The sequence below is a fragment of the Oryx dammah genome, unplaced genomic scaffold (assembly GCF_014754425.2).
Source record: "Oryx dammah isolate SB20612 unplaced genomic scaffold, SCBI_Odam_1.1 HiC_scaffold_24, whole genome shotgun sequence".
NCBI lineage: Eukaryota > Metazoa > Chordata > Mammalia > Artiodactyla > Bovidae > Oryx > Oryx dammah.
The window spans coordinates 37,870,812-37,942,900 of record NW_024070208.1 but is presented as its reverse complement, the minus strand read 5'-3'; the positions used below and the strand labels follow the sequence as shown (position 1 = coordinate 37,942,900).

Genomic DNA, 72,089 nt, shown 5'->3' with positions numbered 1-72,089 from the left:
ACTCTTTTCCCAATTTTGAACCAGTCCCTTGTTCCATGTTCGGTTCTATTACTTCTTGACATGCATAAAGGTTTCTCAGGAAGCTAGTAAGTTGGTCTGATACTATAATCTCTTTAAGATTTTCCACAGTTTTTCATGATCTACACAGTCAATGATTTTAGCATAGTCAATTAAGTAGAAATATATTTTTTCGGAGTTCCCTTGCATTTTCTATAATCCAACCAATTTTGGCAATTTGCTCTCTGGTTCTTCTGCCTTTGCTAAATTCAAGTTATAAGTCTGGAAGTTTTTGGTTCATGTACTGTTGAAGCCTGTCTTGAAGGATTTTCAGCATTACTTTGGTAGCATGTGAAATGAGGATAGTTGTATGGTAGTTTGAACCTTCTTTGGCATTGCCTTCATTTGGAACTAGAATGAAAAATGATTTTTTACAGTCCTGTAGACACCACTGAGTTTCCAAATTTGCTAACATATTGAGTGAAGCATTTAAACAGCATCATCTTTTAAGATTTGAACTAAATCTTATTTTAAGATTTAAAATAAGCATCAAATTTTAAGCATCAAACAGCATCAAATTTTAAGATTTGAACTAAATCCAACTCAGCTGGAATTCCATTACCTCCACTAGCTTTGCCTGTAGTAATATTTCCACAACTCCTGCATAAAATGGTACTTTCTCTCAAGACAAAGAAAACCTGTATATAGGAGATTTCTGACCATGTTCCTTCCCATGTGCAAAAAAGTTCTAGTTGGAGGAATGTATTATAATTAATTGAGCCCTCAGGGGGTCATTTTTCATCATCAGATAGATAAATCATACTGAGGCCATGCCTCGGTTCAGAAAAAGATCATAAGCTTCTTTAACAGGGTCTGAAGGTCAAATTTCTTCCAGTTCTTCAGTACACATACCAAAGGAGTCCTCTGAGCCAGGAATGGGGCTAGAAGAGGTTGGTCCCATCTGAAAGAGAGAAAACCAGGACAGTTGTCAGAAGAGGCCTTACAAATAGCTGTGAAAAGAAAAGAAACAAAAGGCAAAGGAGGAAAGGAAAGATATATCCATCTGAATGCAGAGTTCCAAAGAATAGCAAGGAGAAATAAGAAAGCCTTCCTAAGTGATCCGCATGCCGCTGCCGCTAAGTCACTACAGTCGTGTCCAGCTCTGTGCAACCCTAAGGACAGAGCCCACCAGGCTCCTCCATCCACAGCATTCTCTAGGCAAGAATACTGGAGTGGGTTGCCATTTCCTTCTCCATCCTGAGTGATCAATGCAAAGAAATAGAGGAAAACAATAGAAGAGGGAAAGGCTAGAGATCTCTAGAAGAAAATTGGAGATACCAAGGGAATAGTTCATGCAAAGATAGGTACAATAAAGGAAATAAACTGTATGGACCTAACAAAAGCAGGAGATATCAAGAAGAGGTGTCAAGAAAACACAAAAGAGCTATACAAAAAAGAACTTAATGACCCACATAGCTATGGTTGTGTGATCACTCATCTGGAGCCAGAAATCCTGGAGATCAAGGTCAGCTGGGCCTTAGAAAGCATTGCTGTGAACAAAACTAGTAATGATTATGAAATTCCAGCTGAGCTATTTCCAATCCTAAGAGATGCTGGTATGAAAGTGCTGCACTCAATATGCCAGCAAATTTGGAAAACTCAGCAGTGGCCACAGGACTGGAAAAGGTCAATTTCCATTTAATCCTAAAGAAAGGCAATGCCAAAGAATGTTAAAAGTACTGCAAAATTGCATTCATCTCACACACTAGCAAAATAATGCTCAAAATTCTCCAAGCCAGCCTTAAAAAGTACATGAACATGAACTTCCAGATGTTCAAGCTGGATTTAGAAAGGGCAGAGGAACCAGAGATCAAATTGCCAACATCCATTGGATTATACCAAAAGAAGAAAATTCCCACCCAAAATATCACTTCTGCTTCATTGACTACTCTAAAGTCTTTGACTGTGTGGATCACAACAAAATGTGGAAAATTCTTCAAGAGATGGGAATACCACCTTACCTGCCTCCTGAGAAACCTATATGCAAGTTAAGAAACAACAGTTGAAGAACCCTACATGGGACAAGAGACTGTTTAAAAATTGAGAAGAGTAAGTCAAAGATGTATATTTTCACCCTACTTATTTAATTTATATGCAGAGAACATCATGAGAAATGCTGGGCTGGATGAAGCACGAGTTGGAGTCAAAATTTCAGGGAAAAATATCAATAACCTCAGGTATATAAATGACTCCACCTTTATGCCAGAAAGTGAAGAGGAATTAAAGAGTCTCTTGATAAAAGTGAAAGAGGAGAGTGAAAAAGATGACGTAAAACTCAACAGTTAAAAAACAAAGACCACGGCATCCAGTCCCATCACTTCATAGCAATTAGATGGGGCAACAATGAAAACCGTGAAAGACTTTATTTTCCTGGGCTCAAAAATCACTGTAGATAGTGACTTCAGCTATGAATTTAAAAGATGCTTGCTCCTTGAAAGAAAAGCTATGACAAACTTAATATATTAAAAAGCAGTGGCATTACTTTGCTGACAAAGTTCCCTATATTCAAAGCTTTGTTTTCACTAGTAGTTATGTATGGATGTGAAAGCTGGACAAGAAAGAAAGTGGAGCACTGAAGAGTTGATGATTTTGAACTGTGGTAATGGAGAAGACTCTTGAGAGTCTCTTGTTTTGCAAGGAGACATGAAATCAGACATGACTGAGCAGCTGAACTGAACTGATCGCTCCTGATAGCCCAATTGACTTCATACTCCAGGATGTCTGGCTCTCAGTTCAGTTTCAGTTCAGTCACTGAGTCATTTCTGACTTATTGTGACTGCATGGACTTCAGCATGCCAGGCCTCCCTGTCCATCACCAACTCTCAGAGTTTACTCAAACTCATGTCCATCGAGTTGGTGATGCCTTCCAATCATCTCATCCTCTGCCATCCCCTTCTTCTCCCACCTTCAATCTTCCCCAGCATCAGAGTCTTTTCCAATGAGTCACTTACATCGTGTGGCCAAAGTATTGGAGTTTCAGCTTCAGCATCACTCTTTCAAAGAATATTCAGGACTGATTTCCTCTAGGATGGACTATTTGGATCTCCTTGTGATCCAAGGTACTCTCAAGAGTTTTCTGCAACACCACAGTTCAAAAGTATGAATTCTTTGGTGCTCAGCTTTCTTTATAGTCCAACTCTCACATCAACACAACTACTGGAAACCATAGCTTTGATTGGATGGACTTTTGTTGGCAAAGTAATGTCTCTGCTTTTTAATATGCTGTCTAGTTTGGTTGTACCTTTTCTTCCAAGGAGCAAGCATCTTTTAATTTTATGGCTACAGTCACCATCTGCAGTGATTTTTGGACCCAATAAATAAATAAATAAAGTCTGTCACTGTTTCCATTGCTTCCCCATCTATTTGTCATGAAGTGATGGGACTGGATGCCATGATATTAGTTTTCTGAATGTTGAGTTTTAAGCCAATTTTTTTGACTCTCTGCTTTCACTTTCATCAGCAGTCTCTTTAGTTCTTCTTCGCTTTCTGCCATAAGGGTGGTGTCATCTGCATATCTGAAGTTACTGATATTTCTTCTGGAAATCTTGATTCCAGTTTGTGCTTCATCCAGCCCAGCATTTCTCATGATGTACTCTACATATTTAACCAGGGTTACAATATACAACCTTGACATACTCCTTTTCTGATTTAGAACCAGTCTGTTGTTCCATATCCAGTTCTTCCTGACCTGCATAAGGGATTGCTCAGGACGCAGGTCAAGTGGTCTGGTATTCCATTCTCTTTAAGAATTTTCCACAGTTTGTTGTAATCTACACAGTCAAAGCCTTTGGCATAGTCAATAAATCAGAAGTAGATGTTTTTCTGGAACTCTCTTGCTTTTTTGATGATCCAGCCAATGTTAGCAATTTTATGTCTGGTTCCTCTGGCTTTTCTAAATCCAGCTTGATCATCTGGAATTTCATGGTTCATGTTCTGTTGAAGTCTGGCTTGGAGAATTTTGAGCATTACTTTGCTAGCATGTGCTGCTACTGCTGCTGCTAAGTCACTTCAGTCGTGTTTGACTTGGTGTGACCCCATAGATGGCAACCCACCAGGATACCCCATCCCTGTGATTCTCCAGGCAAGAACACTGAGGTGGGTTGCCATTTCCTTCTCCAATGCATGAAAGTGAAAAGTGAAAGTGAAGTTGCTCAGTCATGTCTGACTCTTAGCATGTGAAAATGAGTGCAATTGTCTGGCTCTAGGTGAGTGCCAAGAACATCACGGTTATCTAAGTCATTAACAACTTTTTTGTATAGTTCACATGTGTATTTTGGGGTTCCCTGATAACTCAGTTGGCAAAAAAAAAAAACCATGTGTAGTGCAGGAGACCCCAGTTATTTCCTGGGTTGGGAAGATCCGCTGGATAAAGGATAGGCTACCCACTCCATTATTCTTGGGCTTCCCTTGTGGCTCACCTGGTAAGTAATCCACCTGCAATGTGAGTGACCTGAGTTCAATTCCTGGATTGGGAAGATTCCCTGGAGAAGGGAAAGGTTACCCACTCCAGTATTCTGCCCTGGAGAATTCCATGGACTGAATAGTCCATGGGGTCACAAAGAATTGGACATGACTGAATGACTTTCACGTTCATGTGTATTTTGGCATCTCTTCTTAATTTCTTCTGCTTCTATTCAGTCCTTGCCATTTCTGTCCTTTATTTTGACCATTTTTGTATGTCATGTTCCCTTTATATCTCCAACTTTCTTGAATAGATATCTAGTAATTCCCATTCTGACATTTTCCTCTATGTTTTTTTCTCTAAACCTATGGGATGCAGCAAAAGGAGTTCTCAAATGGGAATTCACAGCAATATATTCCCAATTCAAGTAGCAAAACAGATATTGAATAAATAACCTAACTCTATACATAAAGCACTGGAAGAAGAAGAACAACAACAAAAAAAAAAACAAGGTTAGTAGAAGGAAAGAAATCTTAAAGATTAGAGAAGAAATATATGAAAATGAAGGAAGCAATCAGTTCAGTTCAGTCACTCAGTGGTGTCTGACTCTTTGTGACCCCATGAATTATAGCACGCTAGGCCTTCCCGTCCATCACCAACTCCCGGAGTTCACTCAAACTCACATCCATCTAGTCGGTGATGCCATCCAGCCATCTCCTCCTCTGTCGTCCCCTTCTCCTCCTGCCCCCAATCCCTCCCAGCATCAGTCTTTTCTAATGAGTCAACTCTTTGCATGAGGTGGTGAAGGAAGCAATAGTAAAGATTGATAAAACAAAGAGCTGTTTCTTTGAGAAGATAAACAAAACTGACAAATCATTAGCCAGACTTATCAACAAAAATAGGGAGAAGACAAATCAATAAAGTTACAATCAAAAAAGGAAAGATTACAACAGACAATGTAGAAGTACAAAGTATCATAATTATGAGAAACTATATGCCAATAAAGTGGACAACCTAGGAGAAATGGAAAAATACTTAGAAAAGCTCAACCTTCCAAAACTGAAACAGAAATAAATAGGAACTGTGAACAAGCCATTTACAAGCACAGAAATATAAAATGTGATCCAAAATCTCCAGAAAACAGAAGCCCAGGGTCACATGGCTTCACAGGTGAATTCTATGAAATACTTAGAAAGGAGATAATGCTTATTCTTCTGAAAGTCTTCCAAAAAACTATAGAGGAAAGAGCACTTCAAAAGCCATTCTTTGAACAAAACTAGAAAAATATATTACAATGAAAGAAAACTACAGGCCAATATCACTGATGAACCAGATGTGAATTTGTCAGAAAAAAAAAAAAAAAAAGACCTAGCAAGCAAAAATCAACAACACATTAAAAATATCATACACCATGATCAAATCACATTTATCCCAGGGATGCAAGTGTTCTTTAGTATACAGGAATTAATAATTGTGAAACACAGTATTAACACCTGAAAAATAAAAACCATATGATAATCTCAATAGATCTGGAAAAAGCTTTTGACAAATTCCAGCATCCATTTATGATAAAACCTCTTCGATAAATGGACTGGAAGAAATTTATCTTAACATAATAAAGGCCACATATGACAAACCTATAATAAACATTTTTCTGAAACATGTAAAAGAAAGCAATTTCTCTAAGATAAGGAAAAAGACAAGAGGACCCATTCTCATGACAATTATTCAACACAGTTTTGGAAGTCTTAGCTCTGGAAATCAGGGAAGAAACAAAAATAAAAGGGGTTTAGTTTGAAAAAGAAGTAACATTCTCACTGCCTGCAGATAACATGATATAATACATAGAAAACTCTAAATATACTATCAGAAAATTGTAAGAGCTAATCAGTAAATGTATTATAGTCACAGGATACAATATAGAGAAATTGCTTGCATTTCTATACACTAACATTAAAAAAATCAGAAATATAAAGTACATAATAATTATATTTACCTTTGCAACAGAAAGATTAAAATGCGAGGAATTAAACTACCTACACAGACAAAGGCCCTATACAGAAAGCTTTAAGAAACTGATAAAAGAAACCAAAGACACAGATAGATGGAGACATATTCCATGTTCCTGGGTAGGAAGAATCAATATTGTAAAAAATACTATACTACCAAATGAAATATATGGATTCAATGAAATCCCTATCAAATTACCAATAGCATTTTTCACAAAACTAGAACAATAGCAAAATCACAATTCTTATTGTGATTACTTGTCAATGTATGGCAAAACCAATACAGAATTGTAAAGTAAAATAAAAAATAAAATAAAATAAATAATAAGTAAAAAAAAAAAAAAAAGAATTAACCCCGACTATTCAAAGTAATCTTGAGAGAGAAGAATGGAGCTGGAGGAATAAACCTCCCTGACTTTGGACTATACTGCAAAGCTATAGTCATCAAGATAGCATGGTACCGACACAAAAAGATAAATAAGGACACCTACCTTTGACAAAGGATGCAAGAATATGCACTAAAGATAGTCTATTTAACAAGTGGTGCTGTGTAAACTGGACAGCTACAGGTAAAAAAAAAAAAAAAATGAAATCAGAACAATTCCCAACACAATGCACAATGGAAAACTCAAAATTAATTAAAGCCTAAAATATAAGACCCAAAAGTATAAAACTCTCAGAGGAAAATGTAGGCAGAACACTCTATAATATAAATCTCACCAAGATCTTTTATGACTCACCTCCTAGAGTAATGGAAATAAAAACAAAAATTAACAAGTGGGACAGAATTTAACTTAAAACAATGCACAGCAAAGGAAAGTATAAACAAGGTGGAAGGACAGCTTTAGAAAAGGAGGGAATGATAACAAATTAAACAACTGATAAAGGATTAATTTCCAAAATATAGAAGTAGTTCATGAAGTTCAAAACCAGTAAAATAAAACAACCCAATTAAAAAGCAGAAAAAAAAAAAAACCTAAACACAAATTTCTCCAAAGAAAACATCAGTTCAGTTCAGCTCAGTTCAGTCACTCAGTCCTGTCCGGCTCTTTGTGACCCCATGAATCACAGCATGCCAGGTGGCCTCCCTGTCCATCACCAACACCCAGAGTTTACAAAACTCATTTCCATCGGGTCAGAGATACCACCCAGCCATCTAATCCTCTGTAATTCCCTTCCCCTCCTGTTCCCGATCCCTCCCATAATCAGGGTCTCTTCCGATGAGTGAACTCTTCACATGAGGTGGCCAAAGTATTGGAGTTTCAGCTTTAGCATCAATCCTTCCAAAGAATACCCAGGACTGATCTTTAGAATGGACAGATTGTATCTTCTTGCAGTCCAAGGGACTCTCAAGAGCCTTCTCCAACACCACAGTTCAAAAGCATCAATTCTTCGGTGCTCAGCCTTCTTCACAGTTCAACTCTCACATCCATACATGACCACTGGAAAAACAACAGCCTTGACTAGACAGACCTTTGTTGGTAAAGTAATGTCTCTGCTTTTCAATATGCTATCTAAGTTGATCATAACTTTTCTTCCAAGGAGTAAGCATCTTTTAATTTCACGGCTGCAGTCACCATCGGCAGTGATTTTGGAGCCCAAAAAATAAAGTCAGCCACGGTTTCCACTGTTTCCCCATCTATTTTCCATGAAGTGATGGGGCCAGATACCATAATCTTCGTTTTCTGAATGTTGAGCTTTAAGACAACTTTTTCACTCTCCTCTTTCACTTTCAACAAGAGGCTTTTTAGTTCCTCTTCACTTTCTGCCATAAGGGTGGTGTCATCTGCTTATCTGAGGTTACTGATATATCGCCCTGCAAACTTGATTCCAGCTTGTGCTTCTTCTAGCCCAGTGTTTCTCATGATGTCCTCTGCATATAAGTTAAATAAGCAGGGTGACAATATACAGCCTTGACGTACTCCTTTTCCTATTTGGAACCAGTCTGTTGTTCCATGTCCAGTTATAACTGTTGCTTCCTGACCTGCATACAGATTTCTCAAGAGGCAGGTCAGGTGGTCTTGTATTCCTATCTCTTTCAGAATTTTCCACAGTTTATTGGGATCCACACAGTCAAAGGCTCTGACATAGTCAATAAAGTAGAAATAGATGTTTTTCTGGAACTCTCTTGCTTTTTCCATGATCCAGCAGATGTTGACATTTTGATCTCTTGTTCCTCGGCCTTTTCTAAAACCAGCTTAAACATCTGAAAGTTTACGGTTCTCATATTGCTGAAGCCTGGTTTGGAGAATTTTGAGCATTACTTTACTAGCGTGTGAGTTGAGTGCAATTGTGTGGTAGTTTGAGCATTCTTTGGCATTCCCTTTCTTTGGGATTGCAATGAAAAAATGACCTTTTCCAGTCCTGTGGACACTGCTGAATTTTCCAAATTTGCTGGCATATTGATTGCAACACTTTCACAGCTTCATCTTTCAGGATTTGGAATAGCTCAACTGGAATTCCATCACCTCCACTAGCTTTGTTCGTCGTGATGCTTTCTAAGGCCCACTTGACTTCACATTCCAGGATGTCTGGCTCTAGATGAGTGATCACACCATCGTGATTTTCTTGGTCGTGAAGATCTTTTTTGTACAGTTCTTCTGTGTATTCTTGCCACCTCTTCTAAATATCTTCTGCTTCTTTTAGGTCCATACCATTTCTGTCCTTTATCGAGCCCATCTTTGCATGAAATGTTCCCTTGGTATCTCTAATTTTCTTGAGGTGATCTCTAGTCTTTCCTATTCTGTTGTTTTCCTCTATTTCTTTGCATTGATCACTGAGGAAGGTTTTCTTATCTCTCCTTGCTATTCTTTGGAACTCTGTATTCAGATGCTTATATCTTTCCTTTTCTCTTTTGCTTTTCACTTCTCTTCTTTTCTCAGCTATTTGTAAGGCCTCCCCAGACAGCCATTTTGCTTTTTTGCATTTCTTTTTCTTGGGGATGGTCTTTATCCCTGTCTCCTGTACAATGAAGTTGAAAGATTCTATGAAGACCTCCAAGACATTTTAGACCTAACACCCCAAAAAAGATGTCTTTTTCATCATAGGGGACTAGAATACAAAAGTAGACAGTCAAGAAAAAACTGCGGTAACAGGCTAAATTTGGCCTTGAAATACGGAATGAAGCAGGGCAAAGGCTAATAGAGTTTTGCCAAGAGAATACACTGGTCATAGCAAACACCCTCTTCCAACAACACAAGAGAAGACTCTATGCATGGACATCACCAGATGGTCAACACCAAAATCAGATTGATTAAATTCTTTGCAGCCAAAGACGGAAAAGCTCTATACAGTCAGCAAAAATAAGACCAGGAGCTGATTGTGGCTGAGATCATGAACTCCTTATTGCCAAATTCAAACTTAAATTGAAGAATGTAGGGAAAACCATTAGACCATTCATGTATATCCTAAATCAAATTCCTTATGATTATATAGTGGAAGTGAAAAACAGATTTAAGGGACTAAGCCTGATAGATAAACTGCCTGGTGAACTATGGACAGAGGTTCAATGGCTAATAAACATAAGATTCTCTCAGTAATGCTCATTATTAGGGAAATGAAAATCATAAACCACGCGGAACTATCACCTGACACCAGTCAGAATGACCATCATCAAAAAAATCTTCAAACAATAAATGCTGGAGAGGGTATGGAGAAAAGGGAATATTTTGGACTGTTTGTAGAAATGTAATTGATTTAATCACTATGGAAAATATTATAGAGATTCCTTAAAAAAATAGAAATAATTGTACCACATGACCCAACAATCCCACTATTGGACATAGACCCTATGAAAAACGTAATTCAAAAATTCACATGTACTGCAGTGTTCATTCATTTCAGCACTATTTACCATAGCTAGGACATAGAAGAAACCTAGAGGTCCATTGCCAGATGAATGGATAAAGAAGCTGTGATACATGTATGTAATGGAATATTACTCAGTCATAAAAAGGAATGCCCTTGAGTTCTAATGAGGTAGATGAACCTAGAGTCTATTATACAGAGTGAAGTAAATCAGAAAGAGAAAAATAAATATTGTATTTTAACACATTTATATGGAGTCTAGAAAGATGATACTGAGGATACTAGGGCAGCAATGGAGACACAGACATGGAGAACAGAGGTATGGTTATGGAGTAGGAGAAAGGAGAGGCTGCAATGAATAGACAGAGTAGCATGAAAGCATACATACTACTATATGTAAAATAGATAGCCAGTGTGAATTTGCTATATGACTCAGGGTACTTAAATTGGGGGTTCCATGATGACCTAGGGGGATGGGATCAGGTGGGAGGTGGAAGGGAGGTTCAAGAGGAAAAGGACATATATATATACCTATGATTCATGTTGATGTATGGCAGAGGGCAATACAATATTGTAAAGAAATTATCCTTCAGGTAAAAATAAATAAATTTTAAAAAAATGTGGTAATGGATTCTATTAGTCCACTTACATCAACAAACAGACCATCCAGAAGAAAATACACTCACCTTAAATGACAGAGTAAACAAAATTGACACTTTATGCACACACACACACACAAACATATTCCTTTCAAGTGTACAAGAAATATTCTCCACAATAGATCAGAGGATATGCAACAAAAAACATCTCAGTAAATTGGAGAAAGGTGATATAATATAAAGTATATTTTCTGACCACAGTTCAATTAGACTAGAAATCAACTACAAGAAATAAAACTGCAAAAAGCACAAATATATGTAGTTAAGAAATGCTACTAAACAACAAATGAATCACTGAAGAAACAAAAAAAGAAATTAAAAAAAAAATAATAAAATACATTGAAGTGCCTGAAAGCAGATGAAAACAAAAGCACAGTAATCCAACACAGAAAAAGCAGTTCTGAGAGGGACGGTAATAGCAATGCATGCCACCAAGCAGCACACGCCTAGAAAACAACAAATCTCAAATAAGCAACCTAACCTAATGCCTATAGCTATAGGAACTACAAAATGAAGAACAAATAAATAACAAAGTTAGTAGAATAAAATAAATTATAAATATTAGGACAGAAATAACAGAAACTGAGACTAAAAAAAATACAAAATATCAGTGAAACAAAGAGCTGCTTCTGTGAAAACAAACAAAATGGATAAACCTTTAGCCACAGTCATTTAAAAAAAAAGAACCCAAATCAATAAAGTGAGAAATGAAAAAGGGGATGTTACAACATATACCATGAAAACACCAAGAATCATGAGAAATTACTATGAACAAATATATATCAATAAAATGTGGATGAACAGGATGGATTCTTAGAAATGTACAATCTCTTAAGACTGAAATATAAACATATAGAAAATATGAACATGTTTATCAATAATAAAATTAGATCAGTCATTTAAAAATTACAAACAAGCTAAAGTTCAGGATCAGATACATTCATAGGTGAGTTCAACCATCATTAAGCAAAGAATTAACACCTATGCTCCTCAAAATATTTCCAAATGTGCAGAGGAAGACATGCCTATGAGGTCATTCTATGAGGTCAGTATCACTCTGATGCCAAAAGCCAGACAAAGATACTATATACAAAAAAAAAAAAAAAGAAAAGAAAAAGAAAATAAAAAGCCAACTACACTGGCTATCATATATGCAAAAATCCTCAAAAGAATATTAGCAAACTAAATTCAATATTAAAATGATTACATGACAGGATCAAATGGGATATACACCAGAGATGTTACATGGTTCAACATCCATAATCAATTCATGTGATACACTGCATTAACAAGTTGAAAAATAAAAGTGATATGATTATCTCAATAGATCACAAAAATCATTTCAGATAATTTAATATTCTTTCATTACAAAAACTCTCAACAAAGTGCATATAGAGGGAACATACCTCAACACAGTAAGTTATTATGATATGTCCCACAAATAGAACCATGATTCTATTGGACAGGAAAACTTGGCGTACTGCAGTCCGTGGGGTCACAAAGAGTTGGACATGACTGAGCAGCTGAACTGAACTGATAATCATGGTTAATGGTAAAATATTGAAAGAACTTCCTTCAAGATCAAGAACAAGACAAGAATGCCAACTTTGCTTTCTTATTCAACACAACATTGGAAGCCCTAACCACAGCATCAGACAAGAAAATGAAATGTAAATATCAATTAAGTTCACCTGGTCTAATGTGCCATTTAAGGCTTGCATTTTCTTGTTAATTTACAGAGTCCAACAACACACTGAAAGGTCATATGCCATTGTGGGTTTGTCATATATAACCCTTACTATTTTGTGATAGCTACTTTGTGTGCCCACTTTTTGGAGATCATTTTTTTAAATCATAAATGGGTATTGTATTTTGTTGACAGCTTTCTCTATGTCTATTGATAGTATCATATATTTTTTTAATTTTTATCTTTCAACTTTTTAATATGGTGTATCACATTGATTGATTTGCCTATATTCAATTCAAGGATTATTCAATATAGGCAAATCAATGAAAAAAAAATTTAAAAAAATGATCTCCAAAAAGTGGGCACACAAAGTACCTATCACAAAATAGTAAGGGTCATATATGACAAACCCACAGTAAACACTCTCAGTGGTGAAAAACTGAAAGCATTTCCTCTAGGATCAGAAACAAGACAAGGGTGCCCACTCATGCCACTATTATTCAACACAGCTTTGGAAGTCCTGGCCAAAGCAATTAGAGAAGAAAAAGAACCAAAAGGAATCCAGAATGGAAAAGAAGAAGTAAAATTCTAACTGTTTGTGGATGACATAATATTATAAATATAAACTCCTTAGCATGACATGAGAAAACTAATAGAGTTACTCAATGAATTTATAAAAGTTTCAAGCTACAAGTTTAATGCACAGAAACTCCTTGCATTCCTATACACCAAAAACAAAATCTAGGAAGAAATTAAGGTGACAGTTCAATTCAGCTTTGGAACAAAAATAAATAAATTACTTAGGAAAAAACCTACCTAAGGAGACAAAAACCTGTCTGATACTGATACTGTATCTATTCAGATACTGATAAAAGTAATCAAAGATGACACAAATAGATGGAAGGTTATATCACATTCTTAGATTGGAAGAAACAATATTGTGAAAAGTGACTCTACTACTCCCCAAAGCAATCTACAGACTCTTCCTATCAAATTACAAATGGCATTTTTCCCCCCACAGAATTATAGCATTTTTTTTTTACAGTTTGTATGGAAACACAGAAGACCCTGAATAACCAAAATAATCTTAAGAAAGAAAAATGAAATGAGATGAAACAATCTCCTGACTTCAATTATACTATAAAGTGACAGGCATCAAGACAGTATTGTCCTTGCACAAAAGCAGAAACATAGATCAATAAAACATGACAGAAATTCCAGAGATAAACTCACACATCTGTGCTTACCTCTCTTTGAAAAAGGAGGCAAGTATACAATGGAGAAAAGACAGTGTCTTCAATACATGGTGCTGAAAAACTGGACAACTACATGTAAAATAATGAAATTAGACCACTTCCTATAATCAGTTCAGTTCAGTTCAGTTCAGTTGCTCAGTCATGTACTACTCTTTGTGACCCCATGAACTGCAGCAAACCAGGCCTCCCTATCCATCACAAACTCCCAGAGTCTACACAAACTCATCTCCATTAAGTCAGTAATACCATCCAACTAGCTCGTCCTCAGTCGTCCCATTTTCTTCCTGCCTTCAATATTTCCCAGCATCAGGATCTTTTCCAGTGAGTCAGTTCTTTACATCAGGCAGCCGAAGTATCAGGACTGATCTCATTTAGGATGGACTGGTTGGATCTCCTTGCAGTCCAAGGGATTCTCAAGAGTCTTCTCCAACACCACAGTTCAGAAGCATCAGTTCTTTGGCACTCAGCTTTCTTTACAGTCTAACTCTCACATCCATATATGACCACTGGAAAAACAATTGCCTTGATGTGACAGATCTTTATTGGCAAAGTAATGTCTCTGCTTTTTAGTATGATGTGTAGGTTGGTCATAACTTTCCTTCCAAGGAGTAAGTATCTTTTAATTTCATGGCTACAATCACCATCTGCAATGATTTTGGAGCCCCACCCCAAAAGTCAGCCACTGTGTCCACATCTATTGGCCATGAAGTGATGGGACCGGATGCCATGATCTTAGTTTTTTGAATGTTGATTTTTAAGCCAACATTTTTAGACTCCCCTTTCACTTTCGTCAAGAAGCTCTTTAGGTCTTCTTCACTTTCTGCCATAAGGATGGTATCATCTGCATATCTGAGGTTATTGATATTTCTTCCAGCAATCTTGATTCCAGCTTGTGCTTCATCCAGACCAACATTTCTCATAATGTACTCTGCATATAATTTAAATAAGCAGAGTGACAATATACAGCCTTGATGTACTCCTTTCCCAATTTGGAACCAGTCTGTTTTTCCATGTCCAGTTTTAACTGTTGCTTTCTGACCTGCATACAGATTTCTCAAGAAGCAGGTCAGGTGGTCTGGTATTCCCATTTCTTTCAGAATTTTCCACAGTTTCTTTTGATCCACACAGTCAAAGGCTTTGGCATAGTCAATAAAGCAGAAATAGATGGTTTTCTGGAACTGTCTTGCTTTTTTTATGATCCAGTGGATGTTAGCAATTTGACCTCTGGTTCCTTTGCCTTTTTTAAAGCCAGCTTGAACATCTGGATGTTTATGGTTCACGTATTGCTGAAGGCTGGCTTGGAGAATTTTGAGCATTACTTTATTAATGTGTGAGATGAGTGCAATTATGCGGTAGTTTGAGCATTATTTGGCGTTGCCTTTCTTTGAAATTGGAATGAAAACCAACCTTTTCCAGTCCTGTGGCCACCGCTGAGTTTTCCAAACTTGCTGGCATATTGAGTGCAGCACTTTCTCAGCATCATCTTTTAGGATTTGAAATAGCTCAATTAGTATTCCATCACCTCCACTTGCTTTCTTTTTAGTGATGCTTCCTAACCCACACTTGACTTCATATTCCAGGATGTCTGGCTCTAGGTGAGTGATCACACCATTATGATTATCAGGATCCTGAAGATCTTTTCTGTACAGTTATTCAGTGTTTTCTTGCTACCTCTTCTTAATGTCTTCACCTTCCATTAGGTCCATATAATTTCTCTCCTTTATTGAGCCCATCTTTGCATGAAATGTTCCCTCTGTATCCTTAATTTTCTTGAAGAGATCTCTAGTCTCCCATTCTGTTGTTTTCCTCTCTTTCTTTGCACTGATCACTGAGGAAAGCTTTCTTATCTCTCCTTGATGATATTCTTGGGAACTCTGCATTCAAGTGGGTATATCTTTCCTTTGCTTCTTTGCTTTTTGCTTCTCTTCTTTTCACAGCTATTTGTAAGGCCTTCTCAGACAGCCATTTTGCTTTTTTGCACTTTTTTTCCTTGGGGATGATCTTGCTCCCTGTCTCCTGTACAATGTCACGAACCTCTGTCCATAGGTCATCAGGCACTCTGTCTGTCATATCTAGTCCCTTAAATCTATTTCCCACTTCCACTGTATAATTGTAAGGGATTAGATTTAGGTCATACCTGAATGGTCTTGTGGTTTCCCCTACTTTCTTCAGTTTATGTCTGAATTTGGCAATAAGATCTTCATGATCTGATCCAAGTCAGCTCCCAGTCTTGTTTTTGCTGACTGTATAGAGCTTCTCCATCTTTGACTACAAAAGATATAATCAATCTGATTTTGGTGTTGACCATCTGGTGATGTCCATTGTACAGTCTTCTCTTGTGTTGTTGGAAGAGAGTGTTTGCTGTGACCAGTGTGTTCTCCTGGGAAAACTCTATTAGCCTTTGCCCTACTTCATTCTGTATTCCAAGGCCAAATTTGCCTTTTACTCTAAGTGTTTCTTGACTTCCTACTTTTGTATTCTAGTCCCCTATAATGAAAAAGGACATTTTTTGGGGGTGTTAGTTCTAAAAAGTCTCGTAGGTCTTCATAGAACCGTTCAACTTCAGTTTTTCAGCATTATTGGTCGGGGCATAGACTTGGATTACTGTGTTATTTAATGGGTTGCCTTGGAAACGAACAGAGATCATTCTGTCGTTTTTTGAAACTGCATCCAAGTACTGCATTTCAGATCCTTTTGTTGACTATGATGGCTACTCCATTTCTTCTAAGCGATTCCTGCCCAGAGTAGTAGATATAATGGTCAATTTAGTTAAATTCACCCATTCCAGTCCATTTTAGTTCGCTGATTCCTAGAATGTAGTCATTCACTCTTGCCATCTCCTGTTTGACCACTTCCAATTTGCCTTGATTCATTGGCCTAACATTCCAGGTTCCTGTGCAATATTGCTCCTTACAGCATCGGACCTTTCTTCTATCACCAGTCATGTCCACAACTGGGTGTTTTTTTCTCTTTTTTTTCTTTCACTCAGTCTCTTCATTCTTTCTGGAGCTATTTCTCCACTGATCTCCAGTAGCATATTGGGTACCTACTGACCTGGGGATTTCATCTTTCAGTGTCCTATCTATTCGCCTTTTCATATTGTTCATGGGGTTCTCAAAGCAAGAATACTGAAGTGGTTTGCAATTCCATTCTCCAGTGGACCACATTTTTTCAGAACCCTCCACCAAGACCTGTGCATCTTGTGTGGCCTTATATGGCACGGCTTATCTTCACTGAGTTAGACAAGGCTGTGGTCCATGTGATTAGATTGGTTGGTTTCTGTGATCATGGTTTAAATCTATCTGCCCTCTGATGGCCTCTCTCAGGGCCTACAATCTTATTGGGGTTTCTATTACCTAGCATAATGCATGAGAATAAATTCAAAATAGATTAAAGACTTAAGTGTAAAACGAAACTGTAAGATTTTTAGAGGAAAACATAGGCAGGACACTCTGACATAAATACCAGCAAAATTCTCTTTGACCCACCTCCTAGAGTAAAGGAGGTGGCAGGCAAGGTGTCAACAACTGCAGAATATGTTCCTGCTCTGTTGGGAGTCTCTTTCAGAACCCATAGAACCAGGAGCTGGCATATGGGGAGGGAGGCCAGGGTAGTGGCCCTGCTCTTTGCATGACACTCAACTGTGCTTGCTTCCAAGGAAGTGCACTCCCTCAGAAGCATTCCCTGCTGTCAAGCTCTTCATTTCCATCCCATCAGGCCAACTCTATCCAGTAGCAGTCTTTCCCCTTAGTCAATGCTTCAGCACCCAACCCCCACCTGCTTTGGTGAGCATTCATCTCAGTCTGGGTTGCACAGGGCTGTGGCACAGACCATTCAGGGAAGTCTCAGTCTGTCCTGCCTGCCACAGACTAGTCACTGCACTTTCTTCTGATACCCTTGAACCACCCACCCTCAATTTCAGTTGATCTTTCACTGGTGAGGGGGCCTCCCTGGGTGTAGTAACTACTCCTCTCCTTCTGCTCCCCCCACCTGGAGTGCAAATTATATCCTGCTTCCTCTTTTCTTTTTCTTCCCTTTCTTTTCTTCATCTTACCCAGTTATGTGGGGATTTTTTTTAAGCTGTCTGAGGTCCTCTGCTATTGTTCAACAGGTGCTCTATGTAAATTGCTCCTCTTGTAGATGTATTCTTGATGTACTTGTAGGGATGAGTGAAATCTAGTTCCTCCTATTTGATGGCCTTAATGTAATTCAGTGCACATTTGACATATATTGACTTTATCAATCCCTCACTGCAAATGGATAAAATATTTTCTATTGTTGGGCTTGCCTTGTGGCTCAGATAGTAAAGAATCTGACTGCAATGCCGGAGACCCTGGTTTGATTCCTGGGTCAGGAAGATCCGTAGAGAAGGAAATGGCAACCCACACCAGTATTCTTGCTAGGAGAATCCCATGGACAGAGGAGATTGGGGGGCTACAGTCTAAGGGGTCACAAGGAGTACTTAATTTAAAATTAAGAAATTTGAAGCTCAAAGTCAGCTTCAATTCATTCACCATGAATTGTTCAATGTAACAGTACAGGGGTGCCACATAGGCTGTTTGACTTTAAAGTTGACAATTTTTCCACTGTTATTTTTAAATTGAGGTATACTTGGCATATAGCATTATATTAGTTTTAGGTCACAACACAATGATTTGATATTTGTATACAGTATGAAATGATTACTACCATAAGTCTAGTTAACTGACATCTGTCACCATGCATAGGTGCAATTTTTTTCTTGTGATGAGAAATTTTACTATCTACTATCTTCACAGTTTCAAATATGTGATACAATGTTATTAACTGTAATCACCACATTGGTATTCTTAGTCACTCAGGCATGTGCAATTTACAACCACATGTACTGTAGCCCACAAAGCTCCTCTGTCCACGGGGATTCTCCAGGCAAGAATACTGATGAGGGTTGCCATGCCCTCCTCTAGAGGATCTTCCCAATCCAGGGATCAAACCCAGGTCTCCCACACTGCAGGCAGATTATTTACTGTGAGTCACCAGGGAAGCCCAAGAGTACTGGAGTGTGTAGCCTATTCCTTCTCCAGGGGATCTTCCCGACCCAGGAATTGAACCAGGGTCTCCTGTATTGCAGGAGGATTCTTTATTAGCTGAGTTACCAGAGAAGCCCCATAGCCACCATACTATACATTATATCACTGTGAATTATTTATTTTAAAGCTAGTGCCTTTATAGTGTATTTTGACCCCCTTTCATACATTTTTAACATTTTCACCCACTGAAATTTTTTTAGTTTAATTCTTAATTTTGTTGATATTTTTAGCTATGAAAAAGTAAATATATAAACTTATGTATGTAGATAGGTGTGTGTAAGTATATGTGTATTAAGCATGTATTCACATAAAAATCAACCTAAGACATGTTACATTTGAAGTCATATATAAGGATATAACTTTTTAATTTTAATGTAACCATATCAATCTTTCACTTTATAGTTTGCATTATGTCATGTTTGAGAAATCTCTTTCTGCCTTCAATGGGAGAGCTTGGAACTGTATTTATGTTTTGGTTCTCTGTGCCCACACTCACCTAGTTTTCTCACTGTCTTAGTTCAATCAGACTGCTATAACAAAAATGTCACTGAGTAAGTGACCTACACAGAAGTATTTCTTTCTCTCAGTTTTAGAGCCTGGAAAGTCCAAGATCAAGGCACCGGCAGATTTGGTGTGTGGTGAGAACCTGTTTTTTGATTCGTAGATAACCATCTTCTCACTGTACCTTCAAATGGAAGAAGAAAGGAGAGAGCTCTTTGGAGTCTCTTTTATAAGGACACTAAATTCATTCATGAGGGGTCTATCCACCTAACCCAATCATCTCTGAAATGTTCCAGCTCCTAATGCTATCATATTAAGGCATAGGATTTCAACAACTGGATCTTAGAGGAACACAACATTCTGTCCATAACAAAACTGTTTGCTACTCTAATGTCGTAAGAATTCAATCTTTACAATGATTTTGATACATGGCTTCCCTGATAGCTTAGTTGGTAGAGAATCCTCCTGCAATATGGGAGACCTAGGTTCGATCCCTGGGTTGGGAAGATCCCCTGGAGAAGGGAAAGGCTACCCACTCCAGTATTCTGGGCTGGAGAATTCCATGGACTATACAATCAATGGGGTCACAGTAATGTCTGACATTACTGAGCGACTTTTCTTCCCTGATAGTCAGTTGGTAAAGAATCCACCTGCAAAGCAGGAGACCCCAGTTCAATTCCTGGGTCAGGAAGATTTGTTGGAGAAGAGAGGATCTTCCCAACCCAGGGATTGAACCAGGGTTTCTTGAAGTGCAGGTGAATTCTTTACCAACTGAGCTATCAGGAAAGCCATATGGGCATACATTCTATGATTTCCACATTTTAATACATAATATATGTCCTTGTAATGATACATAAACATCTCTGTGGCCTTTCCACATAAACATTCAGACAGTGGACATTTTAGGAAATTGGACGCTTTTTTGAGTTATCTATAAAAATATTGTCTTTTTAATATATTTCTGTGCCTTATACTATATCATCAGCATTCAACAATTTCCTTTAGTTCTTTCGTTTTCCTGTCTGTAAAATGGAGATAAAATTAATTTCCCTTTCCTGCTAGTTGAGGTGGATATGTACTTTAAAACATTGAAAATAAAAAGTACTTGTTTTTATCACTCTTTTAATATTGACTAAAAAAAAGAGAGTCATTTGAGCATTTTACAATGCAAAGAGTTGTAGTAGCATTAAACAGTAGCAGTAGGGAAATATAAATTGTGGAAATAAATATATGGAGAAAACTTTTTAAAGATTACGATTTTCTTCATTTCTTCATAATCAAAACTCCCTGAAAAGTTTTGAGTTTGTTTGTTTTTTTACAGTGCTCATAAGAAGCTTTGTACAGTCAACATAGATATAAAGGAAAATGTTATTTTTCACATCAGACATAGATAATCATTATCTTCAGCTTAAGGAATCAGGGTTTTCTAGTTTAAGAAGTATCAGGTTGGGTTAAGACTTAAAGGAAGTATTTAATTTTTTCCAACATATGACTACAGAGAAGAGCTTGCAATGAATTTAATTTAAATCTTATACATTGTTTCTCTTATTGTGTTAAATTATTTAAACATATAATGATTGAAAACACAAGTTCCTAATTTCTTACTGAGACTGACAAGAAAATAGAATCAAAATAAACTGATTATTTTCCAAAATTATCTCTTATTAATTACACTCAGAGAAAATAATGGTGAACTCAAGTGACTGGCATTTTCTATTTTATGTAATTTGTACTGTGAGTACTTTTCGAAAGGAGAAGAACCTGCCATTGCAGCTTTGTAAAAGTGGCATCTAACCAAATTCTTTAGTTAGTTCTACTAGTTTACTGCTCTGCTATGGTTTTATTATTAATAGTAAGGAGACAGATTTATTTCTATTAAAATCATTGATCAATACATGTATATTGTAGTAAAGACTTGATAGAACTCAGATATAAAGTTAAGCAGTAACAAAGAATCACTTTCAGACAATAGTTATGTCTCTAAACAAAACAAAATAAGAATTCAGCAATTGATCAGAGAACTTTACCAAGAAAGATAGAAAAAAATAGAATATATTAAGCAGTTAAGAATACTGAGGGTAGTTTTTTTTTTTTTTTTTTTTGAAGGGGGGAGGTCAGAAAATTGTACTTATATACAATAATGAGTCTTCTAATAGAATGATTCTAAAGTGAATTTAGTAAATATTCAGAATATACAAATGAATTAAACAAAACTGGTAATAATTTTTATGTTGATAAAGCTATTGCTTTAGTGATAGTGACCTATCATTTTATTTTGAAAGGAAATATAAAGGTATAAATTTCTTCCTAAGACATGTTCTTTGTATTGATCACTGAGGAAGGCTTTCTTATCTCTCCTGGCTGTTCTTTGGAACTCTGCATTCAAATGGCTATATCTGTCCTTTTTGCCTTTGCCTTTCGCTTCTCTTTTTTTCTCAGCTATTTGTAAGGATTCCTCAGACTACCATTTTGCCTTTTTGCATTTCTTTTTCTTTGGAATGGTCTTGATCACTGCCTCTTGTGCAATGTCATGAACCTCCATCCATAGTTCTTCAGTAACTCTGTCTATCAGATCTAAGCCTGTGAACCTATATGTCATTTCCACTGTATAACAGTAAGGAATTTGATTTAGGTCATACCTGAATGGACTAGTGGTTTCCCCTATTTTCTTCCATTTAAGTCTGAATTGTGCAATAAGGAATTCATGATCTGAGCCACAGTCAGCTCCTGGTCTTGTTTTTGCTGACTGTATAGAGTTTCTCCATTTTGGATGAAAAAATATAATAAATTTGATTTAGGTATTCAGCATCTGGTAATATCCACATGTAGAGTCTTCTCTTGTGTTCTTGGAAGAGAGTGTTTGCGATGAACAGTGCACTTTCTTGAAAAGGATCTGTTAACTTTTGACCTGCTTCATTTTGTACTCCAAGGCTAAATTTGCCTGTTACTCCAGGTAGCTTGTGACTTCTTACTTTTTCATTCCAGTCTCCTATAATGAAAAGGACATCTTTGGGGGGTGTTAGTTCTAAAAGGTCTTGTAGGTCTTCATCAGTTCAGTTCAGTTCAGTCCCTCAGTCGTGTCTGACTCTTTGCGACCCCATGAATCCCAGCAGGCCAGGCCTCCCTGTCCATCACCAACTCCCGGAGTTCACTCAGACTCACATCCATCAAGTCGGTGATGCCATCCAGCCATCTCATCCTCTGTCGTCCCCTTCTCCTCCTGCCCCCAATCCCTCCCAGCGTCAGAGTCTTTTCCAATGAGTCAACTCTTCGCATGACGTGACCAAAGTACTGAAGTTTCAGCTTTAGCATTATTTCTTCCAAAGAAATCCCAGGGCTGATCTCCTAAGAATGGACTGGTTGGATCTCCTTGCAGTCCAAGGGACTCTCAAGAGTCTTCTCTAACACCACAGTTCAAACGCATCAATTCTTTGGTGCTCAGCCTTCTTCACAGTCCAACTCTCACATCCATACATGACTACTGGAAAAACCATAGCCTTGACTAGACGGACCTTAGTCAGCAAAATAGTATCTCTGCTTTTGAATATGCTATCTAGGTTGGTCATAACTTTTCTTCCAAGGAGTAAACGTCTTTTAGTTTCATGGCTGTAGTCACCATCTGCAGTGATTTTGGAGCCAAAAAAAATAAAGTTTGTATAGATCCTTTCAATTTCAGCTTCTTTATCATTATTGGTTTGGGTATAGACTTGGATTAATGTGATATTGAATGGTTTGCCTTGGAAATGGACAGAGATTATTCTGTCATTTTTGAGACTGCATCCAAGTACTGCATTTTGGAATTTTGTTTACTGTGATGGCTACTCCATTTCTTCTAAGGGATTTTTGCCCACAGTCATAGATATAATGTTCATCTGAGATAAATTCACCCATTCCAGTCCATTTTAGTTCACTCATTCCTAAATATCAATGTTCACTCTTACCATCTCCTGTTTAACTACTTGCAATTTGCCTTGATTCATGGACCTAACATTCCAGGTTCCTATGCAATATTGCTCTTTACAGCATCGGACATTACTTTCATCAACAGTCTCATCCACAACTGGGTGTTGTTTTTTCTTTGGCTTTATCTCTTCATTTTTTCTGGAGTTATTTCTCCACTGATCTCCAGTAGCATATTGGGCACTTACCGATATGGGGAGTTCATCTTTCAGTGTATTATCTTTTTGCCTTTTCATACTGTTCATGGGGTTTTCAAGGCAAGAATACTGAAGTGGTTTGCCATTCCCTTCTCCAGTGGACCACATTTTGTCAGAACTCTCCACCATGACCCGTCCATCTTGGGTGGCCCTACGTGGCATAGCTCATAGTTTCATTGAGTTAGACAAGGCTGTGGTACTTATAATCAGTTTTGTTAGTTTTCTGTGATTGTGGTTCTCTGTTTGCCCTCTGATGAAGGATAAGAGGCTTATGGAAGCTTCCTGATGAGAGAGACTGAATGAGGGGGAAACTGGATCTTGTTCTGATGGGCGGGTTCATGCTCACTAAATCTTTAACCCACTTTCCTGTTGATGGGCAGGGCTGTGTTCCCTCCCTGCTGTTTGACCTGAGGCCAAACTATGTTGGAGGTAATGGTGGAGGAAATGAGGTGCTGATGAAGCACATGCTGAAATCAAGATTGCTGGGAGAAATATCAATAACCTCATATATACAAATGACACTACCCTTATGGCAGAAAGCAAAGACCCAAAGAGCCTCTGGATGAAAGGGTAGGAGGAGAGTGAAAAAGTTGGCTTAAAACTAAACATTCAGAAAACTAACATCATGGCATCCAGTCCCACCACTTTTTGGCAAATAGATGGGGAAACAATGACAGACTTTATTTTTCTTGGGCTCCAAAATCACTGCAGATGGTGACTGCAGCCATGAATTAAAAAATGCTTACTCCTTGGAAGAAAAGCTATGACCAAGTTCAGTTCAGTTCAGTTCAGTCGCTCAGTTGTGTCCGACTCTTTGTGACCCCATGAATCGCAGCACGCCAGGCCTCTATCTCCAACTCCCAGAGTTTACCCAAACTCATGTCCATTGAGTCGGTGATGCCATCCAGCCATCGGATCTTCTGTCGTCCCCTTCTCCTCCTGCCCCCAATCCCTCCCAGCATCAGGGTCTTTTCAAATGAGTCAGTTCTTCGCATGAGGTGGCCAAAGTATTAGAGTTTCAGCTTAAGCAGTTTTCTAAGTGTTGAGAGTTAAGCCAACTTTTTCACTCTCCTCTTTCACTTTCATCAAGAGGCTTTTTAGTTCCTCTTCACTTTCTGCCATAAGACTGGTGTCATCTGCATATTTGAGGTTATTGATATTTTTCCCAGCAATCTTGATTTCAGCTTGTGCTTCTTCCAGCCCAGTGTTTCTCATGATGTACTCTGCATATAACTTAAATAAGCAGGGTTACAGTATACAGCAAGTAGACAGCATATTAAAAAGCAGAGACATTATTTTGCCAACAAAGTTTTGTCTAGTCAAAGCTATGGTTTTTCCCAGTTGTCATGTACAGATGTAAGAGTTGGACTATAAAGAAAGCTGTGTGCCAAAGAATTGATGCTTTTGAACTGTGGTGTTGAAAAACATTCTTGAGAGTCCCTTGGACTGCAAGGAGATCCAACTAGTCCATCATAAAAGAAATCAGTCCTGAATATTCATTGGAAGGACTGATGATGAAGCTGAAACTCCAATACTTTGGCCACCTGATGTGAAGAACTGACTCATTGCATAAGACCTTGATGATGGCAAAGATTGAAGGCAGGAGTAGAAGGAGACGACCTTGGATCAGATGGTTGGATGACATCACCAACTCGATGGACATTAGTTTGGGTAAGCTCCGGGAGTTGGTGATGGACAGGGAAGCCTGGCAGGGTACAGTCCATGGGGTCGCAAAGAGTTGGACACAACTGAGCGACTTAACTGACCTGAAGGCATGGTAGCTAATAATAATTTTATATCACTATAAAATGATGCAATATGCTATAGAATTTGTGGAAAACACACATATACATATGTCTTAGTATTTAGTTAGTTTCTGTCTAGAATAATTTGGCTATGTGCAGAATAAGAGAGCTATATCTATTAAACTTTTGTTTTGTTTTTGCTTTTTTTTTTCATTTTAACTTTACTATGAATGTGAAAACATTCCAAAAAGACTGTCTGAATAATAATATGCTTGCTTTGAGAATATCTTAGTCATATTTTGAATAAATTATTCAAATAAACCATTCAAATTTTCATTTGTCTTACCTAAAATAGTCTTGGGTTAATTAGTAAGCACTCACTTTTCACTGATCCTATTATGGTTAATATTCTACTGAGGAAATTGAAATAGGGGTTATATATTAAATTATAATGATTTAGAAGCATTTGGCAGCTATTCAGTTAGTAATAGATAAAGTGTGTCCATGAATATAATTTGTGAATATTCCCTGACCATGCTGATAAATTAACTGTTTATTTATTTTTTTTAATTGGGGTATAATTGTTTTACTATGTTGTGTTAGTTTCTTCTATACTAACACTGGATCAGCTATATGTACGCATATATCCCCTTTCTGTTGGACTGCCCTCTCACCCTACCCCCATCCCATCTAGGTCACCACAGAGCACCAATTTGAACTCCCTGTGCTATTAGAGAAGGTTTACATTAACTACCTGTTTTACACATGGCAATGCAGACACATCAATTCCAATCTCCTAACTCATCCCACTACCCCTCTCCCCATGTCCACAGGTCGGTTTTGCAATCAGTATGTCTATTCCTATGCCTGCCCTGCAAGTAGAACACCATAATTCAAAAACATACATGTACACCAGTGTTCATTACAGCACTATTTACATTGGCCATGACATGGAATTAACCTAAATGTCCATCAATAGATGAATGGATAAAGATGCAGTACATATATACAATGGGATATTACTCAGCTATAAAGGGAATAATATCAGGTCATTCATAGGGAATGCTTATTTTTATTTAAAGATGTTTACTGTAAAATTTACAGCATAGGAAATAATTGAAGATGCAGAAATTAAGGGCAAGTATCTTATCAACAATTACTACAGCAAAATGAATAAGCCATGATAATCGTAGTCTATCCCATTTCATTTAATTCTATTTGAATAGTGAAATGGGCAAAAGTGTCAAAATGTATAAACTTCCAGCTATAAAATAAATAAGTCCTGAAGATATAATGTATGGCATAGTGAATGCAGTTGATCACACTGTATTGCATATTTGAAAATTGTTGAGAGTAGTTGTTAAAAGTTCTCTTCACAACAAAAAAGTGTCACTCTGTGTGTTGATAATTATTAACTAGATTTATTGTGGTTATCATTTGCAGCATATACATATACATATGCATCATTGAATCATTATTATATATACATGAAACTAATACTATATTCCAATTACATCTCAAAAATAAGATATTTTCTTTCTAAAATTAAAAACATATAAATGACAAATATTTCATTGCTAATATTATTATTTGCTTTATAGATTCTGTCATTTACCTTTATATATTTCTGCCCTAGCTAATGTAAAAATTTAGTGGTTGGAAATCTATACTAGTATAATAAGAATTTAAAATGTGAATTTTTTGTATTATGAATTGAGATTCATATTCTAGCCAAATTATGATTCCCTCATCTTTTTAAAAACATAACCATTCTTTCTCTTTCTTCCACATGAATCATTTACATTTCCTTCACCACTATTTTCTTCTCTTATTTCAGCTGTCACAGCAATGATAGCACACAATGGGAAATTTTGTCATCATAAGCAGAATCATAACTTCTAAGTTAGAAAAGTTAGTGAATAAGCAGGAGATAACTTCCATTTAGACATATTAGAATGGACATCATCACAATCAAACAATTTAAATTAAACCTTTAAGTTATCCATAAGAGAAGTAATATTTAAAATGTCATCTGAACAATATTATCTCAATTTAAAAAGTAGATTGAGCAAGTTAATTTTACCTGAAGCTCATTAAGAAAATTGTTATCAAAGAAATCTAAAGTAAGATCTCCAACAAGATTACAAAACTCTAAATCTGACATTCATATTAAATATGTAAGTTATAAAATAAAATTGACATTTTATTTTAGAAAATAAATACATATGAATCGTGTTTTGTAAAGAGTGATATTGGATTGTCTTAACAGCTAATGATTATTTTCATACACAAGTTGGAGAACTGCATGCAAATTTTATGTAGATTACCTTGTTATTTTTATTCTATACTTATTCATTGAAATAACCATCTCCCACATTGTGAAAGGGTACATGATTAAATATTTCATCATTTAATGAAAGTGAATACATGTAATACATTACTATATTTTTGAAATGTTCTTTTTACAAGTTTTAAAAGGAGTGTGTGTCTATGTACTCGTGAGAACTCAAAAAAAAAAAAAAGGAAAAAGTGTAAGTAATATAAGGATAAGTGGTTCCCCATTATATCTAATTCAACTTGATGAGAAGTAGTTCTTCACTTTCAATCAACTTCAATGTAGCATAATATTCAAATTTTTTCATAACTTTTAGAGGAAACTTTTAAAGCTGGAATCTTAGCCCTTTTGCATTTTGCATTTTGTCCCTTTAATAATAGATTTTCTAATTTAGCTCAAAATTTTTGGAAAGTAATTATTAAAATATATGCCATTGAGTCAATTTTTTAAATCATAAAACTTTTATATCAGCTAAGAGTTGTCTAGCTTGTCAAAGGAATTTACCAGTTTATGTCATTCATATTGTTTCATAATCAAACACAGTTTGTTTTGTTTTGTTTTTGAAATTGTGTGTGCATGCTTAGTTGCTCAGTTGTGTCTGAGTCTTTGTGAACCAATAACCTGCCTCTATCCACTTTTCAGACAAGCATACTGGATTGAGTTGCCATTTCCTCCTCCAGGTGATCTTCCTGACCCAGGGACTGAACCCAGGTCTCCTGTGTCTCCTGCATTATAGGCAGATTCTTTACCCACTGAGCCATCAAGGAAGTTCCATGATTCATGTCAATGTATGGCAAAAACCACTGCAAAGTGGTTAGTAAAGTAATTAGCCTTCAGTTAAAATAAATTATTATTATTTTTTTAATCTAGAGAGATTTTGGTAAGTTCTCTTACTCTTGGGTAATGTAAAGAACTTCACATTAATAATTAATATGTCCAGACCAATGAAATAAATCACAACACACACACTGAACTGGTAGTCACCCCTCTTTCCTATCTTGTCCCCTGTAGGTGAGCTACTAGCAATCAGGAATTAAGAGTGGCAGTAGTTTAGCTTCTTTCCTTTCCTGTTGTTGTTCAGTTGTTCAGTCAAGTCTGACTCTTTGAGACTCCATGGACTACAGCATGTCTTCTCCGTCCTTCACTGTTTCTGGAGTTTGTTCAAATTCATGTCTATTGAATTGGTGCTGCAATCCAACCATTTCATCCTCTGTCATCCCTTTTTCCTTCATACATGCATACAGACACAATTTTTTTTTTCTACTATACCCGATAAAAGTTTGGGAAACAAAAAAAGAGAGAAATTGGGAAACAAACGAAATGATATGAGAGCACTGGCTGTTAAAAATATCTTTGATATTAATTTCTCATTTAAATGAATTCTTCTCTGCAATCATCCTCTGTGTTTTTTCATTCTTTTAACATTATTAAAGTTTCCAAAGAGTAAGCCAAATTTCTTTCTTGGTAAACATCATATTCCTCTTGAAAATGTGTGTGCATGCATACTAAGTTGCTTCAGTCATGTCTGATTATGTGCAATCCCATTGTTGGAGCCCATTGGGCTCCTCTGTCCATAGGATTTTCCAGGCAAGAATGCTGGAATGGATTGTCATGCCCTCTTCCCAGGGGCTTTTCCTGACCTAGGAATCAAACCTGTGTCTTGAACATTGCCTGCATTGGCAGGCAGGATCTTTACCGTTAACACCACTTGCGAAGCCCCTGCAAATACGTGAATTATTTTCAAACATTGTTTGATACTGATTTCTAACATAATTCTACAGTTAAAAGGGAACAGAATCTGCATAATTTCAATATCTTCAGACCACGAAAAATTTGCACTTTGTTTTATGTCCCTGTATATGTTCTAGTGTCTCCTGGTGTCTCCATAGTCTATGGAAACTTAAATATAAATTGTATCCTACTGTTGTGTGAAAATCGTATAAAGCTTAATTATATTGAATTGGTTCATAGTGCTTTTCAGATCTACTATTATATCATGCTAATATTCTGTCTTTTCATTCTATTAATTTTAAAATTTGATGGTAAAATTCAAGCTAATAATCTTTATTCATCTGCTTAAAAAATTGTAAGTGGACCTATGCATAACTTTGTTATTTGTATTTTCCAAGTCTCCTATAAATGTGTCATCATGCTTTCATAAATTAAAAAATAATTTAAATGTACTAATAAAAAAGAAAAAAAATAAGACTTCAAAAATATAGGAGTAAATAGCTTCTAAGATCTTCCAAAGAATACAATTCTGTAAACTCAGCTTCAGAATGATTATGGAATATTAGTATTCAATAATTCATATTTATTAATGACAATTATATGATTTTTGTTCTTGTTTAGTCAATGAGTCAGGTCCGAGTCTTTGCGGCCACATAAACTGCAGCACACCAGGCTCTCTTATCCATCACTATCTCCTGGAATTTGCTCAAATTCATTTCCATTGACCTAATGATGGTATGTAATCATGTCATCTTTGCTACTGCTTCTCCTTTTGCTTTCAATCTTTCCCAGCACCAAAGTTTTTTTCAATAATTCAGCTTTTTACATCAGGTGGCCAAAGTATTAGAGCTTCAGCTTCAGCAGCAATTTTTCCAATGAATATTCAGGGTTGATTTCCTTTAGAGCTGGCTGGTTTGATTTTTTGCAGTCCAAAGGACTCTAGAGAGTCTTCTCCAGTATCACAATTTGAAACCGTCAATTCTGCAGGGCTCAGCCTTCTTTACGGTTCAACTCTCACATATGTGCATGACTACTGGGAAAACCATAGCTTTGACTGTATGCACTTTTGTTGGCATAATCAAGTCTCTGCTTTTTAATATGCTGTCTAGGTTTGTCATCATTTTCCTTTCAAGGAGAAATTGTCTTTTAATTTCATGGCTACAGTCATCATACATAATGACTCTGGAAAGAAAGAAGATAAAATCTGTCACTGCTTCCATTTTCTTCCCTTCTGTTTGCCATGAAATGAAGGGAATGAATGGTGTGATCTTAGATTTTTTTAATGTCAGATTTTAAGCCATTTTTTTTCAGGCTATTCTTTCACACTCATCAGGAGACTCTTTAGTCCCTCTTCACTTTCTGTGACTGGAGTGATATTTTCTATATATGTGATATCATTATTTCAACCTTGATTCCAGTTTGTGATTTATCCAGCCTGGCATTTCACATGATGCACATATAAGTTAAATAAGCAGGGTGACAATATATAGCTGTGTCATCATCCTCTACCAATTTTGAACCAATCAGTTGTTTCATGTCCCGTTCTAGCTGTTGCTTCTTTACCCACATACAGGTTTCTCAAGAGACAGGTAAGGTTGTCTGGTTTTCCCATCTCTTTAAGAATTTTCCACAGTCTTTGTGATCCACACAGTCAAAGGCTATAGTGTAGTCAATGAAGCAGAAGCAGGTTTTTTTTGGAATTCCCTGGCTTTTTCTATGATCTGATGGATGTAGTCAATTTGATCTGTAGCTCCTCTGCCTTCTCTAAATACACCTTGAACATCTAGAATTTTTTGGTTCACATACTGTTGAAGCCTAGATTGGAGAATTCTGAGCATTACTTTGCTAGGATGGAAGATGAGTACAACTGCATAGTAGTTTGAACATTCTCTGACATTGCCTTTCTTTGGGATTGGAATGAAAACCGATCTTTTCCAGTCCTGTGGCCACTGCTGAGTTTTCCAAATTTGCTGACATATTCAGTGCAATACTTTAACACTATCATCTTTTATGATTTTAAGTAGCTCAGGTGGCATTCCATCACCTCTATTTGCTTTGTTCATAGTAATGCTTACTAAGTCCCACTTAACTTCACACTGCAAGATATCTGGCTCTAGATGAGTGGCCACACCATCATGATTAGTCAGGCTGTTAAGACTTTTCTGTATAGTTATTTTGTGTATTCTTGTCATCTCTTCTTAATCTCTTCTGCTTTTGTTAGGTTCTTACTGTTTCTGTCCTTTATCCTGTTCATCCTTGCATAAAATGTTCCCTTGATATCTCCAATTTTCTTGAAGAAATCTTTAGTCTCCTATTCAATTGTTTTCTTCTATTTCTTTGCATTTTCCATTTAAGAAGGGCTTCTTATATTTCCTTGCAGTTCTCTGGAACTCTGCATTCAAATGGATATATCTTTCTCTTTCTCTATTGTCTTTCAATTCTCCTTTTTCTTCGCTATTTGTAAAGCCTCCTCAGGCAACCACTTTGCCTTTTTACATTATTTTTCTTTGGAATGGTTTTGGTCACCACCTCCTGTACAATGCTATTAACTTCCACCCATAGTTCTTCAGGTGCTCTGTCTACCAGATCTCATTCTTTGAATCTATTTGTAAACTCCACTGTTAACATAATGAATGACCTATCTGTTTTCCCTATTTTCTTCAAGTTAAGCTTGAATTTTGCAATAAGGAGCTCATGATATGATTTACAGCTAGCTCCAGGTCTTGTTTTTGCTAACTTAATAAAGCTGCTCCGTCTTCAGCTGCAAAGAATATAAGCAGTCTGATTTAGTATTGACCATTTGGTGATGTCCATGTATTGCATCATCTCTTATGTTGTTGGAAGAAGGTGTTTGTTATGAACAGTGTGGTCTCTTGAGAAAACTCTGATATCCTCCACCCTGCTTCATTTTGTACTCTAAGGCCAAATTTGCCTATTAAATCAAATATTTCTTGACTTGCTACTTTTGCATTCCAATTCCCAATGATGAAAAGGACACTCTGTGTGTGTGTGTGTGTGTGTGTTCTAGAAGGTCATGTAGGTCTTCATAGAACTGTCAACTTTAGCTTCTCAGACATTTTTGGTTGGGACATAGACTTGGATAACTGTTACATTGAATGGTTTGCCTTGGAAACAAATTGAGATTATTCTGTTGCCTTTGAGATTGCACCCAAGTACTGCATTTCCGACTTTTTTCTTGACTATGCAATCTAATCCATATCTTCCAAAGGATTCTTGCCCACAGTAGTAGGTATAAGGGTCATCTGAGTTAAATTTGCTCATTCTTGTCCATTTTAGTTCTTTGATTCCTAAAATGTTAATATTCACATTTGCCATCTCCTGCTTATCCACATCCAATTTACCTTAAATCATGGACCTAACATTCCAAGTTCTTATGCAATATTGTTCTTTATAGCATTGGACTTTATTTTCACCAGCAGACAGATCCACAGCAATCTTCATTTCTGCTTCAGCCCAGCAGCTTCATTCTTTTTGGAGCTCGTAGTAATTTCCCTCTGTTCTTCCCCAGTAGCATATTGGACACCTTCCAACCTGGAGGTCTCATCTTCCAGTGTCATGTATTTTTACATTTTCTTACTGTTCTTGGGGTTCTCTGGGCAAGAATACAGGAGTGGTTTGCCATTCCCTCTTTCAGTGGACCACATTTCATCAGAAATCTTCACTTTGACCTATTCATCTTGGATGGCCCTGCATGGCATGACTCATAACTTCATTGAGTTCCACAAGCCTATTCTCCACAACAAGGCTGTGATCCAACATGGGTATTACATGGTAGCATCTGTTCTAAAATATGGATAATTGATGTTCATGTCTGATGAGCACTTTATATTTCAAGTAATCTATATTTTAGTAGGAACAAATGAAAATTGGAGAAATTAAGTTTAGTAGGTTGCCTGTGAGAGGCACTAAGAAAAACAAAACATGGGGAGAGACTAGGAAATTTTGGAGATAGGTTTTATAATGTCAGATTACAGTGCTCAATTATACCACTTAACAAGTCACTTATGAATGAATATGTGGAAGGTCATGAGAGTGTGAGGTCTTTTAGAAATAACACCCAAAAAAGATGTCCTTTTCATTATAGGGGAGTGGGATGCAAAAGTAGGAACTCAAGAAACACCTGAAGGAACAGGCAAATTTGGCCTTGGAGTACAGAATGTAGCAGGGCAAAGGCTAATAGAGTTTTGCCAAGAGAATGAATTGGTCATAGCAAACACCCTCTTCAAACAACACAGGAGAAGGCTCTACACATGGACATAACCAGATGGACAACACCAAAATCAGACTGATTATATTCTTTGCAGCCAAAGATGGAGAAGCTCTATACAGTCAGCAAAAACAAGGCTGGGAGCTGACTGTGGCTCAGATCATGAACTCCTTATTGCCAAATTCAGAATTAAATTGAAGAAAGTGGGGAAAACCAATAGACCATTCAGGTATGACCTAAATAAAATCCCATATGATTATACAGTGGAAGTGAAAAATAGATTTAAAGGAGTAGATCTGATAGAGTGCCTGATCAACTATGGATGGAGATTCATGCATTGCACAGGAGACAGGGATCAAGACCATCTTCAAGAAAAAGAAATGAAAAAAAGTAAAATGGCTGTCTGAGGAGGCCTTACAAATAGCTGTGAAAAGAAGAGAAGCAAAAAGCAAAGGAGGAAAGGAAATATATATCCATTTGAATGCAGAGTTCCAAAGAATAGCAAGTAGACATAAGAAAGCCTTTCTCGGTGATCAGTGCCAAGAAATAGAGGAAAATTGTAGAATGGGAAAGACTATAGATCTCTTCAAGAAACAGAGATACCAAGGGAACATTTCATACAAAGATGGGTTCAATAAAGGACAGAAATTTTATGGACCTAACAGAAGCAGAAGATACTAAGAAGAGGTGGTAAGAATACACAGAAGAACTGTACAAAAAAAGATCTTCACGACCCAGATAATCATGATGGTGTGATCACTCACTTAGAGCCAGACATTCTGGGATGTGAAGTCAAGCGTGCCTTAGGAAACATCACTACAAACAAAGCAAGTGGAGGTGATGGAATTCCAGGTGAGCTATTTCAAATCTTAAAAGATGAGGCTGTGATAGTGCTTCACTCAATATGCCAGCAAATTTTGAAAACTCAGTAGTGGTCATGGGACTGGAAAAGGTCAGTTTTCATTCCAATCCCAAAGAAAGGCAATGCCAAAGAATGCTCAAACTACTGCACAAGTGCACTCATCTCACACGCTAGCAAAGTAATGCTCAAAAGTCTCCAAGTCAGGCTTCAGCAATACATGAACCGTGAACTTCCAGATGTTCAAGCTGCTTTTAGAAAAGGCAAAGGGATGAAAGATTGGATTGCAAACATCCATCGGATCATTGAAAAAGCAAGAGAGTTCCAGAAAAACATCTGTTTCTGCTTTATTGACTATGTCAACATCTTTGCTTGTATGAATCACAATAAACTGTGGAAAATTCTGAAAGAGATGAGAATACCAGACCACCTGACCTGCCTCTTGAGAAATCCGTATGCAGGTCAGGAAGCAACAGTTAGAACTGGACATGGAACAACAGACTGGTTCCAAATAGGAAAAGGAGTACGTCAAGGCTGTATATTGTCACCCTGCTTATTTAACTTATATGCAGAGTACATCATGAGAAATGCTGGGCTGGATTAAGCACAAACTGGAATCAAGACTGCCGGGAGAAATATCAATCACCTCAGATATGCAGATGACACCACCCTTATGGCAGAAAGTGAAGAGGAACTAAAAAGCCTCTTGATGAAAGTGAAAGAGGAGAGTGAAAACGTTGGCTTAAAGCTCAACATTCAGATAACTAAGATCATGGGATTTGGTCCCATCACTTCATGACAAATATATGGGGAAACAGTGACTTTATTTTTTATTTTGGGGGGCTCCAAAATCACTGCAGATGGTGACTGCAGCCATGAAATTAAAAGACGCTTACTCCTTTGAAGGAAAGTTATGATGAACGTCGGCAGAATTTTAAAAAGCAGAGACATTTCTTTGCCAATAAAAGTCTTTCTAGTCAAGGCTATGGTTTTTCCAGTGGTCATGTATGGATGTGAGAGTTGGACTGTGAAGAAAGCTGAACACCAAAGAATTAATGCTTTTGAACCATGGTGTTGGGAAAGACTCTTGAGAGTCCCTTGGACTGCAAGAAGATCCAACCAGTCCATCTTAAAGGAAGGACTGATGTTGAAGCTGAAACTCCAATATTTTGAACACCCAATGGGAATAACTGACTCATTTGAAAAGACCCTGTTACTGGGAAAGATTGAAGGCAGGAGGAAAGGGGGACAACAGAGGATGAGATGTTTGGATGGCATCTCCGACTCAGTGGGCATGAGTTTGTGTAGACTCCTGGAGTTGACGATTGACAGGCAGTCCTGGCGTGTTGTAGTCTATGGGGTCACAAAGAGTTGGACACGACTGAACGACTAAACTGAACTGAACTGAGAGTGTGCCCAGGACAGAGAAAAAAGAGATGTAAGTGGTGATATCAGATGTAATACGAGTCAAATCTTTGAATAGACTTGTAGGCCACTGTAAGAGTCACGGTAAATCTGGATCTTGGAGAAAGCCTATCAGACATAACTACTAACAATATCTCCTCTTCTCTCATTGCTCAGTAAATGCAGGATCAGTCCTGTTAAGTTTCAGGAATGGAGGTATAATTTGGACTGTAAAGTATGATATTTCATTAAATCCCATACATCTGAAATGAGTGAATTACTGCAATTTCTATTGTTAATAATGTTAGTAAAACAATAAAATGAAATGTATATATAACATTTTATAAACATTCAAGGACAGCAACATTTAAGCTGATTTTAGTCAAAAGATGCTACACAACAGCACTACAGTGTTCAAAAGATTTTTCAAAATAAAAATATATATTTCAAGCATTACTGTCAAGTTTTTCACTTCATAAATATTTTTTGGGTCTAAAATGCAGTCCACAGATACTAAGTGAACTTGGTTTTGAATTTTATGCTTCAGAGCATAAATTTCTTCATTATCTAATGCTGATGCATCCAGGGAGATTTTGGTTAGTTCAGTATTCAAATTATTATAAATCTCTTCTAAGTTTTATACAAAATGAAGCCATTAATGTTATATAGTTCATAGGTAGATTTATTCTTTGATGTAATTCTTTACTGTAGCTTGCATTGAATTTTAACTACATTATCAATCCTTCTTGAGTTACTATTATTCATTAATTATGCATGTAAATAGAATGAAATAATTCTGCTTTTAGGAAATTTTATTACATCAAAGGAAAGGATTTTATTAATAATCATAAATTCAAATTTAAATGAAAATATATTACTTAGATTTGTTTTTCAGTAAGTGTGTTGAGTCTACATTAGTAGATTTTCCACTCTGGTCAGAATTCCCCCAGTATTTCCAGTAATCAACAAAATAAAAATAGTATGTATTCAGTATACCTAGTCTTAATAGTTTAATTCAAATTTGACTATCATTATTGGAGGATATAAACATGAATTATTTATCATCATTGCTTCTAGATTCAAATTTCATAGAAGTTTGAAGTATTAAAGAATAATACTGCTAAAAAGATTTCCTGATTCTCTTCAATACTACTTGTCTTTTAAATCAAGGTGTTTTCCAAGTAAACATAAGTTATTCTTCCAATTTTCTGTTATTTCAGTTCTAGAAATTCTTTTCTTTTATGATCTTTTCTTCCACCATACTTCAGCCTCTCACTTCCACAGTCATTACTGATACATTAATTTCCAATAATTCAACACATACTCCCTAATGTCAATATTATGTGTTCCATTCTCTGACCAACTTTTTTTTTTAATCTTTTTTTTTTTTTTTTAACTTTCAGGTGCCCTGAATACATCAATCCTTCCATGTCACTGGGCCCTTGATATGACCATGTTTTTATCTTCTAAACTTCCTCAAATACGGATTCCACTCTTACTTTATATTTCATTTTCAAACACTATAATCCTTCCTTCCTAAAAACCTTGACATCACTTGTCCATCTCCTGGTCTGTTGTAGAACCATGGTGATGGTTAGATGTAACTCACCATTTTTGCACTACCCTCATTTAGCTGAGTGAGCAACAACAGGACTTTGCTGCTGGTAGGCAGTTATGTTTTAAGCTCCTTACTCATTTGTTCACTCCTCCAGATGACTATTTTACATGGTTTTATTTTTCCTGAAACCTCCAATATGTCTCAACTGATTTGCCTCCTCAAGTGATGGCATTCCTATCTGCATAACTGAAGAAAATTAATTTGAAGAAATCCTCTAGAAATCACCAAATTTCACTCACCCACCTCACATCTTCACTCAGAAGTTTTATCGTCCTACTTTATCCTATCTAAAACGAGTTTTCTATTTATAAGTAGGATCCTGTCTCTTGCCACCTAATGATGATATCTATCTGTAATCCTTCCCTCTTTCCTACATCATGCCATTTAAAGTTTCTATTAATACACTATCTTTCACATCAGCATAAAAATAACTCTTTATTTCTCCCCCCCCCCTTTTTTTTTTTTTGGATCTTCCTCCATCAATTGCTACACCATTCCTTTATTCCCCTTTAGCTAAACCATTTCAAAAGAGTTGCCTTTGTTCACTGTCCAGCAATATGTGAACCGTGAACTGCCTGATGTTCAAACTGGTTTTAGAAAATGCAGAGGAACCAGAGATCAAATTGCCAACATCTGCTGGATCACGAAAAAGCAAGAGAGTTCCAGAAAAACATCTATTTCTGCTACTATGCCAAAGCCTTTGACTGTGTGGATCACAATAAACTGTGGAAAATTCTGAAAGAGATGGGAATACCAGACCACCTCACCTGCCTCTTGAGAAATCTGTATGCAGGTCAGGAAGCAACAGTTAGAACTGGACATGGAACAACAGACTGGTTCCAAATAGGCAAAGGAGTACATCAAGGCTGTATATTGTCACCCTGCTTATTTAACTTCTATGCAGAGTACATCATGAGAAACGCTGGACTGGAAGATACACAAGCTGGAATCAAGATTGCCGGGAGAAATATCTATAACCTCAGATATGCAGATGACACCACTCATATGTCAGAAAGTGAAGAGGAACGAAAAAGCCTCTTGATGAAAGTGAAAGATGAGAGTGAAATAGTTGGCTATTTCAGAAAACGAATATCATGGCATCCGGTCCGATCACTTCATGGGAAATAGATGGGGAAACAGAGGAAACAGTGTCAGACTTTATTTTTTTGGGCTCCAAAATCACTGCAGATGGTGATTGCAGCCATGAAATTAAAAGACATTTGCTCCTTGGAAGAAAAGTTATGACCAACCTAGATAGCATATTCAAAAGCAGAGACATTACTTTGCTGACTAAAGTCTGTCTAGTCAAGGCTATCGTTTTTCCTGTGGTCATGTATGGATGTGAGAGTTGGACTGTGAAGAAGGCTGAGCACCAAAGAATTGATGCTTTTGAACTGTGGTGTTGGAGAAGACTCTTGAGAGTCCCTTGGACTGCAAGGAGATCCAACCAGTCCATTCTGAAGATCAGCCCTGGGATTTCTTTGGAAGGAATGATGCTAAAGCTGAAACTCCAGTACTTTGGCCACCTCATGCAAAGAACTGACTCACTGGAAAAGACTCTGACGCTGGGAAGGATTGGGGGCAGGAGGAGAAGGGGACGACAGAGGATGAGATGGCTGGATGGCATCACTGACTCAATGGACGTGAGTCTGACTGAACTCCTGGAGTTGGTGATGGACAGGGAGGCCTGGAGTGCTGTGATTCATGGGGTCGCAAAGAGTCGGACATGACTGAGCGACTGAACTGAACTGATTCTTGTTAAAAACCACAACATTGATTCCTTTTGCTAAAGTCACTTATATCTATCATGTTACTGAACATACCTTCAATTATCAGTGTTTAGCTTTGATCACCAAGATTTAACACAATTAATTCCTTATCGCCATTTTGCATTTTCTTTTCTTGACTTTCACGACACCAAAACCTTAGTTTCCCTCCTACTTCACTGGCCACTCATTCTCAGTCTTTCCTGATAGTTCTTATTTTCCTCTCAAATGTCTTCCATTTAAAATGTCTCAGGAATCAGATTTTGACTCTTTTTTTGTCCAATAGCTATAACATTTCCCAATCTTATGCACTCTCCTGATTTTTAACATCTGTTAAATTTCCAGCTCAGAACCCTGTCATGAACTCCACATTCATAGGTATATTGCATTGCCTGTTTAGCATCTCCTCCTGGATGACTAGTAGAAATTTAAAGCTTTACAAGTCTAAAATCGAATATCTGGTCTCCCCCACTCCACCCAAACATACTGCTCTCAGAGTCTTCCCTTCTCAATCAATGACAATTGCACCTATAGAGATGTTAGACAAAAAAAAAAAAAAAAAAAACAAGAAACAAAGAAAATCACAGATCATACCTGACATTTCTTATTCCCCTATATCAGAGAATCCTATGGTCTATACTTTCAAAGTATATTCAGAATCTGACTAATTCTTTCCAAATCACCCATTCCAGTATCTCTGTGCTTGGAGCAACCAACATTTCTAGCCTGGATGTCTGCAATAGCCTCCTAACAGATTTTCCAACTTCTAACCTTAACATGTGAGAATTCACCCCTTTATATAATCTCTCCTTAATCCATTAAAAAAATTCCAATCACATTACTACTCTATCCAAAACTGCCCAGTGATTCTCGCTTCACAAAACCAAAACCTGAAAGACCCTACAATGTGCTACTTGACTTCCCCCAGTTACATCTCTTAATACAGTCCTGATGATTTCTATTCGGCTCACTCTACTTCAACACATTAGGCTTCTTTCTATGTGGTTGAAGTAGAGTGACCAGGAACTTTGTTCTAGGCAATATATATCACAAACCCTCTGTCCCAAATGTTTTTCCTGAAAATATCTGCATGGTTCACATTTGAGTTCACACAAATGTTACCATGTCACTAGTACTCCTTTAACCTATGTATTTAAAATCCCAATGTGTATAAACTCTGTTCCTCTCAGTCCCCTTGCCCTTCTCTACATGTTTCCTCCTGTATCCTTTATCACATTCTAACTTATTATTTGCCTTTAAATTATGCCTTGTGTGTAATTTCTATTTTCACTACTAAGTGTTACCAGGAAAACAGCAATATTTATTCATTAATGTATCCCAAGGACACAAGTTTCCTGAATCATGAGAAACACTTATTTCAACTAAATCAAATAAAAAGAGTTAAGTTCCAGGAAAACATCTATTTCTGCTTTATTGACTATGTCAAAGCCTTTGACTGTGTGGATCACAATAAACTGGAAAATTCTGAAAGAGATGGGAATACCAGACCACCTGACCTCCTTCTTGAGAAACCTGTATGCAGGTCAGGAAGCAACAGTTAGAACTGGACATGGAACGACAGACTGGTTCCAATAGGAAAAGAGGTACATCAAGGCTGTATATTGTCACCCTGCTTATTTAACTTATATGGAGAGTACATCATGAGAAATGCTGGGCTGCAGGAAGCATTTCCTTGATTCCCAAGCTGGAATCAAGATTGCTGGGAGAAATATCAACAGCCTCTGATATGCAGATGACAGCAACCTAATGGCAGAAAGTGAAGAAGAACTAAAGAGCCTCTTGATGAAAGTGAAAAAAGAGAGTGAAAAAGTTGGCTTAAAGCTCAGCATTCAGAAAACTAAGATCATGGCATCCGGCCCCATCACTTCATAGCAAATAGATGGGGAAGCAGTGAAACAGTGGCTGACTTTATTTTGGGGGGCTCCAAAATCACTGCAGATGGTGATTGCAGCCATTAAACTAAAAGACGCTTACTCTTTAGAAGGAATGTTATGACCAACCTAGACAATATGTTAAAAAGCAGAGACATTACTTTCTCAACAAAGATCTGTTTAGTCAAGGCTATGATTTTTCCAGTGGTCATGTATGGATGTGAGAGTTGGATCATAAAGAAAGCTGAGCACTGAAGAATTAATGCTTTTGAACTGTGGTGTTGGAGAAGACTCTTGAGAGTCACTTGGACTGCAGGGAGATCCAACCAGTCCATCCTAAAGGAGATCAGTCCTGGGTGTTCATTGGAAGGACTGATGTTGAAGCTGAAACTCCAATACTTTGGCCACCTGATGCAAAGAGCTGACTCATTTGAAAAGACCCTGTTGCTTTTGAAAGATTGAGGACAGGAGGAGAAAGGGACGACAGAGGATGAGATGGTTGGATGGGATAACCAACTCAGTGGACATGGGTTTGAGTGGACTCCAGGAGCTGGTGATAGACAGGGAGGCCTGGTGTGCTGCAGTTCATGGGGTCTCAAAGAGTCGGACATGACTGAGTGACTGAACTGAACTGAAATGTTTTTCAAGCACTGTACTAAGTGTATCATATGTCTAATAGCTATAATTGAAACTAACATATAGCTGTTGTGGTAGAACTAAAGAGCCTCTTGATGAAAGTGAAAGAAGAGAATGAAAAAGCTGGCTTAAATCTCAACATTCAAAAGATGAATATCATGTCATTTGGCCCCATCACTTACTGGTAAATAGATGAGGACAGACTTTGGAAATGGAAACAGTGACAGACTTTCTTTTCTTGGGCTCCAACATCACTGAGATGGTCTGCTTGCAGCCATGACATTAAAATATGCTTGCTCCTTGGAAGAAAAGCTATGACAAACCTAGACAGTGTGTTAAAAAAACCAAAACATTACTTTACTGACAAAGGTCTGTATAGTTAAAGTTATGGTTTTTCTAGTAGGCATGTTTAGATGTGAGAGTTGGACCATAAAGAAGACTGAACCCTGAAGAATTCATATTTTTGAACTGTGGTGTTAGAGAAAAATTGAGAATCCCTTGGAGAGCAGAGAGATCAAACTAGTTAATCCTATAAGAAATCAACCCTGAATATTCAATGGAAGGACTGATGTTGAACGTGGAACTCCAATACTTTGACCACCTGATGCAAAGAATGGACACATTAGAAAATACCCTGATGCTGGGAAAAATTGAAGGCAGGAGGAGAAGGGGATGACAGAGGATGAGATGGTTCGATGGCATCACCAACTCAATGGACGTGAGTTTGAGCAAGCTCTGGGAGCTGGTGACAGGCAAGCCTGGCCTGCTGGTGTCTATGGGGAGTCACAGTCAGACATGGCTGAACTTGATTGATGTGGAAGGGTGGAGTCAGATACTGTTCTAAGGGATCTATACAGATTAACTCATTTTAAGTGAACATAAAATTGTATGAAGTGAGTACTACTACACTTTCTATTTTGTCAAAGGAGAAAAAATGAAGTACAGAGGATTTTGTAACTTGCTCTAGGCTGCATAGCTAATAAATTGTGAAGCTTATTTCTACATCTAGGCAGTCTGGCTCTGGCATCCAAGACTTTAATCATATGTATAATACTAGCTCATGATACAAAGTAGGAGAGCTGAGATTTGAAGACAAGCAGTCTGAGTCCAGAGCCCACTTTATTAATGACCAACATATATTTCATTCACTTCCAGACTCTTAGAAATACTTTAGAATTCATTGGCTAACTGAATATGCTCTTTTTTCAGTTCTATTAAGTTGTCAACAGGCACTAGAAAGAAAGAGCAGGAAGGTATAAAAGTATTGTCTGCAATGACTTTGAGATACATGAATTTAAGTAACTACTTTTGCTTATGCTGCTGCTAAGTCACTTCAGTCGTGTCTGACTCTCTGCGACCCCATAGATGGCAGCTCACCAGGCTCCCCATCCCTGGGATTCTCCAGGCAAGAACACTGGAGTGGGTTGCCATTTCCTTCTTCAATGAATGAAAGTGTAAAGTGAAAGTGAAGTCACTCAGTTTTGTCCGACTCTTCGTGATCCCATGGACTGCAGTCCACCAGGCTCCTCATCCATGGCATTTTCCAGGCAAGAGTACTGGAGTGGGGTCCCATTGCTTTCTCTGTCTTATGCTTATAAACCCTTTTAATTGGTATCTACATTGAGCAACTATGATAGATATGTAAATAATAATAAATACCTGTAAGAACATAGGTAAATCACTTAATCACTCTATGCTGCATTTTTATTTCCTCAAAATGTTAAAAGTTTGAATTAGAATGACATAAATTTTCAATTTTAAATAAAATGTTATGATAACAAGTATCAACAATGAATTTACACTTTATTATTTGTTTGCAATTTAGCATGAATATTTTACATAACTAAAGAAGAAATTGTCATTGCCCTTTATCATCATCATCATAATTGTCACTACTGTTTCAATACATATATTGAAATTCAATGCACATATTAAATTCAATGCATATATTGAAATTCAATACACATATTAAATTTAAAAATTATATTATCATTTATGTTAGTAAATGCATTCACAAATGACAATGATATGAAGAAATGGATTTATAGCAAGAACTGCAATTGCTCTTTTTTTCTGTTGGATTTTTTTTTTTTTTTACTGTTGCACTGTGATTATAATTTCCTCTTTACAGTCTATTTCTTCAAAAAAATCAAAATATATAGCTGCTATTTGTTAAATGAGTTCCATAATAATTACAAATTGTGTTTGTCAATTTACAGGACTTGGTATTAGATCCTGTCTCTGTTATACTCTTATGTTCAAGCAATGAAATCTTCCAACCTCAGTTTCTCCATCAGTGAGGCAACACAATGACCCTCATCCTCAGAATTGCCCATAAATTGTTTACTGTAAAATAACATATGGTTGCATTGTTATTCTGAAACATTTTTAAAGGTCTGTACTTATTCCAGCAATAGTCAATGTTAAGCACAAAATTATGTCTGCAAAATGTCAGTATAAATGTGTTAAAATTTGGTTAATCTCATTTGTCTCCTATCTCTTAAATTATGGAATTCCACTCCAGGGGATCTTCCCAACCCGGGGATCGAACCCGGGTCTCCTGCATTCCAGGCAGATGCTTTAACCTCTGAGCCACCAGGGAAGCCCTCTAAAATATTTATTGGAGTACAATTAATTTGCAATATTGCATTAGTTTCTGATGTACATAAAGTGAATCAGATATATATATCTATATATAGATATAGACATCCACTCTTATTTTATGTCGAATCACGCTGAGAGGTTAAAGTGTCTGCCTGCAATGTGGGAGACCAGGGTTCGATACCTGGATCGGGAAGATCCCCTGGAGAAGGAAATGGCAACCCACTCCAATATTCTTGCCTGGAGAATTTCATGGACGGAGGAGCCTGGTACACTACAGTCCATGGGGTGGCAAAGAGTCGGACACGACTGAGCGACTTCACTTTCACTTTATTACCTATTTTATATAGAGCAGTGTTTATATGTCAGTTATAATCTTCCAATTTATTCCTGCCCCCTTTCAGTTCAGTTCAGTTCAGTCACTCAGTCGTGTCTGACTCTTTGCGACCCCACGAATCAGAGCATGCCAGGCCTCTCTCTCCATCAACAACTCCCAGAGTTTACCCAAATTCAGGTCCGTTGAGTCAGTGATGCCATCCAACCATCTTATCCTCTGTCGTACCCTTCTCTGCCTGCCTTCAATCTTTCCCAGCATCAGGGTCTTTTCAAGTGAGTCAGCTCTTCATATCAGGTAGCCAAAGTATTGGAGTTTCAGCTTCAACATCAGCGCTTCCAATGAACACCCAGGACTGATCTCCTTTAGGGTGGACTGGTTGGATCTCCTTCCTGTCCAAGGGACTCTCAAGAGTCTTCTCCAACACCACAGTTCAAAAGCATCAATTCTTCGGCGCTCAGCATTCCTCACAGTCCTACTCTCACATCCATACATGACCACAGGAAAAACCATAGCCTTGACTAAAGCTGATGGCTCAGAGGATAAAGCATCTGCCTGCAATGCAGGAGACCTGGGTTCAATACCTGGGTTGGGAAGATCCCCTGGAGAAGGAAATGGCAACCTACTCCAGTATTCTTGCCTGGAGAATCCCAAGGACAGAGGAGCCTGGTGGGCTACAGTCCACTGGGTCGCGAGAGTCGGACACAACTGAGCAACTTCACTTCAATTTCACTTGACTAGACAGACCTTTGTTGGCAAAGTAATGTCTCTGCTTTTCAATATGCTATCTAGGTTGGTCATAACTTTCCTTCCAAGGAGTAAGTGTCTTTTAATTTCATGGCTGCAATCACCACCTTCAGTGATTTTGGAGCCCCCCAAAATAAAGTCTAACACTGTTTCCACTGTTTCCCCATCTATCTCCCATGAAGTGATGGGACTGGATGCCATGATCTTCGTTTTCTGAATGTTGAGCTTTAAGCCAACGTTTTCACTCTCCTCTTTCACTTTCATCAAGAGGCTTTTTAGTTCCTCTTCACTTTCTGCCATAAGGGTGGTGTCATCTGCATATCTGAGGTTCTTGATATTTCTCCCGGCAATCTTGATTCCAGCGTGTGCTTCTTCCAGCCCAGCGTTTCTCATAATGTACTCTGCATATAAGTTAAATAAGCAGGGTGACAATATATAGCCTTGACATACTCCTTTTCCTATTTGGATCAGTCTATTGTTTCATGTCCAGTTTTAACTGTTGCTTCCTGACCTGCATATAGGTTTCTCAAGAGGCAGATCAGGTGGTCTGTTCTTCCTATCTCTTTCAGAATTTTCCACAGTTTATTGGGATCAACGCAGTCAAAGGCTTTGGCATAGTCAATAAAGCAGAAATAGATGTTTTTTCTTGAACTCTCTTGCTTTTGTGATGATCCAGCAGATGTTGGCAATTTGATCTCTGGTTCCCCTTGCTAACTATAAGTTTGTTTTCTATATCTGTGACTCATTTCTGTTTTATAAATAGCTTCATTTTTATATTTTTTTAATTTTTTTTTTAAATTTTTACTTTATTTTACTTTACAGTACTGTATTGGTTTTGGCATACATTGACATGAATCCGCCATGGGATTCATGTACATGAGCTCCCAAACAAATATGATATTTTCGACAAACATGATACTTGATCTTTCTTTCTTTTTATGATTTTTTCTGATTTCACTCAGTATAACAATTACTAGGTCTATCTATGTCACTACAATTAGTACTATTTTGTTCTTCTAATGGCTGAGTAACATTCTATCATATATATATATATATATATATGTGTGTGTGTGTGTGTGTGTGTATATATATATATATATATACATATACATACATATATACACACCACATATTCTTTATCGATTCTTCTGTTAATGGACACTGATTTTGTTTTCATATCCTGGCTATTATAAATGGGACTGAAATAAATTTTAGATGCTTGTGTCTTTTTGAAGTATTGATTTCTCCAGATACATGCCCAGGTCTGTGATTGCTGTATCATATATTACCTCCATTTTTAGTTTGCTTGTTTGTTTCTTTTTATAATCTTCATACTGTTCTCCACAGTGGCTTTACCAGTGTATGTTTCTAACAACAGTGTAAGTGGATTCCCTTTTCCCCACATTCTCTCCAGCATTTGTTGGTAGATTTTTTATGAGAGCCATTCTAATTAGTGTGAGATGATACCTCATTATACTTTTGATTTGGATTTTTCTTGTAGTCATGTTAAGAATATTTTGATTGCCTCCTAGACATCTGTATATCTTCTTTAGAGTAATGTTTATTTAGATCTTCTACCCATTAAAAAAGTATTGAGCTGCATGAATCATTTGTATATTTTAGAGACTAATCCTTAGAGACTAATCCTTTGTTGATCACTTCATTTGCAAATATTTTCCCTGTTCTGTGTGTTTTCTTTTCATTTTTGGGGTGGCTTCTTTTGCTGTGAAAAAGGTTTTCAACTTAATTAGGTTTCATTTTTATTTTCACTTTTCTAGAAGGTGAATCATAAAAGATCTTGCCAGAACATATGTCAGAGAATGTTCTGTCTGTGTTTTCCTCCAATAGTTTTATTACATCTGGCCTTACACTTAGCTCTTTAATGCATTTTGAGTTTATTTTTGTGTAACATGTTAGGAATGTTCTGATTTCATTCTTTAATATATGGCTGTCTTGTTTTTCCTAGAAACTCTTATTGAAGAAGCTATCTTCTCTGCATTGGATATTCCTGCCTCCTTTGTCATAGGTTAGGTGCATGAGTTTATCTTTGGACTATCTAACCTGTTCTATTGATTTATATTTCTGTTTTTGTGCCAGTACCATAATGTTTTGATGATTGTAGCTTTGTACTATAACCAGAAGTCAAGGAATCTGGGTGCTTCCAGTCCCATTTTTCTTTCTCAAAATTGATTTGAATATTCAGGATATTTTGTGTTTTCATACAAATTATAAATATTTTTGCTCTAATTTATGAAAAACATCCATGGTAATTTGATAAGGATGGTATTGAACTTATAGATTATTTTGGATTATATATTCATTTTGATAATATTAATTCTTCCAGTCCAAGAACATGGCCTCTCTCTTCATCTGTTTATATCATTGTTGATTTCTTTCATCATTAAGTTTTCTGAGAACAGGTTATTTTGCTTCTTTATATAGCTTAATTTCTAGATATTCTTTTTGATGTGATGGTAAACGGGATTGTCTCCTTAATTTCTCTTTCTGCTCTTTCACTTATAGTGTATAGAAATGTAAGTTATTTCTGTGTATTAATTTTGTATCCTTAAACATTAGCAAATTAATTGATGAGTTCTAGTAATTTTCTGGTAGCCTACTTAAGATTTTCTATATATAATATCATGTAATATGCAATTTTATTTTTCTTTTCCAATTTGGGTACTTTTATTTCTTTTTTGTCACTGATGACATGACTATGACTTTCAAAACGATGTTGAATAAGGTGGTGTGAGTGGACATCCTTGGCTTATTCCTGATCATAGGGTCTTATGATTATTTGTATTTCTGTAGTATTCATTGCAACTTCTCCTTTTTGATTTTTAATTTTACTGATTTGAGTACTCTATCTTATTTTCTTTTTTATTTTATTTTATTTTATTTTTTATTTATTTTTTATTTTACTTTACAATTCTGTATTGGTTTTGCCATACATTGACATGAATCCACCACGGGTGTACATGCATTCGTTTTTCCATTCTTGTTTATCGTCTCAAAGAACTAACTTTTAGTTTCATTGATCTCTACTACTGCTTTTTTTTTTTTCCCTTAAATTCTAGTCTGATATGATACCTTTCCCTCTACTAATTTTAACTTTTGTTTGTTCTTATTTTTCTGGTTGCTTTAGGTGTAAGGTTAGGTTGTTTCTTTGATTTTTTTTTTTTTCCTGGAGGTGAGATTATACTGGTAAAATCTTCTCTCTTAGAACAATTTTCCCAGGTCCTATAGACTTTGGATCACTGTATTTGTTTGTTTTGCCTCTGGGTAGTTTTTTATTTCCTCTTTGATTTCTTCAGTGATCCATCGGCTGTTTAGTAACATATTGTGCTGTCTCCATGTGTTTGTGTTTTTTGCAGTTTTTAAAAATTGACTTCTAAAAAAAAATTGACTTCTAATCTCATATCATTTGGGGCAGAAAATATATAATTTTAATTTTCTTAAATATAGGAAGACTTGATTTGTGACCTAAGATGTGATCTATCCTAGAAAATGCTCCATGCGCACTTGAAAAAAAATTATATTCTGCTGTTTTCAAATGGAATATTTCATAGATATCAACTAAGTTTCTCTCATCTATGTTTCATCTTAGGCTTATTTCCTTTTTTTTTTTTTTCTAGATGATCAATTCACTATATGGGTGTTGTTGTTGTTCAGTCATCTAGTCATACCTGTCTCTTTGCAACCTCATGGTTTGCTGTATGCCTGGGCCTCCCTGTCCCTAAACATCTCCCAGACCTTGCCCAAATTCATGGTCATTTTATCAGTGATGCAACCCAGTTATCTCATCCTTTGACACCCTCTTCCCCTTCTGCCCTCAATCTTTCCCAGCATCAGGGACTTTTCCAATTAGTTCGATGTCTGCATCAGATGGACAAAATACTAGAGCTTCAGCTTTAGCATCAGTCCTTCCAATGAGCATTCACGGTTGATTTCCTTTAAGAATGAATGGTTTGATCTCTTTGCTGTCCAAAGGACTCTCAGAATTCTTTTGCAGTGGAAGTGATGAATACATTCAAGGGATTAGATGTAGTAAACAGGGTGCCTGAAGAACTATGGACAGAGTTCCATAATATTGTACAGGAGGCAGTGAAACAAAGCCATCCCATTGAAAAAGAAAAGCAAGAAGGCAAAGTGGTTATTTGAGGAGGCTTTACAAATAGCTGAATAAAGAAAATAAACAAAAGACTAAGGGAGAAGGGAAAGGTACACCCAATTTAATGCAGAGTTCCAAAGAATAGCAAGGAGAGACAAGAAGGCCTTCTTCAACAAACAAGACATAAAAGTAGAGGGAAACAACAGAAAGGGAAAGACTAGAGATCTCTTCAGAAAAATTGGGAATATCAAAGGGACATTTCACTCAAAGATTGGCACAATGAAGGGTAGAGACCTAGTAGAAGCAGAAGAGATCAAGAAGGGATAGAAAGACTACCCAGGATTATAAACAAATGATCTTAATGAACAGTATAACCACAATGGTGTGGTCAGTCACCCAAAGCCAGATATTCTGGAGTGTGAAGTAAAGTGAGCCTTAGGAAGTACTGCTGTCAATAAAGCTACTGGATGTGATGGAATTCCACGAGAGCTATTCAAAACCCTACGGATGATGTTTTCAAAGTGTTTCATTCAATATGTCAGCAAATCTGTAAGATCCAACAGCAGCCATAGGGCTAGAAAAGGTCAATCCTTATTCCAATTCCTAAGAAGGGCAGTACTAAAGAATGTTCAAACCACTGGACAATTGCACTCCTCTCCCATGCTAATAAGTTCATGCTTAAAATATTGTATGATAGGCTTCAGCATTACATGAACCAGGAAATTCCAGAAGTCAGAACTAGGTTAGGAAAAGGCAGAGGAACCAGAGAACAAATTGCCAACATTACCTGAGCATAGAGAAAGCAAGGGGATTCCAGAAAAACATCTACCTCTGTTTCATTGACTACACTAAAGCCTTTGACTGTGTGGATGATAACAAACTATGGAAAGCTCTTAAAGATATGGGAATACTGGGCCATCTTACCTGTCTCCTGAGAAACCTGTATGTGGGTCAAGAAGCAACAGTTAGAATCCTGCATCAAACAACTCACTGGTTCAGCTGTCTTGGCCCAATCAGCCACTGTGTCTGTGCCACCTATCCCTGTGGAGACAAAGGTAAGAATGCGTCTGCCTGCCTCAAAGTTACCAGCCCCTCTCTCGGTACACTAGCATGGGGGCTGCAAGATTGAGAAAACAGTACGACAGATTTGTCTGTGTCTTTAACTTATACACTGAGCACATGATGAGAAATGCTGGGCTGAATGAGTTAAAAGCTGGAATCAAGAAAGACAGGAGAAACAACAACCTTAGATATGCAGATGATAACACTCTAACGACAGAAAGCAAAAAGGAACAAAAGAACCTCTTGATGAGGGTGAAAGAGGAGAGTGAAAAAGCTGGTTAAAAAATAAGTATTAAAATAAATTATGATCATTGCATCTGGCCCCATTACTTCGTGGCAAATAGAAGGGGAAAATGTGGAAGCAGTAACAGATTTCCTGTCCTGGCCCAGTTGGCCACTGTGTCCATGTCACCTATCCCTGTGGGAGCAAAGTTGAGATTGTGTTTGCCTGCCTCAAAGCAACAAACCCATGTCCCTAGTCCCACTTTCCATACACCAGCATGGGGACTGCAAGAGGGGATGCCCCCTCAGTTCTCCAAGTGGCACTACACCCCTCCTGGGCAAAGCCTGCCCCCTTGGTGTCCTCCCAGGGGGCAGAGTGACTCGGTTGCCTGGTGATAGTCTTCCCCCTTCCTCATTTCTTGCAGGAGGCCTGGCATTCAGGGCTCCTTGAGCTCTCTTTGGGCTTCCCTGGTGACACAGATAGTAAAGAATCAGTCTGCAATGTAGGAGACCCAGGTTTGATTCTTGGGTTGGGAAGATACCCTGGAAAAGAGAATGGTAACCCAATCCAGCATTCTTGCCTGGAGAATTCCATGAAGGGAGAAGCCTGGTGGCTACAGTCCATACAGTCACAAAGAGTGGGACTCTACTGAGTGACTAACACTTTTAATTTTATCCCTATATAGTCTACATGGATTTAATATTTTTTGTTGTGATGATGGTAGCATGTACTATATATTAAGCAGGGCCTCTCCTTATCTCTATGGTTTTCACTGCCCTGTCAGAGGTGGGATCTGTTCCATATTTGTTGGAGTAAAAGGCCACATATCTGTTTCTTAGTAATTTCTGATATGTGATTAGAGTCAGGTGGGACTGGAGCACTCCCAGTGACAGGGAAGCCACTGAGCTGTGGAAATGTTCACCTGGGGAGGTGTTCTGTTGTATCACTTGTTTCCATTATACAAACTCTCAGATTACACTATTGTTGCCACTGCTCTTGGCCCCATCTTAACTGTGGGTATACTGGCAAAGGGCCTTGTTGCATTTTGGATATTGTATCACCAAACCACCAGCAAAAGTTCACTAAAGTAAGGTACCAGGATTGCAATAATGGATCTGGACCTGCTGCAGGTGTTGTGAGCACAGCAAAGACTGTAGCCTGGCTTACCACTCACTTGAATGTGCCCATAAAGTTTCAGTTCAGTTCAGTTCAGTCACACAATCATGTCAGAATCTTTGTGACCCTATGGACTGCAGCATGCCAGGCTTCCCTGTCCATCACCAACTCCCAGAGTTTACTCAAACTCATGTCGGTGATGTCATCCAACCATCTCATCCTCTGTCATCCCCTTCTCCTCCTGCCTTCAATCTTTCCCAGTATCAGTGTTTTTCCAGTGAGTCAGTTCTTCGCATCAGGTGGCCGAAGTGTTGGAGTTTCAGCTTTAACATCAGTCCTTCCATGATTCAGGACTGCTTTCCTTTAGAATGGACTGGTTGGAGCTCCTTGCAGTCTAGACTCTCAAGAGTCTCCTCCAACACCACAATTCAAAGGCATCAATTCTCCTGCACTCAGCTTTCTTTATAGTTCAACTCTCACATCCATACATGACTACTGGAAAAATGATAAATTTGACTAGACAGACATTTGTTGGCAAAGTGATGTCTCTCCTTTCTAATATGCTATCTAGGTTGGTCATAGCTTTTCTTCAAAGGAGCAAGCCTCTTTTAATTTCATGGTTGCAGTCACTATCTGTATTGATTTTGGAGCCTCCCCCACCTGGCCAGAAAAAAATAAAGTTTGTCACTGTTTCCATTGTTTCCCCATCTATTGCCATGAAGTGATGGGACCAGATACCATGATCTTAGTTTTCCGAATTTTGAGTTTTAAGCCAACTTTTTCACTCATCTCTTTCACTTTCATCAAGAGGCCCTTTAGTTCGTCTTCAGTTTCTGCCATACGGTGGTGTCATCTGCATATCTGAGGTTATTGATATTTCCCCAGGCAATCTTGATTCCAACTTGTGCTTCTTCCAGCCCAGAGTTTCTCATGATGTACTCTGCATATAAGTTAAATAAGCAGGGTGACAATATACAGCTTCAGTGTACTCCTTTCCCAATTTTGAACTAGTCTTTTGTCCCTTGTCCAGTTCTAACTGTTGCTTCTTGACCTGCATATAGATTTCTCAGGAGACAGGTCAGGTGGCCTGGTATTCTCATTTCTTTAAGAATTTTCCAGTTTTCTTTTGGAAAGTCAAATGCTTTGGCGTAGTCAATAAAGCGAAAGTAGATATTTTTCTGTAACTCTCTTGCTTTTTTGATGATCCAGCCCATAAATTTTACAGCTGTTCTAAATTTAGGTCAGTTTCAGTCATACAAGAACTTATCTTTTCAGAAGTTCTGTAGGTACTGAGTCTACAAAACCAAATTTGAGAGTATCAATTTGATCATCTGCAAAGAGAAATATTCTTCCTTATTTCCTCTGAGGCTCGTTTTTGTTTTTAGTCTCACCTTTGTGTGTGGGTTCCCCACAGAGGTCTGCTCCCAAGGCTGTCCTGGAGCACATGTGTATGCCCTGTGGTGAGGGGACACAGAGATATTTATAGCCACTTTATTTATAATTACCAAAACATGAAAACATGAAACAAACCAAGATATGGTTGGATGGCATCACCAATTCAATGGACATGAGTTTGAGAAAACTCCAGGAGATAGTGAAGGACATGGCATGTCCTTAGCATGCTGCAGTCCAAGTGATCACAAAGAAGTGGACACAACTGAGCAACCACAATTTTTTTTTGGTATGTTTTATTAGATTGTGTCTTTCAAAAAATTGTTCCATTTCAAACATGTGAACATAATGTTGTTCATAATACTCCTTTACTGTTTTTTCCATGTGAAGTGTAGTGATAGACCACTTTATCTTCTCATATTAATAATTATGTCTTCTCTCATCTTGGTTAGTCAGTATAGAGGCTTACAATTTTACAGATCTTTTTAGAGAACCATTTTTTCTATGATTTTTAAATTGATTTGTAATTCTTAGTTTCATTGATTTTTTTCCTCTAATTATTATTATTTATACTACCTCCTGTAGGTTGAATTTGATCTTCTTTTAGTCCATAAATTTTGCAACCTGAGAAGGAAGGAGAGTAGATTATCTTGTCATTTCTTGATTCAGCTACTTTGTTCAAATAAATTAGAGAAATATTAAGGTAGATGGTCATCTTCATGTTGTTCAAAAGGAAAAAAAAATAAGTTTGATGGTTTTATTAAAATCACAGACAATTAATTTGACTAGTTGAAAATTCCCATTATATATGACTATATTTAATCAAGTGAACACATTATTTTGTTAAACATATGAACTTAGTACTGAAGAACAAGGATAGCAAATCTGATTTAATCTTTTGCTCTTAAATAAAAATCCACTTCTTCTTAACTAACGGTATAATGCAGGCTTTTTCTGGTAGCTTAGCTGGTGAAGAGTCCACCTGCAATGGAGAAGACCTGGGTTCGATCCCTGGGTTAGAAAGTTTCCCTGGAGAGGGGAATGGCTACACACTCTAGCATTCTGGCCTGGAGAATTCCAAGGACTGTATACCCCATGGGGTCCCCAAGAGTCAGACACAACTGAGTCACTTTCATTTTCATGTCTCAGTGGTAAAGAATCTGCCTGCCAATGCAGGAGACACAGGTTCAATACTGGGTCTGAGAAGACTCCCCATACTGTTGAAAAATTAATTCCATGAGCCACAAAATTTGAGCCTGTGTAAAGCGTCTGTCTGCAATGCTGGAGACCTGGGTTTGATCCCTGGGTCGGGATGATTCCCTGGAGAAGGAAATGGCAACCCACTCCAGTATTCTTGCCTGGAAAATCCCATGGACTGAAGAGCCTGGTAGGCTACAGACCATTGGGTAGCAAAGAGTCGGACATGACTGAGTGACTTCATTTTCACTTTCTAGAGCATGGGAACCACAACTATTGAGCCCTCATGCCACGATTGAAACTGCTGTGCCCTAGAGCCTGCGCTCTGCAATAAGAGAAGCCATAGTAATGAGAAGCCTGCACACTGCAATGAAGAATATCCCCCACGTACTGCAACTAGAATGAAGCCTGGTTCAGTAAGGATCCAGCACAGACCAAAATAAATGAATAAATAAAAATTAAAAAGTAATAATGTAATAAGAACATCAAGAATTGATCAAATAACATTAAAATACTCATAAAATTTTGTGTTGAATCTTTCCAGTGGTTTATTATCAGTGACTAACACAGTATGTAGTACATAGAAAGTACTTAATAAATATAGGCTAAATTAGTTAGCAAATAAAAATGTCATGTGAGTCACCTGATTTCATAAGAGTATATAACAGGAGTAAATTATTTTCAAAATTAATGTGGGTGGTTCAAGAAGGCTTTCTATGTGCAATGATGCTCAAAAAAAGTCTGAGAAATGAAGTAGGATAAGAAATGAGACACATTACTGATGGATAATTCTACATCCTGTGGATGGAGAGAACGTAGCCATAAGAAGTTCTGCAAAATGGTCAATACACCCCAAGAACACAAAATAGGGTGTTACTGAGCATAAAAATGGTGAAATGGAAAGTAGGAAAAAATTTATCTTGAATTTTCTATATAGTTAGATATTTTCTTATGTTTGTACTTGTCATTAGACATACACACTAGTTTCAAATAATAGAAGGAAGTGACTGCAATTTTCATATTGCATAACTCATTTTCAAATCATAATTGCTTGGTAATATGCAAGATTTAATGTAATATATCTTTCCCATCATGACAGAAATAGAATCAAGGGAATATATCTGTCCCATCAATGAAATTGGAGACAAAGATGAAAGTAAAATATGAAGTGATTATAAGGAAATGAAAAAGCTGATTATGACCCATTGTGGAAATGACCACAAGGTCTTATTTTAGTTAGTTGCAATATGTTATATTGAGCTGGTATAAAACATTAAACTGTCAAATCAGAATTTCAGAAATTAGGCAATTTTTTGGAGTATCAAGCTTTACTCCTAAGCTCAAACATATGTGTAATAAAAGGTATGGACAAAGGAAAAGATTTTGAGATATGTGATGTGGTTTCCTAGGACCTTTTTTTTTTTTTTTTTTCATATTAGACACATGCTTACTGTCCCTGAGTAGCAGATGCACTCTCTATGTGAGGTTGACATGTCATTTCATACAGTAGAGATCATTTAAGTTTTGAAACACTTCTGTGTTATACCCCAGATGGTCAACTAACTTATGTGACATTTGTCAGGTCCACCCACAGCAGGAATATCACAGATGTCCTATATTTGTTATGCCTGAGTTAGAAGCAAGAGGGCTTACATATCCATCCAGTCGCACTACCCTAACATCTATTCCTGTAAATTTCAAAATCATTTTCCATTTTCCTTACTGAGAATCAAACTCTCCTTGAACCAATCTAGTGTCTGAAGTCATGATAACATTAGCTGCTCTATTTAGCCCACATTCCAACAAGTTGAGTTCTGTTGAATTTCTCCTAAAAAATTACTATTAAGAAATAGTGTTGTCAACACCCAAATCTTGTCATTTCCTAGAAGTTTCTGTTGATACTACTCTCCTGTCTTCCCCTCACCCCATTTAGGTTCAACAGATTAGATTCCCTAAGAAGTTCCTGCAACAAATCAAGTCAAACTTATGCTTCCCATGCATTTTTGTCACTGCTTTGGGGGGAATCTCTTGCCTTAGAGTCCCAATTTATGACCACAATCATTTTTCTGGCTCTTATACTTTCTTTATCATTTCTCCACTTTCAGAATTTCCTGACTAGGAATTTTCAGTTTAGAGTGTAGTCTAAATAAAGTATCTTTCTTTCCAAAATGATAATATTTTTGATATATGGACCAGTGAATTTAGCCCAAAACTGTAGAATTACTGAGTAATACTTAAGTTAGAATGGCAGAAATGATATTTGATTTACTCTTCACACTGCTTAATCAGAAATAGAAGAAATTAACTTTATCTCAAAGAATACTGAAAAAAGCTTATATGCAAGACAATGTTCTATGTTTTGTGAATAACAGAAAATAAATGAGAAAACGTGATTTCTATGTTGATACTCTGAAAATAAGAACTGTAACTGCTCAAGTTCTATATTTGCACTTTTTTTTAGAAAGAGAAATAAATAGAATCTATTGATATTTTTAGATAATTCTAATAGCCAAATCATAAAATGATTTGTTAAACAATATATTTCAAACACTATTTTTCATAGGCAAAAGAGGTGTTCCTAGAATGTGGATATTTCTACTACAAACTTAATAAGATTGAATTTAAGATCACTATAAAATAACTAAAACTAGGCACAGTCATATATAATGTACTAAAAATCTATGTGCTCACTTTCATAAAAATAGAAACTTTCATATTTTTCGGAGAGCATTTTATTTTTTGAGTTTGTCTGAATAAATTCAGAAACACTTGATGATTCAATCACTCTAAGTGGGGAAGCTCCTGTATCCAGGGAAACCAGTCTGGGTTGCCAGGACCTAAAGTTAAGACAGGAGAAACCCTGCTGCCTGGGATGTAAGAAAGCAATCTGCTAGCCTTCTCTTTTAGTCAAGGATTATCTGTGCCCGTGATGCTTCCTGACCAATCTGGACACCCACCTATGCCTGAGTCATGTTTGTTATCTGCAATCTTACTGTCCATAATCACAGCCCACCTCACCCATGGAGATGATAGTCATGATCAAAAGCAAACATTTTCAAATCTGTACTGGTGTCTATGGCTCCACTTGCCAGCAAGAAAACAACAGAAGGAACAGCAGTTATCTTCTGAATCACAGTGAGAAACTTCTAAGATTTTCACTCAGCAGCTGCTTTCTCAGAGTCACTGAGCCAAAAGCACTGGCCTGTGTTTAGTATAGTGTGAGAACACAAGTTCTAGAATCAGAATGACTGTTTTGAAGTCTTGGCATTGCCATTTGCCACCTGTCAAGATTTTAGTGAATTACTTAACCATGTTGATGTTCTATAATCTTATTCAATAAATAAGGGTAAATACAGAAGCTGATTTAGAAATTTTGAGTAGATTAAATAAGACAATGTATCTAACAGGCTTATTATAATGTGGGAATGAAATCATAGTTACTTAGTAATGACACCTGCTAGTATTTTTTTGGTATGTTTATTCTTTCTCTTCTTTGACTTCTAGTGTATAGAAAAATGTACATGTACATAGCTAGATATATTGGAAAATATAATGTATGTTTTCATGATATTGTGCAAATATTAGGTGTGAGATTCACACTCTCTGCTGTGCCTACAGAAGCAAAACAGCAAGATAACTGAATCCTTAGAACAAGTTTCAAATCTGTTACCATAGTGTTAGGATGAAGCTGTGGGATTGATTCCCTCACTAGCCTTGATAGTAAAGAAGGAAATTAATGCTTTGTCCTATATGCTTAATTCGTACCTGGTCTTGATTGCCTAGCTCATATCTGAACAGAGAGCATATCACTTCTTGGAAATGAAACATCCTGGTTTCCATTAATTCTTGAAGAAAGAAGAATGAAAGAGAGAAATGAAGTGTTTTAAATGATAATTAACATCTAATAAAGTGACCCCACTATACATCTAATAAGTCTTGACACAGTGAATGTCAGACTCTGAAATAACCACTCCTTTATAGAGGAGATGACAGAAAGTTTCCTTCCAATTTTCTCTGCATAGAGAAAGATTTCCTTTCTTAGATAGACCAAGATAGTTTCTAAAATGAATAAGCATAAGCCTCTTCTTTCCTATAATTATACATTAGATAAATGAATTGATAGATTGTTTTTATTATCATAATCTTATCATTATAATTCTTATATTGTAATTACTTACCTGATTAACTGACTCTTTCTCACTTTGATCTTTCATTTCAGGACAATTCTGAAAACAAACAAACAAAAAATACACAGAAAATCAATTATCACAGCAAAAGAATGAGAAAAACTAGAGTCAGTGGTGGCCAAAGTTCCTTCCTCAATTTTCTATGAAGAATTCTATGATTGGCATCAACATGGACCTTGCAGACACAATGCATTCCTGTCAACCATCAGTCACTCTCCTTGTCTACCAAGCTTTCCTCTTACAAACCATTCCTTTTCCTGTTCATTACTGCCACTTTCAATTGTTGGCCTAAAAATAAATAGACTACCAATTATTTCTCCTGCAAAAATTGACTTATACAAAATCAGTAGAGAATTTCAGTTCAAGGTCTGCAACTATGGTGAGCCTTGAGCAAACTCCCAGTAAAGAAAGGAAATGAGAACTCTTTATAGTGGAGAAAATGAAGTTGGGAAGACTATTTTAAAAAAATCCAAGTTTTTCATTCATTGGGCCATTACCAGGAAAAAACAACAGTCTTTTCTTCTTCCTGTGGGTTTCTGCTATCTTTGCAGAGTATAAGAGTTTTCCCCTTTGATCTCCTGACTATATTTAATTGAGGTTTCTTACTTTTTTGTAAAGTAAAATCACATCCAAATTATAAACAAGCTCTTATTATTAAGCAAAGTAAAGTTTTTCTAGAAATTGGTGAAAGGTGGCATAAATTGCAAACTGAACAATTATATTAAGAAACATAAATATGCCAGCAAATTTAGAAAACTCTGCAGTGGCCACAGGACTGAAAAAGGTCAGTTTTCATTCCAATCCCTAAGAAAGGCAATGCCAAAGAATGCTCAAACTACCGCACAATTGCACTCATCTCACACGCTAGTAAAGTAATGCTCAAAATTCTCCAAACCAGGCTTCAACAATAGGTGAACTCTGAACTTCCAGATGTTCAGGCTGGTTTTAGAAAAGGCAGAGGAACCAGAGATCAACTTGCCAACATCTGCTGGATCATGGAGAACAGAAGAGAGTTCCAGAAAAACATCTATTTCTGCTTTATTGACTATGCCAAAGCCTTTGACTGTGTAGATCACAATAAACTGGAAAATTCTTCAAGAGATGGGAATTCCAGACCACCTGACCTGCCTTCTGAGAAATCTGTATGCAGGTCAGGAAGCAACAGTTAGAACTGGACATGGAACAACAAACTAGTTCCAAATAGGCAAAGGAGTACGTCAAGGCTGTATACTGTCACGCTGCTTATTTAACTTATATGCAGAGTACATCATGACAAATGCTGGGCTGGAATAAGCAGAAGCTGGAATCAAGATTGCCAGGAGAAATATAAATAACCTCAGATATGCAGATGACACCACCCTTATGGCAGAAACTGAAGAGGAACTAAAAAGCCTCTTGTTGAAAGTGAAAGAGGAGAGTGAAAAAGTTGTCTTAAAGCTCAACATTCAGAAAACGAAGATCATGGCATCTGGTACCCTCACTGCATAGGAAATAGATGGGGAAACAGTGGAAACAGTGTCAGACTTTATTTTTTGAGTCTCCAAAATCACTTCCGATGGTGACTGCAGCCATGAAATTAAAAGACGCTTACTCCTTGGAAGAAAAGTTATGACCAACCTGGATAGCATGTTGAAAAGCAGAGACATTACTTTGCCAACAAAGGTCCATCTAGTCAAGGCTATGGTTTTTCCAGTGGTCATGTATGGATGTGAGAGTTGGACTGTGAAGAAGGCTGAGCGCTGAAGAATTGATGCTTTTGAACTGTGGTGTTGGAGAAGACTCTTGAGAGTTCCTTGGACTGCAAGGAGATCCAACCAGTCCATTCTGAAGGAGATCAGCCCTGGGATTTCTTTGGAAGGAATGATGCTAAAGCTGAAGCTCCAGTACTCTGGCCACCTCATGTGAAGAGTTGACTCATTGGAAAAGACTCTGATGCTGGGACGGATTGGGGGCAGGAGGAGAAGGGGACGACAGAGGATGAGATGGCTGGATGGCATCACTGACTCGATGGACATGAGTCTGAGTGAATTCCGGGAGTTGGTGATGGACAGGGAGCCCTGGCGTGCTGCAATTCATGGGGTCGCAAAGAGTCAGACATGACTGAGCAACTGAACTGAACTGAACTGAATTTAAAATATGCTAATTAAAATATAACTCAAATCTTATAATCAATTCAGAGGTTGAAAATTAAGGCTTTAATGTAAGTCCATCTATATTTAGTTCACTCTCTCAGTTGTGTTTGACTCTTTGTGATTCCGTGGAATGCAGCACTCCAGGCTTCCCTGTCCTTGCAAATTCCCAGAGCTTTCTCAAACTCACGTCAATCGAGTCACTGATGGCATCCAAACATCTCATCCTCTGTCATCCCCTTCTCCTGTCTTCAATCTTATCCAGCATCGGGGTATGATGAGTCAGTTCTTCCCGTAAGGTAGCCAAAGGATTGGAGCTTCAGCTTCACCATCAGTTTTTTCAATGAATATTCAGGACTGATTTCCTTTAGGATTGACTGGTTTTATCTCCTTGGAGTCTAAAGGACTCTCAATAGTGCTCTCCAACACCATAGTTCAGAAGTATCAACTTTTTGGTGCTCAGTTTTCTTTATAGTCCTACTAACACATCCATACATGACTACTGGAAAAAATATAGCTTTGACTAGATCATGGAAAAAGCAAGAGAGTTCCAGAAAAAAAACATCTATTTCTGCTTTATTGACTATGCCAAACCCTTTGATTGTGTGGAACACAATAAACTATGGAAAATTCTGCAACAGATGGGAATACCAGACCACATGACCTGCCTCTTAAGCAACCTTTATGCAGGTCAGGAAGCAACGGTTAGAACTGGACATGGAACAACAGACTGGTTCCAAATAGGAAAAGGAGTATGTCAAGGCTGTATATTGTCACCCTGCTTATTTAACTTATATGCAGAGTACATCATGAGAAACGCTGGACTGAGAGAAGCACAAGCTGGAACCAAGATTGCCAGGAGAAATATCAATCACCTCGGATATGCAGATGACACCACCCTAATGGCAGAAAGTGAAGAGGAACTAAAAAGCCTCTTGATGAAAGTGAAAGAGGAGAGTGAAAAAGTTGGCTTAAAGTTCAACATTCAGAAAATGAAGATCATGGAATCTGGCCCCATCACTTCATGGGAAATAGATGGGGAAACAGTTGAAACAGTGGCTGACTTTACTTTATGGGGCTCCAAAATCTCTGCAGATGGTGATTGCAGCCATGAAATTAAAAGACGCTTACTCCTTGGAAGAAAAGTTATGACCAACCTGGATAGCATATTGAAAAGCAGAGACATTACTTTGCCAACTAAAGTCCGTCTAGTCAAGGCTATGGCTTTTCCAGTGGTCATGTATAGATGTGAGAGTTGGACTGTGAAGAAAGCTGAGCACCGAAGAATTGATGCTTTTGAACTGTGGTGTTGGAGAAGACTCTTGAGAGTCCCTTGGACTGCAAGGAGATCCAACCATTCCATTCTGAAGGAGATCACCCTCGGATTTCTTTGGAGGGAATGATGCTGAAGCTGAAACTCCAGTACTTTGGACACCTCATGTAAAGAGCTGACTTATTGGAAAAGACTCTGATGCTGAGAGGGATTGGGGGCAGAAGGAGAAGGGGACGACAGAGGGTGAGATGGCTGGATGGCATCACTGACTCGATGGACATGAGTCTGAGTGAACTCCTGGATTTGGTGATGGACAGGGAGGCCTGGTGTGCTGTGATTCATGGGGTCGCAAAGAGTCGGACAAGACTGAGTGACTGAACTGAACTGAACTGAAGACCTTTGTTTGGCAAAGTACTCTTTCTGCTTTTTATTATGCTGTGTAGGTTTGTCATAGCTTTTCTTCAAAGGGGCAAGTTTTTTGTTTTTTGTTTTTGTTTTTGTTTTTGTTTTTGTTTTTTAATTTCAACGTTGCAGTTATCATCTGCAGTGATTTTGGAGTCTAAGAATAAAATGTCTCACTGTTTCCATTGTTTCCCAATCTAATTGCCATGAAATGATGAGACTGGATGCCATGATCTTAGTTTTCTGAGTGTTGAGTTTTAAGCCAATGTTTTCACTCTCCTCTTTCACTTTCTTCAAGAGGATATTTAACTCTTCTTTGCTTTCCTCCGTAAAGTTGGTGTCATTTGAATATATAAGGTTATTGATATTTCTTCTGGCAATCTTGATTCCAGCTTGTGTTTCATCCAGCCCATCATTTTACAGAATGTACTCTGCATATAAGATAAATAAACAGGGTGGCAATATACACCTAGATGTATGCCTTTCCCAATTTGGAAATAGTCCATTGTTCCATGTCTGGTTCTAACTTTTAGTTTTTAAAAAATTTTAATATAAATTTATTTCTTTTAATTGGATGTTAATTACTTTACAATATTGTATTGGTTTTGCCATACATCAACATGAATCCACCACAGGTAGACACGTGTTCCCCATCCTGAACCCCTCTCGCACTTCCCTCCATGTACCATCCCTCTGGGTCAGCTCAGTGCACCAGCCCCAAGCATCCAGTATCATGCATCGAACCTGTACTGGCGATTCGTTTCATATGATATTATACGTGTTTGAATGCCATTCTCCCAAGTAAGGTTGAGTGGTGTTCTCACCTTTCAAAGAATTTTCCACAGTTTGTTGTGATCCAAAAAGTCAAAGGCTTTGGTGTAGTCAATAAATCAAAAGAAGATTTTTTTTTCTAGAACTCTCTTGCTTTTTTTGATGATCCAATGGATGTTAGTAATTTGATCTCTGATTTTTCTGCCTTTTTAAATCCAACTTGAACATTTTGAAATTCTCAGTTCATGAAATGTTGAAGCCTCACTTGGAGAATTCTGAACATTACTTTGCCAGTGTGTGACATGAGTGCAATTGTGTGGTCATTTGAACACTCTTTGGCATTGCCTCTCTTTGGGATTGGAATGAAAACCTACCTTTTCCAGTCCTGTGGCCATGGCTGAGTTTTCCAAATTGCTGGCATATTGAGTGCAGCACTTTATCAGCATCATCTTTTAGAATTTGAAATAGCTCAACTGGAAATGCATCACCTACACTAGCTTTGTTTGTAGTGCTGCTTTCTAAGGCCCACTTGACTTCACATTCCAGGATGTCTGGCTCTAGGTGAGTGATCACATCATCGTGATTATCTTGGTTGTGAAGATCTTTTTTGTACAGTTCTTCTGTGTATTCTTGCCACCTCTTCTTAATAACTTCTGCTTTTCTTAGGTCCAGACCATTTCTGTCCTTTATCGAGCCCATCTTTGCATGAAATATTCCCTTCGTATCTCTAATTTTCTTCAAGAGAGCTCTAATCTTTCCCATTCTCTTGTTTTCCTCTATTTCTTTTCATTGATCACTGAGGAAGGCTTTCTTATCTCTCCTTGCTATTCTTTGGAACTCTGCATTCAGATGCTTATATCTTTCCTTTTCTCCTTTGCTGTAGAACCTGATAAAGTATAATGCTAAGAAATCATAATTTTAAGGGTTTTTGAGGGTTAAAGAAATATTGTTTGTAACATTATTCCAAATTTACTGATTGAAACATAAATTTATAAATGATTGTTTTCTATCCAATTGTAAAGCAGTAAATAAAATTTTTAACTTTACACAGTATATTTAATTGTATGGGTTCTACTATTTAAATAATGCTGATGGTGAAATTAATAATCAAGAAAGCATTTGATGTATGTTTTGAAGGGTGTAGTTAATGGATTAAAACAATTTTTGGTCTTAAATTCATTTAATAATTAAATTTCAACATTTTTATATCTAGGTCCATAGACTTGAGAAGACTTCAATCAGATTTTTTTTTTTTTTAACTCTGTGGACTTTCCTTTAAAAAATTGAGAAACCTATGGAATCTTTGATAATTGTCTATGAGAAAAAATAAAGCTAATAAAAAAATGCTGATATTTATTTCCTAAAAATAGTTTGGCCTTTGGATTATTTATTGCCAACAAGGCTGTCAATTCTATTTTGACCACACACCATGTATAAACTGTTCTGCATACAATAAATTGTCTTACTAAACTAAAATTCTAACTAGCATTTTTTTTCCTGAAAAGATATCTCCTGTATACAATTGTAATTTTTATAAATTCAGTATGAATCCTTTAAATGAAACGTTTGAACACATGTATGTGTATTATATATCAAACACCTGCAGATTGTTGCATTTGTCAGTGAAAATTGAATGTTGCTTTTGGACAGCTCTATGACAAATGAGCCATTAATTGTGTTATGCTCCATGAATTCTGGACTCCATTTAGAATGTGCACAGGCCTCTGTAAGTAAACAAAAATGAAAAACATAAGAAATGTTATAAGAAGATTGTCTGGTTATAAGAAGATTGTCTAATCTTAGCATTAAATTTTGTTAACATTAACTTTGTTAACATTAAATTTTGTAAATAATAGTTTATTTATAAAATTCACTACTCAAAATTACTATATATTAGCTGTACATTTCCCTCTTTTTAATGAGTAATATAGATACAAGTTATGAAAGCATATGCATAACAATTCATTATTTGTGTTATTTGCCATGACAATGCTATATGTAGCTGTCACATAGCTTATGCAAATAACAATGTTTACTTAATTGTACATCAGTTCAGTTCAGTCCCTCAGTCATGTCTGACTCTTTGCAACCCCATGAATCCCAGCAGGCCAGGCCTCCCTGTCCATCACCAACTCCCGGAGTTCACTCAGACTCACGTCCATCGAGTCCGTGATGCCATCCAGCCGTCTCATCTTCTGTCATCCCCTTCTCCTCCTGCACCCAATCCCTCCCAGCATCAGAGTCTTTTCCAGTGAGTCAGCTCTTCACATAGGTGGCCAAAGTACTGGAGTTTCAGCTTTAGCATCAGTACTTCCAAAGAAATCCCAGGGCTGATCTTCAGAATGGATTGGTTGGATCTCCTTGCAGTCTAAGGGTCTCTCAAGAGTCTTCCCCAACACCACAGTTCAAAAGCATCAATTCTTTGGCACTCAGCCTTCTTCACAGTCCAACTGTCACATCCATACATGACCACAGGAAAAACCATAGCCTTGACAAGACGGACCTTAGTCATCAAAGTAATGTTTCTGCTTTTGAATATGCTATCTAGGTTGGTCATAACTTTTCTTCCAAGGAGTAAGCGTATCTGTATCTTACTTGGAGATAATTACTTAATTTTCAGTTTTTTATTCTTTATTTTTTTAAGTCAAGTATAATTAAGTCACAAATCTCATAACTTAAATCATTTTTTTTCAACTTACAGAATTTTAAGTGTTGTTTTCCATTTACAGTTATTACAAAATGCTGGCTAGATTCCCCGTAATACATCCTTGTGCCTATCTTACACCCAACACTTGGACCCTCCCACTCCCCCACCCATTGGTAACCAGTAGTTTGTTCTGTATGTCTGTGAGACTTCTTTTTTCTTATATTCACTAGCTTGTTGTATTTTTTGGATTCCACGTGTAGGTGATACCACATAGCCATCTGCAAACAGTGACAGTTTTTACTTCTTCTTTTCCAATTTTGATTTTCTTTTTCTTCTCTTGATTGCCATGGCTAAGATTTCCAATACTGTGATGAATAAGTGTGGAAAGAGTGGGCATTGTCTTGCTCCTCACCTTAGAGGAAATGTTTTCAGTTTTTCACTGCTGAGTGTGATGTTAGCTGTGGGTTTGTCCTATATGGCCTTTATTATGTTGAGGTATGTTCCTTCTATGCCTACTTATTGGAGAGTTTTTATCATAGGTGGGGGTGTTGAAAAAGCTTTTTCTGCATCGATTGAGATGATCATGTGGTTTCTCCTCTTCAGTTGTTTATGTGGTGTATCCCACGGATTGACTTGCAGATATCAAAAAACATCCTTCCACCCCTGAGATAAATCCTACTTAATGGTGTATGATCCCTTTAATGTATCATTGGATTTGGTTTACTAGTATTTTGTTGAGGATTTTTGCATATACATTTAATCAATGATATTGACCTGAGTGTTTTTTGTCTTCTGTGATATCTCTGTCTGGTTTTGTTATCAAGATGATGCTACCCTTATAGAATGAGTTCAGAAGTTTTCCTTCCTCTGCAGTTTTTTCAAATAATTTCAGAAGGACAGATATTAACTCTTCTCTAAAATGTTTGATAAAAGTCAACTGTGAAGCCATCTGGTCCTGGAATTCTGTTTGCTGAGCGTTTTTTAATTACTGCCTCAATTTCATTACTGGTAACTGGTCTGTTCATGTTTTCTGTTTCTTCCTAGCTTGGTCTTGGGAGATTGTACCTTTCTAATAATTTGGCCATTTCTTCTAGGTTGTACATTTTATTGGCATGTTATTGTTCATAGTATTTTTTTTTTTTTTGGATCCTCTGTATTCCTGTGGTGTCAGTTGTAACTTTTTTCATTTCTGATTTTTATTTGAGCCATCTCCCTTTTTTTTTTTTTTTTTTTTTGATGGGTTTGGCTTAAGTTTTACCAGTTTTATCTTTTCAAAAAAAAAACAGCTTTAGTTTCATTGAAAATTTAAGTCTCTATTTCTGCTCTGATCCTTATGATTTCTTTCATTCTCCTATTGATAATTTTGGGGGTTTGTTCTTCTTTCTCTAGTTTCTTTAGGTATAAGGTTAGGTTGTTTATTTAAGATTGTTCTTGTTTCCTCAGCTAAGTTTGTATCACTAAAAACCACTCTCTGAGTGTTGCTTTTTTTCTGTGTCCCATAAGTTTTGGACCATCTTTTTTTCCTTTTTCTCTAGATATTTATTTCCTCTTTGATTTCTTCGGTGACCCATTGGTTCTTTAGTAGCATATTAGTTAGCCTCCATGTGCTTGTGTTTTTTGCAGTTTTTCTTCTAGTTGATTTCTAGTCTCACATAGTGTTGTGGTGGGAACAGACACTTGATATGATTTTAACTTTCTTAAAGTTACTGAATTTGTTTGTGGTCTAGCGTGTGCTCTATCCTGGAGCTCTATCCTGGGTTTCCCTTGTGGCGCAGCTGGTAAAGAATCTGCCTGCAATGCAGGAGACCATTCCACAGGCACTTGAATATAATGTATGTTGTGCTGCTTTTGGATGGAATGCTCTCTATATGTTAATTAAATATATTTGGTCTAAGGTGTCATTTAAGGACTGTGTTTCCTTATTGATTTTCTATCTGTATCATCTGCCCATTGACGGGACTGTTAAAGTCCCCCACAATTATTGTGTTACTGTCAATTTCTCCTTTTGTGCCTGTTCATATTTATGTTATACTTAGATGCTTCTGTGTTGGGTGCATATTTACAACTGTTATGTATTCTTCTTGGATTGACGCCTTGGTCATCATGTTGTGCCCTTCTTTGTATATCATAACAGTCTTCAGAGTATTTTGTCTGATGTAAGTATTGCTACTCTGGATTTCTTTTGATTTCCATTGGCGTGGAGTACCGTTTTCCATCCCCTCACTTTTAGTCCGTGTGTGTCTCTAGATCGGGAGGGCGTCTCGTGTAGGCAGTATGTATAGGAGTCTTGTTTTCATTTATTTATTTATATATATTTATTTATTTTACTTTACAATTCTGTATTGGTTTTGCCATACATTGACATGAATCCACCACAGGTGTACATGCGTTCCCAAACATGAACCCCCCTCCCACCCCACTCCCCACAACATCTCTCTGGGTCATCCCCGTGTACCAGCCCCAAGCATGCCATATCCTGCATCAGACATAGACTGGCGATTCGATTCTTACATGATATTATACATATTTCAATGCCATTCTCCCAAATCATCTCACCCTCTCCCTCTGAGTCCAAAAGTCCGCTATACACATCTGTGTCTTTTTTGCTGTCCTGCATACAGGGTCATCATTGCCATCTTTCTAAATTCCATATATTTGTGTTAGTATACTGTATTGGTGTTTTTCTTTCTGGCTTACTTCACTCTGTATAATCGGCTCCAGTTTCATCCATCTCATCAGAACTGATTCAAATGTATTCATTTTAATGGCTGAGTAATACTCCATTGTGTATATGTACCACAGCTTTCTTATCCATTCATCTGCTGATGGGCATCTAGGTTGTTTCCATGTCCTGGCTATTATAAACAGTGCTGCGATGAACATTGGGGTACATGTGTCTCTTTCAATTCTGGTTTCCTCAGTGTGTATGCCCAGCAGTGGGATTGCTGGGTCATAAGGCAGTTCTATTTGCAATTTTTTAAGGAATCTCCACACTGTTCTCCATATTGGCTGTACTAGTTTGCATTCCCACCAACAGTGTAGGAGGGTTCCCTTCTCTCCACACCCTCTCCAGCATTTATTGCTTGCAGATTTTTGGATCGCAGACATTCTGACTGGTGTGAAGTGGTACCTCATTGTGGTTTTGATTTGCATTTCTCTAATAGTGAGTGATGTTGAGCATCTTTTCATGTGTTTGTTAGCCATCCGTATGTCTTCTTTGGAGAAATGTCTCTTTAGTTCTTTGGCCCATTTTTTGATTGGGTCATTTATTTTTCTGGAATTGAGCTGCAGGAGTTGCTTGTATATTTTTGAGATTAGTTGTTTGTCAGTTGCTTCATTTGCTATTATTTTCTCCCAATCAGAAGGCTGTCTTTTCAGTTTGCTTGTATTTTCCTTTGTTGTGCAGAAGCTTTTAATTTTAATTAGGTCCCATTTGTTTATTTGTGCTTTTATTTCCAGAATTCTGGGAGGTGGATCATAGAGGATCCTGCTGTGGTTTATGTCGGAGAGTGTTTTGCCTATGTTCTCCTCTAGGAGTTTTATAGTTTCTGGTCTTACATTTAGATCTTTAATCCATTTTGAGTTTCTGTGAGGTAGAAATTGCTAGGTAGTCAGTGTAGGACACTGAGACTTTGGTCTTGTTTTCAATAAATATCTAGCTCCATTAGCCTAATGTTATATCCTTTGTCTAGAATTTCTGAGATGTATCCTTAGTCTGATAAATCATCTGTACTCAGATCCAGGGAAGGGCAGTATCTAGCTTCTGTTTCATATTTCTGAGGGAAACAACAAATAATAATCATTAATCTTAAACCCATACATCTGGGCCATTGTAAAATCACTAGGGGCATGAAAAAGTGTGGCAACTTAATCCAGGTTTCAAGAGAAGCCATAAAGCTCTTGTTAAACATCTTGACCTTTAAACTGATTGGTTGAAAATGATGTATTTAAGGACAGGAGCCAACTAAAAATGTACAGATAAGGATACAAAAACTGCTGTAAAGAGGGACTCTACCCCTTTTCAGTGTCTATGCTGAGAGCTTTGGACTTTCCTTCTTGTTAATAAATCTTATTCATTTGCTACCATGAGTATCTGTGTTTTCATGAAATTCATTCTTTGGTTCCATGAACAAGAACTCAAATTCCCATTTTAATAGCAATGAAAAATTTTAAAACATGAAAACAAAATTATTCTGTTTATAATTGTATTCCATTCAGTTTCATTTCAGGCGTTCAGCTGTGTCTGACTCTTTGCGACCCCATGAATTGCAGCACACCAGGCCTCGCTGTCCATCATCAACTCCCAGAGTTCACTCAGATTCATGTCCATGGAGTCGGTGATGCCATCAAGCTATCTTATCCTCTGTCGTCCCCTTCTCATCCTGCCCCCAATCCCTCCCAGCATCAGAGTCTTTTCCAGTGAGTCAACTCTTCGCATGAGGTGGCCAAAGTAAGGAGTTTCAGCTTTAGCATCAGTCCTTCCAAAAAACATCCAGGACTGGCCTCCTTTAGGATGGATTGGTTGGATCTCCCTGGAGTTCAAGGGACTCTCAAGAGTCTTCTCCAACACCACAGTTCAAAAGCATCAATTCTTCAGTGCTCAGCTTTCTTCACAGTCCAGCTCTCACATCCATACATGACCACAGGAAAAGCCATAGCCTTGACTAGACAGACCTTTGTTGACAAAGTAATGTCTCTGCTTTTCAATATGCTATCTAGGTTGATTATAACTTTTCTTCCAAGGAGTAAGCCTCTTTTAATTCCATGGCTGCAATCATCATCCGTAGTGATTTTGGAGCCCCCCCAAAATAAATTCTGACATTGTTTCCACTGTTTCCCCATCTATTTCCCATGAAGTGATGGGACCAGATGCCATGATCTTCGTTTCTGAATGTTGAGCTTAAGCCAACGTTTTAACTCTCCTCTTTCACTTTCATCAAGAGGCTTTTTAGTTTCTCTTCACTTTCTGCCATAAGGGTGGTGTCATCTGCATATCTGAGGTGATTGATATTTCTTCTGGCAATCTTGATTCCAGCTGTGCTTCTTCCAGCCCAGCATTTCTCATAATGTACTCTGCATATAAGTTAAATAAGCAGGGTGACAATATACAGCCTTGATGTACTCTTTTTCCTATTTGGAACCAGTCTGTTGTTTCATGTCCAGTTCTAACTGTTGCCTCCTGATTAGCATAAATTAATTACTTCTTTTTAGATTTTCATTTTGTTTTCTAAATTTTATTCATTATAAAATACTTTTTTATGTCACTGCAGAAATTTAATATTGCTTATACTTAAATGTTCTATCATGTCATTATTGTAGGTTGGAATTTTGACCAGTTGTTTCACACCTAGGATTTCAAATCATCTTCATGTACTTAGCTATCCTGGCTTCCAGTTTTGTCATGTGTTCTAAGAGTAAATTTACTGGCTCAGAGGTAAAACTGACTCAATCCAAAATATCAATATTATTACTTAAGATTAGCCATTTATACAAAATTTGGATGTTTAACACTACTCACCAATAATAGTTTGTTTCTTTGTGCTGTCAGGACCCAAAATAGTATTATATATCTGAGATAAGAGATTATTATCTTATTTGATTTATTTCAACTGTTTTATGCTTCAAAATCTAATCATTGTGCACAATTACTCAAAAATAGTTTTGTTTTTAAAAAAAGTCCTAAATAATTCATATCTATACACACAAGAAGTAAAAGAAAAAGTATCACTAGTAAGCAATCACAGGAAAATCCATCATATACTAGAAATCCAAAATAATAGTCTCCTAAATATAAAATGTAGAAATCTAGATAAAAATCTTCCATGAATGAAAACATTCTGCTTCAATAGAGATAATCTACCCTTGAAAGTATTGAGAAGAGTTTTTGGCTGATTCACACAAATAACTTCAAATTCAGATAATATGAAGCTATTTTAATGAGAAGCATTTGTGAAGTGAGTCAGCAGCATTGAGATTATGCAAAAAATATAAAAAGAATACAGAGTTGGCTATTAGGTTATCTCAGTTGTTACTGCAGAAATGTAAATAAGAAAATATAATGAAAAATAAATAAGATAGG

At 37.2% G+C, this 72,089-nt stretch overlaps 1 long non-coding RNA gene and 1 other non-coding gene across 2 annotated transcripts; one reads left to right on the top strand and one right to left on the bottom strand.

The window, feature by feature from the left end:
- Positions 1-43,227: 43,227 nt before the first annotated feature.
- LOC120882994 lies at positions 43,228-49,899 on the top strand. The gene is made up of 3 exons (XR_005725637.1): positions 43,228-43,237; positions 49,713-49,721; positions 49,805-49,899. It is a non-coding gene; the product is annotated as an uncharacterized LOC120882994 (long non-coding RNA).
- TRNAS-GGA lies at positions 44,349-44,420 on the bottom strand. The gene has a single exon. It is a non-coding gene; the product is annotated as a tRNA-Ser (tRNA).
- Positions 49,900-72,089: the final 22,190 nt, after the last annotated feature.